Genomic DNA, 72,089 nt, shown 5'->3' with positions numbered 1-72,089 from the left:
TGATCAATAAAATTCTTTTAGAATAATATTTTTCATTCTTGAAGTGTTTCCTAGAAAGACTTTAGCTGAATTGTTTCATTTCTGTGTCTTGTTGAGTTCCTTATTGTTCATTTTCTGGGAATTACCTCCCTTCTTCCATTCGCATAGACCAAATTCACCTGTCTTTCAAAGTCATATTTGCTTCACAGATAGTCTATGAACATTTTCATGAATATTTAAATTGCTTCCTGATTTCGGTAGTAATTAATTATGGGCTGTACAAAGGCTTATTTGGAATTATCATTGCAGCATTTTAAAAGTGGAGGAGATGTTAAGATTTTCTAGTCCCATTTGTAATTCTACAATGAAAAAATTGAGAGCCCTCCCAAGTCCCTATTGTTCTATGCCTGCTTTGCATAGGCCAGTTATTTTAATGTGATACCTTAGCTTTACTTTTAAAAGTGATTCCCTATTTACTACACTGGTTTCTAAAATATTTTTCTATGAATATTTTTGCTGATCTCTTGTGTATAGAACATATATAAATAATTCATATCTGTGTGCATATATTGATATATATTACATATGTACATATGTATATTAACCATTACAAGGATTTTCCCATCAAGTTAGCGTTAGGGTTCCCATGGGATTATATAGCAGTGAAAAGCCCATGTCTCAAGGAACTCCTTAGTCCCAGGAAAACTGAAATATGTAGTCACCCTATATCAGGTTATTTTGTCTTCTTTGTAAACATAGTTTTAATGTTTTTAGGGTATTGTACAACCTTTTACATAAGATTTCTAATGCTAAACATTAAGATTGTTTTCAGCTCTCCAACATTCCCTGGTTTCTACATTTCCCTAGATTTTACACCTCTAAATTGGATGACATGGTAGATTTAGGGCAAAAATCCATCTCCTAGATCTGAGCTAAATACAGTAGCCATAAGACACATGTAGCCATTGAGCACTCAAATTATCACTAATCTAAATTGATATGTACTATAAAAATACAGCTCAGTTTTAAAGACTTGGTATTATATAAAGGTTATAAAATATCTTAATATTTCTATACTGATACATGTTAAAATGGTAATAGTTTGGATGTACTAGGTTAAATAAATTGTGTTATTAAAATTAATTAACTGTACCAGGGAAAGTTATAGACATGAAGTACTGGCTAGTGGTTGCCAGAGGTTAGGAATGTGAGACAGGAAAGGTAGTGGGGAGGTGGTTGTGGTTACAATAGTATAGCAGGAAGGATGCTTCTGGTGAAGGAACTGTTGTGTATTGACTGCAGTGGTGGACTCATGAACCAACGTGATAAAACTGTATAAAACTAATTCACACACACACACTCACTCACACATAAATGAGTACAAGTAAAACTGGGGAAATGAGAATGAAATTCATGGATTGTATCAATATTAATAGCCTAGTTGTGATATTGTACTAAGACATCTGTGGGGGAAAGTGGATATAGGGTACAGGGATCTTAATACATTATTTCTTACAACTGCATATGAATTTGCTATTATCTCTAAGTCAAATATTAACTAAAATTTGTACCTGTTTCTTTTTTCATTTTTGATGTTACTACTAGAAAATTTAAAATTTCATATGGGCCATGTGTTATATTTCTATGAGATAGTGCTAGCTTAGAAAAACTAGATTTTTTACATCCAGAAATAGCCCACATATTTTGTAGAAACAAGACACTCATGTTTTTATTCTTTACCACTCAACCCACTTTATGAAGAGACATATAATAATTTTCCTCCTTATCAGTGGATCACTATACAATGTGAAGGGGAATTTCATAAATATTATGTTCAGAGGGTATGTGACACTGTTTGTCCCTAGGTGTTATGTCAATAACTCAAGAAATATTTTTTCGCTTGCATTTCTCCTAAAACTTCTAGAGAAGAGGAACCCTGAAATCATCCCAGTAGCTTTGCACCTAAACTCCTACATAGTCCCCTGATACCCTTTCAATTTCAGAGGCTCACTCCTGCTGAAAAGTCTCATCCTGGCCCCACCCAGGAGTCCAGGAGGTTTTGCGGGTTCTCTGAGTCAATGTGAAACTCTGGAGATACTGCATTAAACTTTCAACGGGAAAAACAATGAAATAATACTCTCAGAAAGCTCAAGCCCTGCTTGTAAGACAACTAGGGCTCCATGCTGATTTCTCCAACTTGATATTCCTACCTGGGAGCTTCCTCTTCATTTTATTCTGAGGGCCCCGTCACCATGAGAGGCTGGTTTCTTTGGTATGCAGTTCAATAGGCTTCCTCATTAGATGCCTGTATGTCTTACTATTATCTCACAATATAATTATTTTCTAGTTTTTCTTCTAGTAGGAATTTAGATTCTCTGAATGCTTCTTACCATATTTCCATTGAAACTGAACACCCCTACTTCTGTAGGTAAACTATTTTATCTCTCCTATCAAAAGAAGTTCTGGGACCTCCTTTATATATTTTGATTTAAATTGACTAGCCCAGCTCTGTGACTACTTCTCAAGCATTACTCAGGTTTTTACATAGTCCTAAATGTTTAAAAGTTACTTCTTCTCAGACTTGGCATATTCCCTGAGACACAGCTACCAGTTAGCAAATTTATATTATTTTTAACAATGCCACAGTAACATTCTAAATGCAAACATCCTGACTCATGTTATTTGATTAAGAGACAACAGAAATTATTTACTGATTCATTTCCAAGAATATTTTAGACTCTTCTCTTTGTAACCATCATATGGCAAAATCAAATAATACAAAATAATATAAAACACTTCAAAACAAACAACAACAATAACAGGAAAAAAAAAAAAACCTTGGCAAGGGAAAGAAAATAGGTTATATTTGCATCGTTTAACGAGAGTCAAGGCTTAGTGAGACTCAATTAGTATCAACTCTATAATAAGATGGAAATGATGTAAAGTTTATATTACATCTGCCAATGTGTATACAAAATTTCAAGGTATATACAAGTTGTCAAGGCTGTCTTAACTTGGCAGCCTTCTGTTTTTTAAATTCTACAGGTACCCAATAACTGATTAATTCTAGATATTCAACCATCTGGTTGGTAATGACACCCTTGATTAAACAGAGAGATTGTTTTTCCCCATGAGCCATTAGAGGCACACACCTGGCCATCCTTGAGTAAAACAATACCCAATGGCATGTGTTGTGCTTGAAGGTAAGATGCCATGGAGGACCACAAAGATGGAGTACATTAACCGGCAGAAGGTTAGTCCCATGAAACCCTATGGAAGAGAAGGGCAAAGATGATATAGGGTGGAGTGGAGGAAATTCACACTTGTTGAATGTCAGCCACTGAGCTAGAGATTTTAAATGTCTTATTTCTCATTTAATTATCTCAATAACACACTAAGATAGACAATACTGTATCCATTCACAGATGAGGAGCTGAGCCTTAGGTTAAACACAGAACCCAAATAGCATTTAGGTAATTTAAATACAATTTCTGCTGGACTCTAAAACTTGTGCTTTCTCTACTGTACCACAAGGTCTCCTGGGAAGATTGTTATGAAATTCAGTCTTCAGGAAAGACAGAAGATCCCTCTGCAACCTGGCTGTGAAGGAAATAGTAACAAGGTAATATACAAGTGACTGGAAGAAGTAATTACACAACACATGGGACTGTCTAGTTTAGCAGAGAAGAAGTCCCATCAGCAGAAAGAAGCAGAGGCAATGACCTATATCAAATGTGATAGTGTGTTCTGTCAACTACTGCCTTTCCCATCCTGCTGGTTTTACCCATGGATGCTTTTTCCATCTCAACTAGATGGGAAATGGGCAAAAAGATATCAACAGGCTCAGTTCTCTAGACACCATTCTATTGTGCCAGAGGGGAAAACCTTAGCATCTGTCAGTGTGTAAGGTCACAAACTTTATATACTACTCTGTCATGTGGCCCAGTTATTTTGATTGAGCTATTATCCTCATTTATTGCACTATTCAAAGGGTAGAGTTTTGACATCGTGCTCATTTTTTATCCTCTAGTTGTATTTTATCATCTCCTGCTCTCTAACCTAAGCCATTGTTTCCACTCATAATAAAAACGTGTAGCATCCCATTGATTTGAGTTTGAGCATAATTTAGTGGTTGGACCTCACTCTGCATTGAACATTCTCAGACGTTAATTCTTAATCTAATCAAGCAGAATTTACAAAATTGGCACAGTAGTTGACTACTCTAAAGGGGCTGCTTTACGGTTAGTCTAATTTTTCTATCCATCGTCTTGCCTGATTCAACCTCTATCTTTTCCCTTCTCTGTTCATGTGGCTGAGGTCTTAATGTTGTATGTAGTCAAGTCTGAACAGATAAAGCAATGTCAAAATGGTTTGGGTTGAAGTGTTGTGTTTGAGAGAGACATGAAAGAACACTGCCAGCAGTTAGCTATAACCTCCCTTCAGTGTCCCCTGATAAGACACAGAAAATAGATTGCCATTGGCAAGGCCACAGGCAGTGTTGTTAAGTTTTTGTCCTTAAGGTTTTAAGTGAATTGATCTTAAACACTTTCAAGTGGGAGTTCCTCAGTAGTCTAATAGGTTATTTTTTTTTCTTCAAATATTTAGGTGAAGACTTCAGCCAAAAGACATTCCATCATCTTTCTCAATGTAACTAGTCCTTATAGTACAGGTCTCAATGATAGCATTTTGGGGGCAAATACTGTCTCCTGCTGACATGTAGCATTCTTTATGAATCTCATGGATGCTCCCTGATTTAATTTTGATCCATTCCATTTCCACTTCCTTCTCCTATTTTGGTTCTCAGGCTATTCTCTTCCAGTCACTCATCACTGCTTCTCCTGATTTCCTGTCTGTAATGTGCCTTCATTACACTCCTTGAAAATTTTGTCTTAATCCTCTTCCTTGATCCAAGTAAAAATGATGAGGTTGTAATTATCCCAGTTTATCTACCCTATCACATCATCACACAGTTCCTCCTTTTGGGGTGGATGGACTGAGGCAAAATATGGCAAAGAATGATTGGAAGCAAAAGCTCTTCCATGACCTACATTTTTTCTACCGCAGTCTGTGCTTTTCACTGTTGTTGTCTTTGACTACTCTTTTCCCCACTTTGAAATAAAGATAGTTATATACACTATTCAGTGCTGAATTTCTTTTTTTTTTTTCTTACATTCAAGACAGTCTTTCTCTCCTGAGCAAACAGGTAGTCTTTTTTCCTTAGCTCTGTAAATGAATTATTTTAACTGAGAGTCCACAATGAATTTTTCTTGGTCTTAATAAGATCATTAAACCAGGGGTTGAGATCATAACATGCCATCCTAATGGTATCCATTTAATCAAAATGTTCATTTGTTTTCATTATAGCAAGTTTAGAAAGCAATTCCAAACTGCTTTCCATGGTGTTAATTGGTCTTTTAGGTTTCTCCTCCTTCTCCTCCTTCTCCTTCTCCTCCTCTTCCTCCTCCTTCTTTTGCTCCTCCTTCTTTTCCTTCTCTCTCTCCTTTTTAATCTGGAGGTCAAGAATGTTCTGCAATGGACAACAAAAGAGTGATCTTACTAGGTCACTCACTTTATCTCCATTTCTGTCTCTCAGAATTCTTCTATTCTTTAGTGTTCATCCTAAATTTAACTATTTTTTTAAAACTCGGGCAAGGGTTAGGTTACTTACACTTTTTCTACACTCCATTCATTTACTCATCAGGAATATGGCTAATAAAGAAAACCCCTCTACCCAATGAAGCCTTAATGTCTCTTTCAGAAATAGACCTAGTTGGCATATATAGGTAGTTCTTTCAGCAGACAGAAGGAAGTCTGCCAGATTGACTGAAAAATGAGCTCACACTATAGATAGGAGGTGTGTCCTGGTTATCTTTGTACAGTAAGACCTGGTATATGCTCAAAACATGGGTTACTCGAAGTTTTGTCACAAACCAGCAGCAAGAGCATCACCTGAAAACTTGTTATACACGTAAAATTGTCAGTCCCCACGCCAGATCTACTGAATCAGAAACTCTGTAGATGGTTCTAGGTGATTCTGAAGATAGACTGGAGTTTGAGAATAAATGCTTTAGAAGAATGGACCTATTGGGGTGGGGTCAAGATGGCTGACTAGAAACAGCAGCGATCAAAGAACTATCATTAGGGTGTGAATTCTTCCCTGGCAACCAAGCTGTCCAGGCTCTTTCATTGGAACTGACTAGGCAGCTGGTGTGATCCACGGAGAGGAAGAAAGAGCAGAGTGGTGCAGCGACGCACCTGAGAGCGATATGGGGCAGGAGAGGTGGAGACTGAGCCTGCTACCCAGCCAGGGAAATCATGCTTTTTCATGGAACTGCGCAACCCACAGAGCGGGAGATCCCACTGGTGATCCCACATCACTGGGGCCTAGGGCTCCAACCTCGGAGCTGCGCACATTCTCATCAGCCTCTCAGCTAGAATCTGCTTAAGCCTGCAGAGCTCCCAAGGGGAGGGCGATCAGCAACACAGCTGTGACTGCCTGCTGTCTAAGTCAGTTAAGATCCTTGGGGGAGGGACAGCAGCCAGCACTGGGACTCACAACTGCCTAACACGCTAAGCTCACTGGGCAGGGGAAGGGTGGCATCCATCTTTATAGCTCCAGGCCACACTTTTCCCCTGCTGGAGCTGGGGAGGCAGGACGTCTTGGTCCCAAAACGTGTCCCTCACAACTCAACACACTGGCTGTGGCAGACTGCGGCCAGAGCGCCTCTTCAGGCCTGACCCTGACTCATCCTCCCTCACTGGAGGGACTTCCCTGCAGGAACTGCAACAACTCCAGCCACAGGCTCAGGGACAGAACCCAGATCTCCCTGGGCCTGAGCCCCTAGAGGGAGGAGAGGCCACAGTATCTGTGAACCAGCATCCTTAGCCTTTTTTCCTGGTAATTCTGAGGAATCTAGGCAGCCCAGACAAGTGGGTTTCCCCCCAGTGAACCACACTTCCTCCACGAAAGGACAAAGTGCTTCATTAAACGGGTCCTGTTCCCTATACTATTCAACTGGATGAGACTCTCTCACAGTAGTTGTCAGACACCCTATACAGGAGCAATCCTACTGGCATCAGGTTTGTGCCACTCGAGATCAGAGATCCCAGAAGGAGGAGTAGGCACAGATCTTTGATTTTCTCCATCCTCCTTGAGTAACATATCCAGGCATGGAAGCTAACCAGATGAATAGGGCCTGAAGTGAATTCCTAGCAAACTGCAATAGCCCTACAGAAGAGGGACATGACTATTGCAAGAAAAACAAACAGAAAGCAACAACAACAGCATTGACAACTACAAAAAGTCCCCACAACAACCCCATCCAAGGGTCAGCAGCCTCAAAGATCGAAACTAGACAAACTCACGAAGATGAGAAAGAATAAATGAAGAAACACTGAACACCCAAAGGCCAGAGTGCTTCTTTTCCAGATGATCACATCTGTCCAGCAAGGGCTCAGAGGTAGATGGAGGATGAGATGGATGAATTGACAGAAGTAGGCTTCAGAAGACGGGTAATTAAAAACTATGCTGAGATAAAGGAGCATGTTCTAATCCAATGCAAAGCAGCTAAGAACCTTGATAAAATGTTAGAGGAGCTGCTAACTAGAGCAACCAGTTTAGACAGGAACATAAATAACCTGAAGAAGCTGAAAAACACAGCAGGAGAATTTTGTGAAACATACACAAGTATCAATAGCCGAATCAACCAAGCAGAAGAAAGAATATCAGAGTTTGAAGACCACCTTGCTGAAATAAGGCATGCAGACAAGATTAGAGAAAAAAGAATGAAAAGGAATGAACAAAGCCTCCAAGAAATATGGGACTTAGTAAAAATACCAAACTGACGATTGATTGGAGTACCTGGAGGAGACGGGGAGAATGGAAACAAAGTGAAAAACACACTTCGGGATATCATCCAGGAGAAGTTCCCTAACCTAGCAAGACAGGCCAACATACAAATTCAGGAAATACAGAGAGCACCACTAAGATACTCCACAGGAAGAGCAACCCTGAGACACATAATCATCAGATTCTCTAAGATCAAAATGAAGGAAAAAAACATGTTGGGGGCAGCCAGAGAGAAAAGCCAGGTCACCTATAAAGAGAAGCCCAACAAACTAACAGTGAACATCTCAGCAGAAACTCTACAAGCCAGAAGAGATTGGGGGCCAATATTCAATGTTCTTAAAGGAAAGAATTTTCAGCCTAGAATTTCACATCCAGCCAAACTAAGCTTCATAAGCAAAGGAGAAATAAAATCCTTTCCAGACAAGCAAATGCTGAGGGATTTCATTACTACCAGGCCTGCCTTGAAAGAGCTCCTGAAAGAAATGCTAAATATGGAAAGGAAAAGCTGGTACCAGCCACTGCAAAAATGCACCAGAGTATAAAGACCAATGACACTATGAAGAAACTCCATCAATGAGTGTGAAACAAACAAACAAACAAAACAGATAGCATCATGATGACAAACAAACAAAACAGATAGCATCATGATGACAGGAACAGATTTACACCTAATAATGCTAACTTTGAATATAAATGGGCTAAATGCTCCATTTAAAAGACACAGTCTGGCAAATTGGATGAAGAGTCAAGACCCATAGGTGTGCCATATTCAGGAGACCCATCTCACATTCCAAGACACACGTAGGCTCAAAATAGAGGGATTGAGGAAAATTTACCAAGCAAATGAAAGCAAAAACATAGATAGATAGATAGATAGATAGATAGATAGATAGATAGATAGATAGATAAAAAGCAGGGGTTGCACAGCTAGTCTCTGATAAAACAGACTTTAAACTTACAAAGATCAAAAAAGATGAAGAAGGGCATTACATAATGGTAAAGGGATCAATTAAACAGGAAGAGCTAATTATCCTAAATATATATGCACCCAATACAGGAGCACTCAAACTTATAAAACAAGTTCTTAGAGACCTACAAAGAGGGTTAGGCTCCCACACAGTAATAGTGGGAGACTTTAACACCCCACTGTCAATATCAGACAGATCAACAAGATGGAAAATTAACAAGGATATATAGGACTTGAACTCAACTCTGGATCAAGTCGACCTAAGAGGTATCTACAGACCTCTCCACCCCAAATCAACAGAATAAACATTCTTCTCAGCACCGCATAGCACTCATTCTAAAATCGACCACATAATTGGAAGTAAAACACTCGTCAGCAAATGCAAAAGAATGGAAATCATAACAGTCTCTCAGATCACAGTGAAATCAAATTAGAACTCAGGATTAAGAAACTCACTCAAAATCACACAATTACATCGAAATTGAACAACCTGCTGCTGAATGACTCCTGGGTAAATAATGAAATTAAGGCAGAAATCAAGAAGTTATTTGAAACCAGTGAGAACAAAGAGACACGTATCATAGTCTCTGGGACACAGCTAAAGCAGTGTTAACAGGGAAATTTATACCCCTAAATGCCCACATCAGAAAGCTAGAGAGATCTCAAATCAATACCCTAACATCATATTTAAAAGAGCTAGAGAGGCAAGAGGAAACTAATCCAGAAGATAGCAGAAAACAAGAAATAACTAAGATTAAAGCAGAAATGAAGGAGATAGAGACACGAAAAACCTTTCAAAAAAATCAGTGACTCCAGGAGTGGGTTTTTTGAAAACAATAATAAAAATAGACCACTAGCAATACTAATAAATGAGAAAAGAGAGAAGAATTGAATAGATACAACAAAAATGGCAAACAGGATATCACCACTGACTCCACAGGAATACAAACTACCATCAGAGAATGCTATAAATACATCTATGCAAATAAACTATAATATCCAGAAGAAATGGATAAATTTCTGGACACATACTCCCAAGACTAAACCAGGATGAAGTCAAATCCCTGAATATATCAACAAGTTTTGAAATTAAGGCAGTAATTTATAGCCCACCAACTAAAAAAATCCCAGGACCAAGTCTGATTCACAGCCAAATTCTACCAGAGGTACAAGGAGGAGCTGGTACCTTCTAAAACTATTCCAAACAATTGAAAACAAGGGACTCCTCCCTAACACATTTTATGAAGCCAGCATTGCCCTGATACCAAGACCTGGCAGAGACACAACAAAAAAAAGAAAACTTCAGGCCAATATCCCTGATGAACATCTGTGTGAATATCCTCAATGAAACACTGGCAAACTGAATCCAGGAGCACATCAAAAAACTTATCCACTATGCTCAAGTCAGCTTCATCCCTGGGATGCAAGGCTGATTCAACATATGCAAATCAAAAAATGTAATCCATCACATAAACAGAACCAAAGACAAAAACTACGTGATTACCTCAACAGATGCAGAAAAAGCCTTCCATAAAATTCATCATCCATTCATGTTAAAAACTCTCAATAAATTAGGTATTGATAGAATATATATCAAAATAATAAGAGCTATTTAAGGCAAACCCATAGCAAATATCGTACTGAATGGGCAAAAGCTGGAAGCATTCCCTTTGAAAACCAGTACGGGACAAGGATACCCTTTCTCACTACCGCTATTCAACGTAGTATTGGATGATCTGGCCAGGTTAATCAGGCAAGAGAAAGAAATAAAGGGTATTCAAATAGCAAGAGAGAAAATCAAATTGTTTCTGTTTTCAAATGACATGATTTTATAGTTAGCAAACCCTGTCATCTCGGCCCAAAAACGCCTAAAGCTGATAAGCAACCTCAGCAAAGTCTCAGGATACAAAATCAATGTGCAAAAATCACAAGCATTCCTTTACAACAAAAATAGGCAAGCAGAGAGCCAAATCATGAGTGAACTCCATATCACAGTTGCTATAAAGAGAATAAAATACCAAGGAATACAGCTGACAAGGGAAGTGAAGGACCTCTTCAAAGAGAACTACAAATCACTGCTCAAGGAAATTAAAGAGGACACAAACAAATGGAAAAACATTCCATCCTTATGGATAGAAAGAATCAATACCATGAAAATGGCCATACTGCACAAAGTAACTTATAGATTCAGTGTTATTCCCAGCAAACTATCATTGACATTCTTCACAGAATTAGAAGAGACTACTTTAAATTTCATATGGAATCAAAGAACCCATATAGCCAAGACAATCCTAAGCAAAAAGAGCAAAGCTGAAGGTATCATGCTACTTGACTTCAAACTATACTGTAAGTCTACAGTAAGCAGAACAGCACGGTACTGGTACCAAAACAGATATATAGACCAATGAAACAAAACAGAGGCCTCTTAAATAACACCACACATCTACAACCATCTGATCTTTGACAAACCTGACAAAAATAAGCAATGGGGAAAGGATCCCTTATTTAATAAATGTACTGGGAAAACTGTGTAGCCATATACAGAAAACTGAAGCTGGACCCCTTCCTTACACCGTATACAAAAATTAACTCAAGATGGATTAAAGACTTAAATGTAAAACCCAAAATCAAAAACTCTAGAAGAAAACCTAGGCAATACCATTCAGGACATAGGCATGGACAAAGACTTCATGACAAAAATGCCAAAAACAATTGCAACAAAAGCCAAAATTGACAAATGGGATGTAATTAAAGAGCTTCTGCAGAGCAAAATAAACTATCATCAGATTCAATAGACAACCTACAGAATTGGAGAAAATTTTTGCAATCGACCCATGTGACAAAGGTGTAATATCCAGAATTTAACTAGGAACTTAAATTTACAAGAAAAATAAAAATAAAAATAAAAAAGTAGACAAAGGATATGAGCAGATACTTTTCAAAAGAAGACATTTAAATGGCCAACAAACATGAAAAAAGCTCAACATCACTAATCGTTAGAGAAATGCAAATCAAAACCACAGTGAGATATCATCTCATGCCAGTCAGAATGGTGATTATTGAAAAGTCAAGAAACAATAGATGCTGGTGAGGCGCTGGAGAATTAGGAATGTTTTTACACTGTTGGTGGGAATGAAAGTTAGTTCAACCATTGTGGAAGACAGTATGGTAATTACTCAGCGATCTAGAACCAGAAATACTATTTGACCCAGCAATCCCATTACTGGGTATATACCCAAAGGAATATACATCATTCTACTATAAAGACACATGCACACATATGTTTATTGCAACAATAGCAAAGTCATGGAACCAACCCAAATGCCCATCAGTGATAGACTGGATAAAGAAAATGTGGTACATACCCAAAAAGGAATGAGATCATGTTTTTGCAGGGAAATGGATGAAGCTTGAAAGCCATCATCCTCAGCAAACTAACACAGGAACAGAAAACCAAACACTGCATGTTCTCAGTCCTAAGTGGGAGTTGAACAATGAGAACACATGGACACAGGGAGAGAAATGACACACACCAGGGCCTGCTGGTGGGTAGGAGGCTAGGGGAGGGAATTTAGAGGATGGGTCAATAGATGCAGCAAACCACCATGGCACACGTATACCTATGTAAAAAAACCTGTACATTCTGCACATGTATCCTGGAACTTAAAAAAAAAAAAAAGTCCCTATTAATCACCTCCCGGCTACTTAAAGTGTTAAGTATGCCTTACCATACACATGTACATGTATAGTGGTATTTTTAACATAAGCTCACAAGGCTTCCAATTATCATTGCTTTCTGGTATTCATGCCTTTGAGTAATTCTCTCCCATTGAGCATAGACTGGACCTAGAGACTTGCCTAGAATAAAGTATGGTCATAATTAGGGTACAAAAGACTGATTTCCATCTTGCTTTCAGCAGTCTCCTCCTGGAATTTCTTTCCTGCTTGTTCTGATGAAGTAAGCTGGAGAGTCACACGTGGTGAGGAACTGTGGGCAGCCTCTGAATAATTACCAGCAAGGAACAGAGGTAGGTCCTCAGTCCAGCAATCTGGAAGGAACTGAATTCTGCCTACGACCAGGTGAGTGAGCTTTGAAGTGAATCTTTCCCAAGTCAGGCATTTGGAGGAGTCTGAAGCCCTGGCCCAAAGCTTGATTGCAACCTTGTTATAGACCCTGAAACAGGGAACCCAGTTAATCTGTGTCAAGATTCCTGACTCACAGAAATGTTGAGATAATCAATATGTGTCATAGATGTGTGCTGTTTTAAGCTGCTAAATTGTAGACAATTTGTTATACAATGGTAAATAATATACACAGACACACACATCACACACACATATATAATTTACTTGGTGAGTATCATAATGCACCTGAGTGCATATTTACTGAGCACATGTTGCATTAAGCATGTGCCTTTCTACTGGCTACCATAAAGGTAGTAATAAATATTGCCTGCCCTTAAAGAAGAAACATTCCTTTTTAAGAAATGGAAATTTTTATGCATATGACACACTTATAATACTAGGTAATAAAAAATAAAACTTCAAGTTTAATAGAGAAATTTTAAATACATAGTGGCATAAACAGTAAAAAGAAGTGAGAGAACACTGTTATCTGTCAGTAAACAATCATATGTGAAGCAGTATCTATGAGCCAAAATTTAATTTTTACACTAATCTTAATAAATATGTACCATTAACCCTATTTTCCAGGTGAAAAAGCAGCAGCTGGTGTAGACAGGATAGAGAACTTTGCCCACTTGGTACACAGTAGAGCCAGGTTTCAAATGCAGGCTATGAGACTCCTGACCACAAACCTTTAACCACTGCAACATTTTAACTCCATCATGTAGAGAGGGCATTTATCTTGTCTCCAGATGTGCTTATATATACCTAAGCATGTGTGTGTGTATATACACACATGCACGCACACACGCACACTCCAGGAAAACATATACATATTTATATATATACACGCATATATATACACACACATTATATATATACATTTGTATGCGTGTATATATATAAATAAATGCATATATATTCATGGAAAATGATAGAAACTGATTTTTTTTTGTTTACAATTAATAAAAGGATTAACAAATTGGAGATGAGCATGGAGAAAAATTAAAGAGTTATTCTTATCTCTTTGTTTATAAGTCCCAGACACTTTTCATCTACCTCTTACGGGATTTTTCTTTGCTGGAAATAGTCCCATTACCCTACATTAAAGTATTATTTTACAATTAAACAGTGAAATAAATATTCAACGAAAAATTGAGAAGCTTCATTCAAAGCTGATTTTCCTAAATCAAAGTTTGTTGTCATGATCCTCAGGTCAGGTGTTGGTCTACACTTGAGTTACCTAGAAAATCTGTTGAACCTGCCAATCCCTAGACTACATCCGACCTAGGTTTATTCTGTAATTCGGAAGTGAGACCTAGAATCTGGGATTCTGCTTGTTTACTGATTCCCCAGATGATTCTTATGGACAGCAAAGTTTGAGACATTTATTTTTGGCATAAGGAAAATGCTTTAACAGTTCTATACAAACAGTTGTTTTAGCCCCAAGGCAAGTAAAATATGAACAAATTAAATGAATAGTAAATTAAGTAGGGGAGGATTATAGGCCTTGTTATTGTAGCCAAGATTATACATATATTATTTTAGGTTCGAGGTACAGGTTCTTTTTGATTCTTTCATTGAGATATAAAATATACTGAAGATTAATTTGAGACAATCAGATTGCAAGGTTGAGAGAAAAGTGCCCAGTGTTAATTAAGGGTTGGTTATATTTGGTATCACTTGGACTAATTGAAGTACACTGATCTTTGTTAACTGGGTCAGCCAGGGGTCTAGAGAACAGGTGGTTGAGCAAAATTTCATAAGCACCTGTATTATATTTGGCTCTGCAGTTTCCCCAAAGTTGATCAAAGTGGGGATATGATCATTACCCAAAGATTGTTTAGAGAGATTGAGCCTTGACTGATGAAAAAGGAGCTAATTAGAAACTCACCCTTCCAATCTGGAAAGTGATGAAGTTTAAATAAGATTGGCAAGCAATGAGCTGACCTGATAAAACTGGTCTCTTGTCACTGTTCTTGTCCCTCCCACAATGGAACTTTTCTGTCCAGTCATTTCTAATTAAATTATTCACTTTCTCTAGGAGCTCATACACTTTTGTTTTCTATTCTCATTTTCTCGTCCTTTTTGAATAACTGGATTTAACATTGTCCCACACTCTTTAAAAATCCTAATAAATCACATACATTGGTTACCCTGAAATGCACATAGATTTGTTTCCTTTAATATTCTTAATCAGTTATTTTTTAAAAAATGTATATAATTCGTATAGCTTTGATTTTAATAGTTGGTTAGCTATATAGTCTGCCAAAATCACTTTCTGGGAAGAACTTTTGATAGTAGGCAACGTGGTTAGTTTATGACAGAAAACTTGTGTGTAAGTAATACAGGTATTAAAAGGTCTGGATTGGGAATTCAATATATGATGGAAATTAGTCATAAAATATCTATTCTTAATTTCAACAGATAGGAAAACATTTTTAGAATAAAATATTATAAAAGTACAATATAGAGATATCTCAGCATGAGTTTAAATATTAAGTAATGATTGGCAGAATATATCGAAAATTTGCTTATTTACTCACTGGAATTAATGTATTTTTTAAACGAGCAGCATACAGTATGTGATTTAAACCAGTAAATTGTAATAAGTTTTCTTTTCTAAATAATTAGAACAAATTAGAGATGGTAATGTTATTCTGCTTTCATCAGCTCCTAAATAAGTTTTAAAAATAATCACCATAGTTTGTCAAGAATTGCTAGGCTGTAAGCAAGGAAACCACTGAAATAAATGAACTGATATTTTTAAATATTTTATTAGAAAATTATATGGGAAACCTTACACATTATGGGAAACTTAACAGAAATATAAACTACAAGGAAATTTTACAAAATAAATGTAATTTACCTTATATTTTCTTTTATTGCTCATATAATTGCTTCGACAAATATTTATTGAGGAATAACTCAGTGGGTATATGTAAGAGAATTAAGAGTAATAAAAACCCTGTCCTCATAGCACTTATATTCTGGTGAATTAAAAGTAGTCAATTTCATATAGAGAAAGATGAAACACACTTTTTTTTTTCAAAGTTTTTAATTTCCAGGGCTTACGTGCAGGATATACAGTTTTGTTACATAGGTAAATGTCTGCCATGGTGGTTTGCTGCACAGATCAACCCATCCCCTAGGTATTATGCCCGGCATCCATTAGCTATTTTTCCTGATGCTCCCCCTCCCAGTGTGTGTTCCCTGCCATATTTCCATATGTTTTCATTGACCAGCTTCCAAGACACACATTTGAATGCAGAGTAACCAGCTTTGTCAAGGGAAAAGTGTGGCCAACAAACTAGTATGCCAATAAAATGTCTTAAGATAAACTGCCATGGGTCAAGTTCATGAAATTCATGAGAAAAGGGCATATTTCTGATAAGTAATGAGAATATAGGATACTAATTGAAATCTACTAAAAGAAATTTTGACACGTATGGAAGTATTTATATGGCTTTCCCATGGTCAAAGATGTAAATCCATAATTTATACAAAGAAAATTATGTCTTATTTGCTGTCAAACAATTCTAATGTATTTTCAGTTGACAAATGTTGTGAAGCAATGCATTATGTGGTCAGGATTGAAATGAAGAGCTGTGGGGAATACATGTGGAATGCAGAATGTGATCTGTGGTACACAAATAGTATATACTTACACTTTGCCTCAATGTACAGGCACACGCATGGACCAACACTGTTTTGGTTTGTTTGAGACGCCATTCAAAGGCCATTTGTGCTGAGACGACAAGCCCCACATATTTTAGAAAAACAGGGTTGCTTTAAATGTTGATGAAGTGACAAGTGGTGATGGAAAGAAAAAAAATTCTTGGCTCCGTTGATAAGAGCAGATAAAGGAAACTCCAAGCGCATCCCTATGTTAGACCCCTTGCTATTTAGAGAGAGAGAGAAAGAGAGAGAAATACTTCCTATCCTACATAAGTAGAGTCTGACTGTTGTAAATCCAGAGATAAAGGACTCTCTCTTTTAAGGATTTTTTTGGATATTGAGTGGCTTACTAGAGGTGATGGGTCTCGAACCAACATAAATATCTTCATTTTATTTTTCCTTTTTGACCCTCCTATGCAGACACCTAGCATCATGGATTTTTACATGATCTTTATTTCATCACTTTTATCTTATATACCTGATCTTTCTACCTAAAGCCCACTCCCACATGTGCATTTACTCATCACTTTCCTCTCTTTAATATATGTATGCTTGCTTGTTTGTATGTATTTTTAATGTGGTGTGACTTTGATTTTTCAATGGACATAAATGGTATTGCACTTTAGATTTCAACCAAATTTGTTTTTTCAACACTCAGCACTATGTTTTTAATGTCTTTAGTTGATCCTGTATATAACTCTATTTTAGGAATTCTTAAGCATTCTTACTCTGTAGACCCCTTTGGCAGTTTGGGCTTCTTTTCAGTATAGAATTATATTAAATATTATGAAATAAATGCATTTAAAACTTGTAGTGGCTATAACTCAATATATAGGATTTCAAAATAAACCAATTATACTGAAATGCAGTTACTAAAATACTAAACCGGCTGGGCGCCGTGACTCACGCCTGTAATCCCAGCACTTTGGGAGACCGAGGCGGGTGGATCACAAGGTTAGGAGTTCAAGACCAGCCTGGCCAACATGGCGAAACCCCGTCTCTGCTAAAATACAAAAAATTGGCTGGGTGTGGTGATGTGCACCTGTTGTCCCAGCTACTCGGGAGGCTGAGGCAGGGGAATCGCTTGAACCCGGGAGGCAGAGGTTGCAGTGAGCCGGGATTGCATCACTGCACTCCATCCTGGGTGACAGAGCAAGACTCTGTTGAAAAAAAGAAAAACAAAAAACAACTACAACTAAACCAATAAATGTGTGGCATAGCAGTATATAAATATATATATAATATATATATATTTAACATTTAAAAATGTTAAATATATTTATTTTAACATTTAAAAATGTTAATATATATATATTTTAACGTTTAAAAATGCAAGCTAGAAGGCAGTTTAATAACCACAATTATTATATTAAAATGATTAGCAGATGCAATGTTTTGGAATGTCTGCAACAAGTTAGATGTGATTTGAACATAAACGTGACTTCTGTTGGTGAAAAAGTCAAGATATTGTTAACAGAACTGTGTTTTGTTGCCTTCCTTCATAATTAAATGAAATGCTAAATGTCAGTTCAAGATTTGTGAATATGAAGATGTATATAGTATATACATAATGTGTATATTTACTGTAGTTATATGATTTGTTTATGTCCCACTTGTATGGCAGTGGGGAAATTAAGTAAGACAATATGGACAATATTTGTTGTGTGTAATGTTTATCGAATGGGTTAATATGTGTAATTATTTTGTAAAATACAAAGTGCCATCTACAAGTAAGAAAATACCACTTCCTTTCCTCAGATATGGTCAAGTCAAGATTTGGGTAGATAGCCAGCTTAAATTCTACTAGAAAAGTAGGAAAAAAAAAAAGTTCCCATTAAGGCTATTATACAATCTCTGCATTAAACCTGTATATTGTTTCTTAAAAACTTCATTAAATTTTGCATATGATGTTTACTATTTAACTATTGAGGATCTGAAATCCCAAATAAAGAAATAAAATTCAGTTAACTGTGCTAAGTACAGGAACACTGAGGCATTTTAGAATTGTAACTGACACTCTGACCATGAGGAAGAGATAGAACACTCAGTACATGCATAAAAACCACGACATTTCAACAGTCTAAAAGCATTTACTGTGGGCATACTCTTGTGGATAACAGTGTGTTACTGATTTTTTAGTACACTAAACATACATAGCAGAAAAAACAAATAGCCCCATTAAAAAGCAGGCAAAGAACATGAACAGACACTTCTCTAAAGAAGACATACAGCGGCCAACAAAAATATGAAAAAATGCTCAACATCGCTACTCATCGGAGAAATGCAAATTAAAGCCAAAATGAGATATCATCTTACACCAGTCAGAGTGCCTATCATTAAAAACTCAGAAAATACCCAATGTTGGCAAGGTTGCAGAGAAAAGGTAACACTTATACACGGTTAGTGAGAATGTAAGTTAGTTCAACTCCAATGGAAAACAGTATGGGGATTTTCAAAGAACTAAAAATAGAACTACTATTCAATCCAACAATCCCACTACTAAGTATACAGCCAAAGGAAAAGTAATTGTTTCAAAAAGGACACCCGTACCTGCAGTCTTGTGTTTATTGCAGCACTATTCACAATAATAAAGTCATGGAATCAACCTAGGTGCCCATCAACAGTGTATTGGGTAAAGAAAGTATGATATAGATATATCTATATCATATATAAAGTATGAATATATATAGTATGAATATACATATACACATGGAATACTATGCCGCCATAAAAGGAATAAAACCATGTCTTTCGCAGCAACATGGATGGAGCTGTAGGCCATTAGCTTAAATGAAATAACTCAGAAGCAGACAACCAAATACTGTATGTTCTCACTCATAAATGGGAGCTAAAAGTGGATACACATAAAGATTTTAAAAATGGACTTTGCAAACTTCGCAAGAGGGAAGGCTGGGAGAGGAAACAGGGTTGAAAAACTACCTATTTATTATAACGTTCACTGTTTCAACGATGGGTTCACTAGAAGCCCAAACCTCCGCATTACATAACACAGCCAGATCACAAACCTGCATATGTACCCTCTGAATATAAAAGGTGATTTAAAAAAAATTAAAAATAAAAAAGAGTAAAAATAATAATATGAAAGAAAAAAGACACGCATAGTGTTTTTAATGGTTATTAATTTCAGAACAATACTCTCAAAGGTAAGTTATATATTACCTTATAAAACCATGCCAAAATCCTGTAATACATTTCTATTTTAATTGAGTGCTTCAGAAGACAGTTGTAAAGAGTATTTGATATACTAAAAGTAAAATATAATGGTAATGCAACTTGGAAATTTATTTGATGAAATTGAGACTTGCATTTTATCTATTTGGAAACCCAAGAAGGTCAGTAAAGGATGCTGGAACAATTGAATAGTTATATGCATAATAATAATAAAAATAATAATAATACATGTCTCATATTACACACAAAAATTAACTTCTGTTTTTCAAAAGCCACTATTAAGAAAATGAAAAGGCCATCTATGGCCTCAGTAAAAATATCTACAAGACATATGTACAATGTCTGACTTACATCTATATTAATAATTCTTGAAACTCCATAATAAACCAAACATCCTAGCTTAAAAAATAAGTAAGATATTTCAGCAGGTATTTCACCAAAGACTGTGTATAAAAAGCAGATACCCATAGGAAAAGACTCTTAACATCATTAGTCATTAGAGAAATGCAAAATTAAAACCACAAAAGTTTACTACTACTTACCTGTCAGATTGGCAAACTTTTTTTTTTTTTATACTTTAAGTTCTAGGGTACATATGCACAGCATGCAGGTTTGTTACATATGTATACTTGTGCCATGTTGGTGTGCTGCATCCATCAACTCGTCAGCACCCATTAACTCGTCATTTGCATCAGGTATAACTCCCAATGTCATCCCTCCTCCGTCCCCCCTCCCCATAATAGGACCCGGTGTGTGATGTTCCCCTTCCAGAGTCCAAGTGATTTCATTGTTCAATTCCCACCTATGAGTGAGAACATGCGGTGTCTGGTTTTCTGTTCTTGCGATAGTTTGCTGAGAATGATGGTTTCCAGCTGCATCCATGTCCCTACAAAGGACACGAACTCATCCTTTTTCATGGCTGCATAGTATTCCATGGTGTATATGTGCCACATTTTCTTAATCCAGTCTGTCACTGATGGACATTTGGGTTGATTCCAAGTCCTTGCTATTGTGAATAGTGAGACTGGCAAACATTTTAAAGGCTGAGGTATATCCAGTTTGGTGAGAATGTGAAGAAACTGGGGTTTTCATACATTGCCAGTGAAAATACTTTGGCAGTTTCTTAAAAAGTTCAACATATACATACCATATGATTCAGCCATTCTATCTCTAGATGTTTAACGAGAAGAAAAAAATTACATGATCATGAATGACTTGTAAATGAACGTTCACAGAAGCTTTATTTCTAAGAGCCCCCTAACTGGAAACAACTCAGTTGTCTTTCAAGAGGTGAATGAAATAACACATTTTGGTATAGCTGTGTAATACTTACCTGCAATAAAAACAAACTATCAATATATACAAACTGGACGTATCTCAAAGTAATTATGCTGAATGAAAGAAGCCAGCAAAGAAAAAGGAATACATAATACATTATGTGATTTCTATAAAACTTTAGGAAATGTCAACTGATCTATGGTGCCTAAAGCAAATATGTGGTTGCCTGGCAGTGTGGGTAGGGGAATCACTTTTCTCAGATGACTAATATTACTTTTCTGATTGAGAACGGAAACAGGGTAACTTCAGCTCCCTTTGATGTAATTAGTTTGATAAACCTCTTTTCCTCTCTTAGTCATCTTTTCAATCCATGATTCTTCTATAACAAAGAGGTTAGGAAAGCACATTATTTACATGGACAATCTGAGTATTTGTGGATTCCTCTGTCATTGTTGCAAATGAGAGATGAGTGCAACTTTACCATTAAGCCCCACGTCTTAAATGTTAGTCAAACAGGGCAACTCCATTTGTTTTTGAAAACAGAACTTACAGTAACCTGAGTCTGTGTCTATACACAAAATATAAAAGTAAGAAATAAATTCAGTTACATTAGAAAGAAGGTTAAAACATATCCATTCTTATTTATCTAAAAATCAATTAAAATATCTTTCTCAAAAAAGAATGATACTTTATTTCTGTGGGGGTATTTTAAGCACTTTAATTTCTGTCAATTAATGTGAAATTTCTCTGTCAAAGCTTGAGAGTGGTCAACCATGTACATGAGAGGAAGCTAAGTGTCAGGGGTAAACTGTCACACATGCTTCTGCCCATGCCGAGTAAGAAACTAAGGCTCAGATATCCCAATTCAGTGGTCTTTCGATGAAAATATTCTATTTTCCTAATATTAAATATTTGCTTTCTAAAATAAATGCACATTAACCCCACGTAAGTTATTCTCTTTTTAAGGACAGGGGACCCTTAAAGGAACTTTAACACCTGGAACCATTATGTCTATGAATAGAGACTTTTTTTTTAGCTTTTTAAACTTGAGATGGCACCACTGCACTCCAGCCTCGGTGACAGAGCGAGACTCCGTTTCAAAACAAACAAACAAACAAAAAAAGCCAAAAATATGTTCCTGACTGGAGAGTAAGTTATTGATGTTCCAGCCAATCATCTGCAAATATTTAAGTTTCACTTACAAACAAGGATATTCTCCATAACCACTGTAAGAGCAGGAAAGCAGGAAATTAATATGGATATATTACCATTAGCAAATACACAGATGCCCATTCAAGTTTTGCCAATTGTACCAATAGTTCCCTTTTTGGCAAAAGGCTCTGATGCAGGATCATGAGTTGGTTTAGTTATAATGTATCTTTAGATTCCTTCAATCTAGAAAAGTCCCTCAGTCTTTCCTTGACTTGTCTGACCTTGATATTTTTGAAGATTGCAAGCCAATTATTTTGTTAATGTCCTCAATTTGAGTTTTGTTGACATTTTTTCTTCATGAAAATGTTCAGGTTATGTATTTTTAGAAGGAATTTCACAGAAAAGACACTGTGTTCCTCTAATTGTAATTTATCACTTGGCACATTATTACCATTTGCCTGTGCTCAGAATATTTAATTTGACTACTTAATTCAGATGATGTCTTACCAACCTTATCCACAGCAAAGTTACTGGATCATAGAGAAAGAGGGAGAGGGAGGGAATACAGTACCATGCATGATAGAACATTTGTTTCAGCTGTATGAAGATGATCCCTATCAGGTTTCAGACCCTGGCAGAGATTTAAAAAAAAAAGCAGGCCTCTGTGCTGAAAAGGGAGACCAGCAGCTATTGATCAACCTTCAGGGCCTGATTCAAACAACTTTTAATCTTGCCAAGGAACTTTATAAAGTGTTGATGAACTTCCTTCAATCCCTGAGAAATTAGGTTGCCAGACGAGAAAGGTGTTTCTGTGTCAGAACTGTCAAACCAACATCTGCACCCTGTTCCTTTTTATTGTTGTTGTTTTTTGTTTTGTTTTGTTTTGTTTTGTTTTTGAGATGGAGTCTCGCTCTGTTGCCCAGGCTGGAGTGCAGTGGCCAGACCTCAGCTCACTGCAAGCTCCGCCTCCTGGGGTCACGCCATTCTCCTGCCTCAGCCTCCCAAGTAGCTGGGACTGCAGGCACCCGCCACCTCGCCCGGCTAGTTTTTTTGTATTTTTTAGTAGAGACGGGGTTTCACCGGGTTAGCCAGGATGGTCTTGATCTCCTGTTCCATTTTTTATGAGAGCTACCGAAGACAATTTTCCAATGAAGATAGCCAAACTGATGACTACCTAGGGAGGAGAACGTTTGTCCTAGACTGGCATCCTTACTATCAATTTAAGCTTGTATCCCTAAGTCGCCAAAAAGTCTTGAGCTCCAGGCCCGTGGCTTATTTGTCCTGTTAGATATTCATAGCTCTTCATTTGGAGAGTAAGCCATCGAGTGTGATGTGGGAAGAGAGAGTAGTCATGATGATTTCTTCTGCTATACCTTAACCTTGACTCCACTCTCCCAACCTGTGCTCAGTGACATCATGCTGCTGACTTTGGTGAGGAAACAAAGAGGTGAAGGCAAGGCAAAAAAAAAAAAAACAACGGAAAAGAAAAGAAAAGAAACAAAAAAATAAAGCCAGGCTTATAAAATCCCTGTTCCATCTGGCCCCTGGCTGAGTCATCTGTCACCTCAAAGAGGTAGCTTCAGGACAGACTCAGATGCTCCAGAATTGCTGCGGTCAGACACCTGCTCCAGAAGGGCAGAACCGTCTAACCCCTTCTGCTCACGCTCCACCAGCAAGTTGTCCTGAAACCTGGTTGTAGGTATCAACATGGGAGAAAAATAATTAACTCACTTTGAGAAATAATTCTGAAGCAGCAATTTCATCTATACGGGGAAAAATCCTGAATATTACTGTGGACCCCAGACCAGCTGCTGTGTGCTCTGCCTTTTTCTTCTTCACCCTGGCCTATTACCCACACTGATTTAGTTCCCCACACTTACTTTCTCACCCCATCTTCCTTTCCTCAATACGGATGTACTGTTTATTTCATGCTTCCAATTTTGAACAGATCCTTGAGTAGTTGGTGGATTTGGCTTCAGCCCTCCACAGAACAAGCCCGGTTGGGTCCCTTTGACTCACCCCCACCCTCTGAGTTTCCTTCCTGGATGCTGGATGACTCCTATATTTCCTCCAGTGAAGAGGCATGAAGAGTAGTAGTAGTAGACCGGTGGGTCTGAGCTTCAAAGGCAGTTCCTAGTGGTGGAAAAAGAGAGGAGAAAGAAATAAAGTAAATTAATTCTAAACCAATAACAATGCACTAATGGGCTGGCTTTACTGTGAGACTTTCACCTTCACCATTAATTCAAATAATGTCCTAAACAAGAAGAGAAGAGACAGAAGATTCTTTAGAGGTCCTCTCTGTGTCACTCTTTTATTTGTGTGTGTTTTAAAAAATCCCAGGAACAGAGATGTCAAAGATTGAACAAGGAAACCTAGCCAGTAGGCTGAGAAGGAGAGCTCCAGTTTCTGAATCCATATATCTGCAACTGGATGACTCCCTGCCTGAGGGCAAGAGATGAGCAGGGAAAGAGCACTGAGCTCCAGGAGAGGGAAACAGCATGGAAATGGAAGTGAGTGATGGGAGGGTGCCGAAGACAGGTTGGCTGATTCTACAGTTTTGTCAAAAGCCAGCCTGGTCCCCCAAGCTCCTGCTGCTTGAAAGGCCATTTATGTTGTGGAAGCCAGGAGGGAGCCTGCAATCCTGTGTGTTGGAGTCAGTCATATTTAGGTGTCTTTGTATTGCTCCATGGCAGAAGCCACATCAAAAAGGCGCCTCTGTGCTACCAATATGATTATTGAGGGGTGGCGATGGGGTATCCTGTGGCTTCCTGCACTGCCTCCAGACTCAGAGCTATACCCAGTTCCTCCACGAGTAACATAAGCTGAGAGCATGTAGGGCATCTCATTAACTTAAGAGCTCTCTCTGCTTGAGCTAAATATGTTACTTTCCTGCTGGAATTTCCTTCATCTTCTCTCTCTTATTCCTCATTGCCTCCTTCCCATACATGCCTGTTGGAAAACCCAGGCTAGCAGATTTCATTTTTACTTTGCCTAAGACGGACAACAAAACTATAATATTTCTTAAGGGTCTCAGGTTTCCAGTTCATCTCTTCAAGATTCCCATTCAGAAATCATCTTACTAAAAAAAAAATAAATGAATGATTTTCTTCTATATTTCGTATGTATTTTTACCAATTAGAATTTTCTCTCAAACATTGTGATTTAAAATACAGAGATTTTCACAGACTTCAGAACATTTATTTATTCTAAAACATCAGCAAAACACTGAGGATGAGGACAGAAAAAAAAAAATTAACAAAATTAGCCATTTCCAAGGGACTCAGATTTGGGCAGAAAAAAAGTGAATGTTATGCAATAGATAAAGACTTTAATAGGTATGCACCAATATGAAGATACTCAGGTAGGAGAATAGGTTAATAAAGCTTGCTAAAACAAAGAACATTTAGCTGACTTTAGATTTTTCTGTTAGGAAAGGAGAGAAGAACGGTTCAGGTATCTAAAGTACCCCCAGAGTTGAAGGTACTTACGTGTTTTTGTGAACTGAAAAGTGGGATGTTTTGCTGTAGTTATAGCATGGAACTGTTGGGCCCAGCAGTTGGTAGGGGTGGTTGGGGATCTAGGGTAGGTGGATGATAATGGTGAGAACAGAATGGAATCTTGGACTCATTTTCCCTTTGTCCCCTCACTGTATATTACAGTGAGTTACTTTTGACCTAGATGTTTTTACCTGGCAAGTCCTCCCAAAAGGCAGACATAGAAACATAGCTTGGCAAAGGTTTGATTCCATGATGACTTATAAAGAGTGGGCTTGGCGCTTGTGGGAACCAGTCCTACATTTGAATCTGTCATTACTCTTCATTTCAATGCTGCCATTAATTGTAATACCTTAATCTTAAAAATTTAAAAGTAATATTTCATCTCCAGTTCATGTGCAATATAGAGACTTGTACATCCACTAGACTATGTAATATCAAATAACCTTTAGTGAAAAAAGAAAAATAAAAGAATATGTTGTCAAGAGAAAATATACACATTTTTACAGTACCAACTGATATCAAGACCCTCCATGGGCACTACCTCCCTTTCAAACTATTTACCTCTTTATTGCCCTAAACAACGCATTTATTTGATCGTTGATGTGGGGGGAAGGATTCCCATTGACTCCCATAGACCTGCTTATCAACAATCTGAATTCTTTCCCATCTGCATTTGTTCAATCATGTCTTTCTCCCCGTTTTACTATCTGCATTTTCACCTCTCCAAACTTACTCATCTTTCAAGGCTGGGCTAATTTTCTACCTCGGGTATGAAGTCAAACTGATTTCAGTTTGTTTAAAAATTAAGTATCTGGCCGGGTGCAGTGGCTCACACCTGTAATCCTAGCACTTTAGGAGGTCGAGGCGGGCAGATCACGAGGTCAGGAGATCTAGACCATGCTGACTAACACATTGAAACCCTGTCTCTACTAAAAATACAAAAAAAAAAGTAGCCAGGCGTGGTGGCGAGCGTCTGTGGTCCCAGCTACTAGGGAGGCTGAGGCAGGAGAATGGCGTGAACCAGGAGGCAGAGCTTGCAGTGAGCAGAGATCGATCGCGCCACTGCACTACAGCCTGGGCGACAGGGCGAGACTCAGTCTCAAAAAAAAAAAAAAAGGTGATATTCCAAAAATATTCATTTCTATATCACTCATACTGTCTATATTGCTCATACTGTCACTCCATACTATCATTAAAAAAAAAAAATAAGTGACAGGATGGCAAATTAGAAAAATAAATATCTCTGGAGTGAGAATCAAGCTCCAATTTGAGCTTTTTTCAAACACATGCGTTCAATTTTCTCATTTGAAAATGGGATAATACCTTAAAGCATTATTGTGATAGATGAAATTATGTATAGTGTTTGGCTGAAGTAGCCTCAGTTCTCTTTTGTTCAAAACGTCTTGTAAGTTTAGTGTTTCAATAGTACTGCTGTATATGATAATCAGGCACTGCTGTGGATTCTAATTTCTCATGTATTTTGTATTTCAAATTATGTTAGTGTCTTAAGAGTAATAACTATTTCTCTTTATATCTCTACATTATGTAGATCACAATGGGTTCTAACTGAATATCATTTTTTCATCAAAATACTATATATGAATGCTAAATAGTTATTTGGAATAAAAGCATTATTTCTTCACATACACATAAAATCATGTGTTTGATGTGTTCACGGATTCTCTACTAAGGAAATGCCAATCAAACTTGTTCTCCTTTCTATCACTGACAATTTCTCTTTTACAGAGTAAACTCGGGTTTGAGCCCAAATTCAACATCTCCATTGCTGGTCACAATTTGAAAATATTACAATGGAGTGGCCAGATGGCCACATTTAGATGTGACAGAGATATTTGGAGAGGTTCTGATCAGAATTCAGTTAAGGTCCTTTAAATTAGTCTGCTAGCACCTGGGAAATCTTCAAAAATCGTTTCATATATATTTTTCCCTAAACTCTATCTTTCTTAAAACCATCTCACTATTGGGTCAGATTATGCACATTAAGGGATCTGTAAAAGCCATGCTAATTTAAACTACAAGCACTGAGCATTACAAATGACCTACACCAGTAAAGCCTCTAAGTCTATAAGTATGTGACTTATCAGCTTCCAAAAATCAGGTCAGGAATTGCTTAGTTTAGAAATTGTCTTGACAGTGTAGCCACAGCCCTTTAGAAAAAAAATGCTTAATGCATCATATGATTGCAACTAGATTTTAAGGCTCATTGAATCTTTTTCTCTACCTGCATATAATACCTTGCTTGAGACAGTTGCTGTTGCCCTTTTATGGATCATCAGCAACACCCTGCCTCCTATACTTGGCTTATCCTATATCATCCTGCCATCATGTTAGTTCTATCATCCTTCTTTGATTAATGCCATCAAAATAAATGCTCATCATTAATTCACGAAGGCAAAGATTTAGTAGACTGGCCCAGGATACATTCTGAACACCGATCTGACATACAAGGTCTTTGGCAGTAGGATCCCAAAGCATCTCTGCAGTCTCATTCATTCAATATTTAACTGGAAGTTATAGCATTCCTACTAGTTTTTAGGCATTTAACAAAGAACATATACAAACAAATTTGATGTAGAACTGACCTCAAATTGCTTAGAGTCCAACAGAAGAAACAGGAGTATTCAAGTTAGTAAAATATAATATTGGGAAAACAGAAAGAAGATATTACTAATAGTAGAGTTTTAAAAGATCCCAGAGGAGCGATCTTTGGAGGCCAGGGATATAGGGAGGGAGTTTAAGATAAAATGTTAGCCAAACTAAATCTTGAAGGATGAATAGGGGATAAGAAAGAATTGATTGACAGACAGTGCACTCAAAGGGATGAATATCTATGGGGGAAACTATATCAAACATGTTATCTCTGTTGAAAATTGCAATTCAGAAATACTACAATATCAAAACAATGAGCAGTGAATTAAACAACAGTACTGTGCATCAGATTGAATTCTTCAAACACAGCAAGAGCAATATTTCTGGTCCCATATGGAATTCCAGAAACTTGCTACTCACCCCTCAAGAGGCAGAGTCTTTTCTCATCCCCTTGAACCTGGGAGGGGTTGTGACTTCTCAAATTAATGGAGTATAAAGGAAGTGATTATACCTGGCTTCTGAGGATAGGTCATAAAAAGACCACAGCTTTCACTTGGCTTTCTCATTACCCTTGAATATTTTTCACTGTGCTATGAGATAGCCAAGAAGCAACTTGAAGAGTCCTTGAGCAGGTGTTCTTACCAATTGACCCAACTCTGTGAGTCTTCCCAACCAACAGCCGACATTGACCAACAGATACACTTTTATCTCACTACTTTTTTCTTAACTATTGTCTTTATTTGGTAGTAAAAACTCTTCCTGCATCAAGTATTAGTACTAGTTTTTTTTTTCACTCAGACTAATCAATAATCTCTACTTCATGATGTCTTGCCTCGGTGGCACAGTCTTACTTATTTTCGTTTATTTCTTAGCATCCTAGAAGTAAATTCCATGAGTTCATCGTTAGCCTGTTGTCCTTGCCATTGTACCATCACTCTGAGGAAATTGAGCTACTACATGGTGCGTCTCTCCTCTGTGGAGAGAGCCGCTGGGTGAGGACGAACAGAAGCTTCCTACAACAGTCATGTAAGTGAGCCACCTTGGAAGCAGCTCCTCCAGTCCCCTATCAAGCTTTTAGATGACCGCAGCCTCAGATGACATCTTCACAGCAACATCATAGAAAGACCCAGATGCCCCCATAAATTCCCTCAGATGAATCCAGTCCGGAGCCCTTCAGTTGCCTCAGCTGACATTGAGTAAAGTAGAGGTGATCTGACTGTGACTAGCCCTGCAAAAATTGTACTTAATGTGGAGCAACATAAACAACTTTCTTGTTTTAAGCCACTAAATTTTGGTGTCATTTGTAACCAGGCAAAATAGGCCAAGAAATTGATACATTATAAATAATTTGGATATCTTAAATAATGATTTTATGTTTTATCATGAATGGTTTGAAGAATGTTAAAGCAGGGAAGTGATTTGACAGATTTTCCTTGTAGCACAATGAAGACTGAATTGGAGAAGAATAAGACAAGAGTCAGGAAGACCAGTTAGTGGGATACGGTAATAATTCTGAATGAAATTGTAACATTTTTAAATACCTCAGTAATTTTTGAATGAAAAACATAAAGTAAGTGAAGAAGATATTAAGGAAGAAATACCAGAAGGGACTGACATTCATTATATATGTCATAGAAGTTGAGATTAATTGCCAATTTCTAATGTTGATGATAGATTGAATGATAAAGTGATCACCCAAAATCGTGAATACCCATTTGGGAAATATGTTTGGCAAGAAATGTTGTTACTGAAATTAATTTTAGACATAAATTTGAGGTAGCCAAGTGGCCCTATCCAGAAGGAACCTGGATATATGATCTATAAATCAGATTACACATTTTGGATGAAAATACAGATTTAGGAAGCACCAACATAATGGTGGTAACTGAAATCATGGGAATGGAAGAGATGTCTCTAAAGCATTGTACAGTTGGAAAAGAAAAAGAGGCCATGATGATGAGCTGAGAAACACCAACATTAAGATGAAGACAAAGAAGATACACAAAAGTAACCGAGATGTGGCCAGAGAACACTAAAACAATAGTAAGATTTTGTTATTTCATAATCTGTAGGTTAGAAATTTGGGAGCAGCATGGCTGGATGGCGGGTCTTTCTGTGATGTTGCTGTGAAGATGTCATCTGAGGCTGCAGTCATCTAAAAGTTTGATGGGGCTGGAGGAGCTGCTTCCAAGGTGGCTCACTTACCTGACTGTTGTAGGAAGCTTCTGTTCATCCTCACCCAGTGGCTCTCTCCACAGAGGAGAGACGCACCATGTAGTAGCTCAGTTTCCTCAAAGTGATGGTACAATGGCAAGGCCAACAGGCTAATGATGCACTCATGGAATTTACTTCTAGGATGCTAAGAAATAAAAATAAGTAAGACTGTGCCACCAAGGAAAGACATCTTGAAGTAGAGATTATTGATTAGTCTGAGTGAAAAAAACTGGTACTAATACTTGATGCAGGAAGAATTTTTACTACCAAATAAAGACAATAGTTAAGAAAAAAGAAGTGAGATAAAAGAAAACAGATTTTGACAGTGTTATTGTTTGTCTAGAGAATGCCCTTTTTAGGTTATGTCAGAATTAAAAAAAAAAAAAAGGTATTTTGGTAAGGGAACTTTTGGTCATATAGTTGCAAAATCTCTCTTCTAAATATGCTTTTATTGTTATTTAAAGTAAAAGATTCTTAAACTACATATTTTGTCAAAGTAGTCTTATACTTTGATTATTAAAGTAGATGACTATCAACATTCTTTTAGCTTTAAAAGTCTGATTGTGAAATTTGGGCTTAAATCCTGACTATGTCACTTAACTTGCTTGGAGAATGTAGGAAAAGATTCTTTGACACTTTGGTTTATAATTTTTTATCTAAAGGGGAGAAATGATAATAGAGTCCTATCTTAGGAATGCTGTGAGGACTGCAACCAGATTGGTAAAATAATTATCATACTGATAATCAACACTTTTTTAGTCTTTCAGATTCATCTTCTCCAGGAAGTGCATTCTATGCTATTAGGTTGATGATGAAATCAAGTTCAACAAATCAGAATTCCTGTTCCAGGATTTAGGGTTTTCCATAGGTCGACTCAACCCTATTTATACAACCACATCTTCTACAGTCTCAAACTGAATGTTTGGTGTCCCGTGAATAGGGGATGATGCTCTTTTGAATCTGAAATGCTGTACATATAACTTAATTCTTAATTATAGGCTGTTGAAAAGTTTAGGACTGAAAAGTTTCATGGAAATTATTTTTGTGTCCCTTATTTTACCTTTTTTTTTTTTTTTTTTAAAGAAGGCTGGGCACTGTGGCTCATGCCTGTAATCCAGTACTTTTGGGAGGCTGAGATGGGTGGATCACAAGGTCAGGAGTTCAAGACCAGCCTGATCAACATGGTGAAACCCTGTCTCTACTGAAAACACAAAAATTAGCCAGGCATAGTGGTGCGTGACTGTAATCTCAGCTACTCAGGAGGCTGAGGAAGGAGAATCGGTTGAACCTAAGAGGCAGAGATTGCAGTAAGCAGAGATCAGGCCACTACACTCCAGACTGGGCAACAGAGTGAGACTCCGTCTCAAAAATACATAAAAAAATAAAAACCAACCGAACAACAACAACAAAAAAACAAAGCTGAGGGATATTGAATTGCCCAAAGGTAGTCGTCTAGAATTTAAATCTAATTCCAAGTACTGTGTTTTTTTAATTAATATCATGATTTTAATCTATATTTCCTGTTAAGATTATATATAAATACTTTCAAACAAAATAAAGTAAATAAAATAAATACACTGACTAGTTCCTACATAAACTTTTTAGGACCAGCTTATAAAAAGATTATGATAAAGATCTAAAGTTTTAATCATACGGACCTTGTGGAGTGGCATGTACTGCTCCACCAACCCCTGTACCAATTAACCTCGCAGAATATTTGGCTACCCTTTATTTACACTGCTATATGAATTTGAGCTATTAGAATGTGATGTTGAGAGGAAAATATTTTGGCTCATGGTAAAGCAGTTTGCTTGAGAAGATAAGGAGTTTTCTAGGGCTACTCTCTGTTCTTAATAACTTTTAACTATACTATCCTGGTGGCCATATGTTTAGTCTTCCCTATGCATTCTTAGGCTTCCAAAAGAAGATACTATTTCATCTTTGTTCCAAGCTACATACTAAGATTTTCCTTAGTCAGTCTGTAAGAATATGTGTCCAATTCACATAAGCTTCCCAAGAGGGTAAATAAAGCAGAAAACAGGGGCAAGGAGAAAAACTCAGGGCAATTTTATTCCCAACAAATAATCTTACAGACACTAATGAAACAAATAAATAAAGCTATTAATATAAGTCCTGCAAAACTCACGCAAAGCTCCCATACTCTCTTAAATCTCTTCCTGCTTAAAGCTCTCATTTTGACATGGAACATTTACAGGTAAAATTCTATATTGCTTGAGTTTAAAAGAAATTCTCAATCATGTTAACGTTAATGAAGATGGGGTTGTGTTTTGCAAAGCTCACCTTCCCCTGTGGACAGGTAACCTACATGATGCTAAATATTTCTAACTGCAATGTTTACATTTCTATATTATTTTTAAACTTTATGACACACTCCTCTTTTCTTCTTTGAGAAGCTGCCATTTTGAAAATACAATATCACACACAACTTACATTAAACATGATTGAATTATTCTTTGTTGTCATTTTTGTTTAACAGATGAGGATATTAAAGTTTGGAGAGGCTCAAGTGACAGCAGAGCTGGAACTAGAAGCCAGCCCTCCACAGTAGGAGCTCTAGCTTTCAAGACAAAGTGGAACTACTCACAGCTTGTCACCGTTTAATTCAGCTGACTTATGCCCTTTTTTTCCATTCTGACTCCAGTTGGATCCTATTCCACCTTTTCAATCAATGTTCAATATTAATAACTATATACTAGACCCTGGAAATGCTCCAGTAAAATAATGAGCATTATCCCTGCTTTCAAGATTACTAGGGCTTCACTCTGTATGTAACCTCTAGGAAGATTAAAGAGCAAATTCTTTGCTTTCCTGAGACACTCATATTCATGCAGCCACTCCCATTCACCTTGTTCCTTGCCATTTCTCTATCACCAGAAGGCCCACCTATTGCCTCAACTGGCTCAGACACTTACTCAAACTCACTTTCCGTCACGTATGCAATCCTCTTGATGGCAATTGCTGGCAGCAGTTTTTGCTCAAGATATTTCAGTTTGGAAAAAGTTAAAAGCATGGAAGAGTGCCTTGAGCAACAGTGGCTGCTATTAACTGCTCTGGCAGCTTGTCAAGGTTTAGCCACCTGCCTGGAAGAAGTGTAACTCACCTGAAAATTTCACCCCCTCAGTCACCTATTTACCTCCTTCCTCCGAAACTGAAGCACTTATCAACACTGGATTACTTCTGTGTTGTATTCAATATGATCTTCATGAAAGTCAAAGGTGTTTGACTCAAAAAACCAGACATTTTTTAATCTCTAATTTATTTTCTTCCGGATACTGCTTTCCAGCATTTCTTCAAACTCAGTATCTTTCTTTGCCAGTACACCTGATGGTTATGTAAGGACACATCCAAGTACAAGCAGATTCATCCTCTTTTCTAATCCTCCTCTGCTTCCCAATGGAGGCAAAATAAATAAATAAAATAAAAACACACGGGTGAAAAATAATTAAACACAATCTCAAGATCTATTGAAAAGAAATAACTTTGACTGATGAAAAATCTTCCACTCTTGCCAGGTCTCCTTGTAAAGCTGTAGCTACTTAAAGGGAACTATACAAAAAACAGAAAAAAAAAAAAAAAAAAAAAAAAAGGCAGATGCAGTTTGAAGCCTGGAACTCTTGGGTTTTATTAAGAAGGAGCTGAACAACAGAGCCCAGCACCTGAGACAATTGAAAGTAAACAATTTAGAGTTGGACCATTCAGTAACCCTGGAAAATTAATCTGTGCTGTATAGAAACACGCGACTGCTCTATGCCAATGGCTCTGTACTTAGAGAATAGGTTCATTAGTACAGCTGCAAAAGCTGCACAAGCTCCTCAGTGGGTCATCTACACACTTGTACTCATGGCCATGGTCTCACTGGGACTAATTTCACAGAGATGAGAAAGAGGAACAAGAGAGAGGGGAAGTCTAAAAAATAAGTTTTGTAGCTCATGCCAGGAATAAGAGCAAGGGAGGGTGACAGTTACAATCAGGCCAGAAAAGCAAAGAAAACAATATTTTGCTTTCCTGAGTTTACTTTTAATGGTCTTTTTTTTTTTTTTTTTTTTTTTTACCTTGAGAATGTCAATTCCTTGAGTAAAGGAAACACACTGAATATTATCATTTCATAATTCCCAGTTAAGAAGATTGACATCTTTATTTGCAATATCTAAGAGGATGGGCCATCTTTTTCAAGTTCACACATACTGCATACACATACTACAGGTTCAGAAATTGAAGGAAGCAAGTGAATCCAGAATAAAACTTCCCTGTTCTGGAGAAGAAATCTAACCTCCATTCACAAGTTATCATCAGTCTGTCGTAGGGCCAGAACAGGAAGTCATGTGTGAGAGTTATGCTTATTCAGGGCTCCTTTGACTGTGTTCTCCCGCCTTAGTAAACTCTACTTGGCTCAACCCAAATTACACATAATGAGTAGAGACTGACTACTCTTCCTACTTAGAAATTGTGGCTGCAGAAATCCCTATTTCCTACCTGTTGCTGCCACATGGGGTTCGTTTCATTTAGGTGTTCTTTTACACTTCCTTTTTACCTCTACCTGGGAATCCCTTCTCATTCTTACTGTGACTGGTAAACAATTTGAAATATTAACATTAAAGAAACAAAATTTTTTTGGGTCTTCCTCATCAACCCCTTTTCTCTTCTCTTTTTACAATGACTTCTCTGATTCCATTGTTAACATGCTCAGGGTGGAAGTTTAGAGGAGCCTACATATATTTTTGATTGTTTTTTTCCCAGAAGACAAAATCCTTCAGAACAGGTAGAATGTTTTCAAAGATTAAGTGATATAAGGATATGGTCTGAAAGAAGTAGTAAGAATAAATGTGCAAAGGAAAATCCACTTGTGCCCCTCCCTGTGATAGGAGACTCCCCCAAGCTTTGTTGGAAGTAAGGAGAGAAAATCATGGAGGTCCAAAGCCACAAGGCTTCATTCCCTGAATCTAGGCAGCACTGCTGGTTAATGTCAAGGCTTCCTAAATAGAATGACAGTAGGGTATGTGGGCATTGGGCATGGGATTATCAGGCTCAGTCAAAATTCCCAGTCCCCAGGCGTGAATCTGAGGCTGCATGGAGCCTGGGAACCTGAAGAGATTGTGTATTCAGGGATAATGGATGTCTCTGAGGTAGCCTACATGGACAGATGATAGGGTGTCATCACTTTCTCAAAACTTCAACCTGTAAATAAGATCCTAGAATCCTACATCACCTTAGGGAGACTTCAAGAACAATGAAGCTATATTCTCCATCCAAATTCTGGTGAAATGGGGAATTATATTTAAAAATGAAATTAAGTTATAAACAAATGAGGAAAAGTTATTTCTTGCACACCTGAAATGATGATCTAAAAATCTTCCCTTGTCTTAACTTGCTAGAATTTAGAGCTAATTTGAACTAGGAGGGACTAAATTGAACGTAGGGGATGATTAATACAAAAGGGAGGCTGGAGGGACATAAAAAATTATCTTCATAAGACCTATCTTTGCATAGTGATTTTGGGTGTCCTAGTCTCAATGCTGGTCCTTTCAGCAGCAGTCTTCTTTGTCCTCCTAAAGCCCCCTCAACCCTGTGTAAAAATCTGTCATCACCCGTGAACTTCTGTGATCTTAGGTATTGCTTTAGTTTTCTCATCTGTACACCAAGGATAATAATTGTACTTACTTTTAGGATTACTGTTAATATTAAATGAGTTGATACATATAAATTATCTAAAATACCAGTTGGCACACAGTATACAATCAATAAATATTAGTTATTGCTGCTTGTTTTTAAATTCTTATATTGTCCCTGAATTTTCTCCTTTCCTGGGTAGGGAGGGCGTGAGTGATTTCTGCTGGTTCTTTGAAATGTAAATTATTCTGCATAGATTTAGTCTTTTTCTCTCCATTCTAAGCTACAACATGGGAAGAAGCAGTGAAGGAAGAAGAGATGGGTATGGAAGTAGGAGTTCCATGGAAGTAGGAGTTCCATAGGAGTAGGAAGTTCTTACCTATCATCTTAGCTTTCATATAAGTTGGTTAAACAAACAAAGCACAAAAACTTCTTAAAGGAAGTATACAGCCCCTTCAGAATGGCATAAAAAGAGAGAGAAAAGCAGTGAGATCAATCCTGGGAGATTTCAAGAGGGAAACCGAGCATTTCCCTGGGGAACACAGATGAAAAACAATCTAGCAGCCAAGGTTTGGCTGGGACAAGCCACACTCCCAGGTTTAGTACAGACCAGAAGCCCCAGTTTCTCAGAACACCTCCCCAGGATGCTCCGACACCTCCCCACCTTGCCTCTGTACCTACATCTCTACAGCCCATGCCTTGCTGAAGCTCTGAATGAAAGTGAAAGGGACTCTAATGACCTGCAGCTAAGATAACTTCCCTTCCATCACAGAGGGAGGAGACCCATTCCTGCAGATGCAAATTTAAATTCTGAATGCATTAACCCATAGAGACATTGCTGTGCTTTGTGTTTAGTTTCCATAGTGTTATTAGGACATTACTATAGTTCAGTAACATCGTGACTTAAATAGGCTTTTGTGAGCAGTTGGAGAACATGAGCACCATGTATAAAACACATTTCTATAGAAAAAAAAATGCCTCAACTGCAAAAACAGACTTGTATATCAAATTTCTCTTCAATATCTGGGAAGAAAACTATTGGTAACAGCAGGTGTTGTTTTTATTTCAATTTAGCTTATATTAAAAACCCAATGTAAAATACTAAAATAGAGCTTTTTCTGAAACTTCTTTATAACACTCCTCCCATACACGCGTCTTCCAGCATTTAGACACATGTCCAGTATATATATATATTTTTTTACATAGATGTTCAATTAATATTAGCTGAAAGTGACTTAGGGTTGCCAGGGCTGGCTTTTCTGAGAAACTTCTCTCTGGGTCACCAAAGCAAATTACCTTGTTAACTAATTTGCTTTGATTGATGTTTGTTTTTTCCAAAGTTATTCTCCTTATTTCTAATATTGAAATGGACACAGAAGCAACAGTGACCAAAAAATAAGTGTAGCATATTTGCTAGGAGCTACTTACTCAAATCAAAGCAAATGGCACAGACAGCAGAAAGCCCTGTTTAATCTGAGCACCGGCTGGTGTAAGAGACCAGTAGGAATTACGTCTAGTGATATTTCATTTCCTGCTCTTTTTTAAAAGGGCAAAACCATCATGTAGGTCACATTTGACAAACCTGTTTGTTTTTCCCCTTTCAATGTTTGTCTCTGCAATTGAGAACCAACCTCACCTCATTTCCCCAGCTCAATGCTACCTCCCCTTGTTACCCTTTCCCTCCTCCTCTTTCTTTCTTTTTTCTTTTTTGTTCCCCCCTTTGAAAACTCTAATAACTAGAATAAACCAAAATGTCAACATTTGCAATTCTGGAGCTTCATTTAAGCAATAAAAATAATAATTAAAAGGGTAAAACCTTAGAGAGATTTCTTCATTTTATATGGTTTGCCAGCAATGATACACATTCAAAAAAAGCCAGTAAAAGAATTAATTAGAAACAGCCAAAGCTCAACAAGCTCTGCAAGTTAATGAAGCAGAGAGGAAAATGTCATCTTTGAGACCCAGAGCTGCATTGGCTTGGATAATATCCACTCCTGCCTTACTCTCCTAACTAAACCTCTTTTAATCGCTCCTCAAGAAATCAATGCTAATGACATGGATTTACCAAGAAATGACAGCAGCATAATACCATGAGAGCTGCTCCTGTTTAATGTAACTTAGTTCTGATGGGAACACTCAGAGTTTCATTCTGACAGCAAGTCGTTGTTTTGCATGTTTCCTATGGGACTCAAAATAATGGAAGAGCTTCATTTTATTTTATTTTTATACTTCCCATTGTGAATTTGTTTTTTAGATTGCTCCCACTATTCCTCTATCCCTCTTTTTAAAGCAGCCTTCTCTTCCCTGGCCACAAGACTCCCACCACTGTCATCTCCACTCACGTTCTATAATCCAGTCTTATTTCCTTGATCTTTCTTCAGAATGGTTCTCCTATGGCCACAGGTGGCCTTATAACATACAGGTTTTTTTTCCCCCTTTCCGCTCATATAAAGGTAATTTATGTGTAACATCTACTTGTATTTCTGTTTCATTGGTCTGTTTGTTTGGTCATTCAGCCAAAATATGTGGGACGTTTCCAAAATATGTCTAGAGTACAAAATCCACCTAAAATCTAAGGAACATCATTATTTTATTAACAACATACCTGCAATATTTATAATGCAAAACAGTGCTGTTCTTAAGCACATCACACTACTGCAGACACATCCCACAGGGATGATACCTGGAGAGAATAAGACCCATAAAGAACTGAGTGTGTCTGTTTGGCTGCTTACTAGATGAGTGACCTTGGGAAGAAGCTTTAATCCTTCCAAAGTTTTCTACCCTGTAGAAAGGTGTGAATGATACCTATCGTGCATTTCTCAGTGTGTGAGATGTAATGATGAAACGTAAGTCCCCGGCACATATCTGGTCTCCTCATAATGCTGCTTCCTTCTTCCTTTTCTTCTTTGTCTAGTTTGTTCTTTTGGAGTTACCAAAACATATTTCACCTCCCTTTTGCATGACAGTCCATCAACTTTTCAAACACAGCCACCGTGGTCACACAGGCTTACTTTTTGAGGGATACATGCCTCATCAGAACTATCAAAAAGTATGCCTCCAGTGACAAAGATATCAAAGCAATCAATTTGTCTAAAACCTACATTTTTTTTTTTTAATTTGAAGCTCCCAAAATGACAATGATACTTGTATGGATGAATAAACTAGTGTAAAATACAGCGTTTAGCTCTATGGCCTTTCTAATAATATTATCAGGAGCAGATTAGGGTTTTGAGGGGCCTCTTACACAATTTGAAGATTTTTCTTTTAATAGAAAAATACAAAATTGAGTTCAAGGTCATGACTGGGTTCCCAAAGTTTAGCTTCAGGAGTTTCACAGAAAAGCACAACAAAATCCCACCCTTCCCTTCCCTCAACACACACGCACACACCACATCCTGACATTTCTCCAGGGGCATTTGGCGAACCCTTAAAATTTAGTTTCAATGGGATTCTGACAGAGAGGAGGGAATAGGCAGGGGTGTTCCTAAATGTACTGAAGTAATGTTTCTGCCGTCTAGTGAAATGGGACCTAGAACCCTCTTAACAGGAATTCGGTTTTATTTTAGAACAGAGCAGAAAGTTACACTTCCAGAAAAACTGAATATTTGAATATGTAGCCAGAGATTGATGCCTGCCTAAATAATTGCTGATCTTTATGGATGTTCATATAAATGCAAACAGGAAACAAATAGGATGGAAAGTTGCTGGAAAGTTTCTGGGGCAATGGTAAGATTAGAAGGCTGTTACTTTAGATAGTAGGCTCATGGAGAGAAAATTTTAGGCTTTTATGAGGTCCCCAAGCCTGGGGCCACAGACGAGAAACTGGTCTGTGTCCTAAGAGGAACGTGCTGTACAGGAGGAGGTGAGCGGCTGGTGAGTGAGCATTACCACTTGAACTCCACCTCCTGTCAGAGCAGCAGTGGCATTAGATTCCCACAGTAGCAAGAGGTCTATTGTGAACTGCACATGCGAGGGATCTGGGTTGTGTACTCCTTATGACAATCTAATGTCTGATGATCTGAAGTGGAACAGTTTCATTTGAAACCATCACCAACAATCCATGGAAAAATTGTCTTCCACGAAATCAGTCACTAGTGCCAAAAATATTGGGAACTGCAGTTTTAAAGGATGAGAAGAGTCGGCTATGCCAGCAGGCTAGAAAAGGGAAGGTCCAGCAGATGGAATCTAAGCACAGAACCTGCAAGCCTGGAAAGAGTGCAGAGTACTTAAAGAGAAAACTGGGCACTTGTAATCCCAGCTACTTGGGGCTGAGGCAGGAGAATCACTTGAGCTTGAGAGGTCGAGGTTGCAGTGAGCCGAGATTGTGCCACTGCACTCCTGCCTGGGTGACAAGAGCAAAACTCTATCTCAAAAAAAAAAAAAAAAAGAAAAAAAAAAAAACAACTCACAAGTGGTTAAGAAATGAGTTTGGAAACATCTCTCAGTTATTCAACAGAATGTAAGCACTAGAAGGAAAAATGTCCTTTGTTATCTCCACTTGCCCTGAATTCTTTTAGAGTTCATATATTGTTTATGTTTCTATCAGAAAACAAATTAGAGAAACAACTGATAATGCATTTTGAAATTATCACACATTTTATTAATAGTGAATGCAGTGAGCGCCTAAAGCATACAAATGCCAAACTAGTCATCTTAATAAATATATGCTAATTTAAATCAATTCATTGAAAATAGTCTTAACACCTTTCAATGTTTCTCACAAAATTGGGACATAGGAATTGTTAGTGGGCATCAGTCTTGCTTCGTTTCTCTCTGACTTTCAGTCTTTTGGTAACATCTTCTCTTATAGGACATGCAACCCAAAATTCAGAATTCAATGGCCAGAGCTTCCTTAGGATTCTACATGAGGCTGGGCCCCCTCCAAGCTACACTAATTAGGTTTAATGTCTATTGCCAAATTTGGAACCAAGGGTTTGATTTTTTTCTCCTCCTACATCAAAATGGGAGAGCAGATAAGTTACAATAGTTGGTGTTTATTTTATTCTGTAACAAAATTTAAAATACTCAGAGAGAAGAAGCATAAATACCACGTGGAAGAGATACACTGCAGTCTATCAAAGACTCATGCTTCCCTTTTATGTTTTTGCAAGTTGCCAGTTAGCAGTTAGATGTATTTCCCAGTCTCCTCATACCTGCCCTCTGCATCTAGGAGAGGTTGAGTAGTTTTCACCAACAAACTGAGCATAAGTGGTATAGCTTCTGAGGCTGGGCAAGTAAGAAACCAATATGCCTTCTCTGCCTTAATGCATTGGCAGAAAACACAGGCCCATTGGATAGGAGAGTCACACTGGATTGTCACTGTGTCACATGTCACATTCTTTATTTCTTTATGGAAAGAAATAAAAGTTGGTTGTTTTCAGCCACTGAAATTCTAGGGTTTGCTTGATAGAGCATTTTGCATTACCCGTCTAATATATAGGGTCTTCAAATTCTTGATTTAGAGCAAACCGAATTAACTATGTACCCTGCTGAAGGGATAATTACATTTAAAGGTTTTATTTAATTTTGTTTGTTTGTTTGTTTTCTCTTGAGTGAAAAAGGTGGCAGAAAATCTTCTGGCGATAGCTCAAGGTTTTGGTTCCTGAAAGAAAGGCATAGAGTTCATGGGAATCATTTTAGAACCTATTGCAAGAAAACTAAATCATCTCAAATTCACTGAAGTTAGCCTCCCACAGAAGGACAATAGAGCACATTCATAGTACAAGTAATTTAAGAGAAAATCTGTTTACTCCTGAGAGCATTGTTGGGAGCAAGCCCCCCAAAGTCTGGCCATAAACTGGCCCCAAAACTGGCCATAAATAAAATCTCTGCAGCAAATGTAACATGTCCATAATGGCCATAACGCCCAAGCTGGAAGGTTGTGGGTTTACAGGAATGAGGACAAAGAACACCTGGCCTGCCCAGGGCAGAAACCCGCTTAAAGGCATTCTTAAGCCACAGACAATTAGCATGAGCGATCTGTGTCTTAAGGGCGTGTTCCTGCTGCAATTAATTCGGCCCATCCCTTCGTTTCCCTTAAGGGATACTTTTAGTTCATTTAATATCTATAGAAACAATGCTAATGACTGGTTTGCTGTTAATAAATACCTGGATAAGTCTGTGTTCGGGGCTCTCAGCTCTGAAGGCTGTGAGACCCCTGATTCCCCACTTCATACCTCTATATTTCTGTGTGTATGTCTTTAATTCCTCTAGCGCCGCTGGGTTAAGGTCTTCCCGACCAAGCTGGTCTAGGCAGAGCATGAGGTGGCAGGAAAGGAAAAGAATGATAATTCTGGGTCAGATGTGGTTGATAGTGGACTTGAAGTGAATGGAGACCTGAGTGCCTGGTTTTGCCCTGGGAGGTATGGAAATGGAAATGGAAGCCCATGTAAAGGAAAGATTAAAGCTCTGTGGTTTTCCTTACTGCAAAGCCATGGCAATCTGAATGGGATCTCAGCAGTGACCCAGCGCTAGCTGGCAGACTGTGTGATCAATTTTTAACAGCAATACCAAGTCACAGCAAGAAATGTTGGCAGTAGCACACTGATGTCTCGCCAGTTGTTTCCCAATATAAAGGCTAAAACAGATACAGACTCCTTTTAAGTTTTGGTATTCCCATTGGCGTTGTTATTAATACATGAACAAGAAGGAGACACTGGACTTTCTACCAACAAAGTTGTTTGGGGATCTAGCCTTAAATGTTGGGAGAATTTTTAAGATGAGATTTATTTGGAGATTTTTCAACATGTAATATTACTAATATTGGTGTAGTTTTTATCACTTACAAAGGATTTTCACAAGCTTTATTCATTTTGACCTTCTTAACAATTCAATAAAGTAGATATTATCACCTCAGTTTTATTGATAAGGAGACCATGGTTCATTGAGATAAAGTAACTTGCACAAGATTACACTAATATTAAGTGGCCAAGACACAATTCAAATCCTAGATCTTATCTACGCTGTTATCTTAAACTTTTGTCTCAAAAGCCGTAATGTAACCAACTGTAAACCAGATAAACAGTGCATCAAAATGGACCCAAGTCTTGCCGCTGCCTTACAGCCAACTTTGAATTTCTTTCTTCACAATCTCCCCTGATTACTAGCAGAGAGGAGGCTAGAGCCAATTGTATTCCCTATTTCTGCTGCATTTATTCTTTTCCAAAATATGGTTCACTTTTGACTTCACTGATTTAAGAATTTTCAGAATGATGAAGAGTGACTTCTCCATACAGTCACACACATCTACACAATGCCCCAGACATACTTGGCTTAAGAAGAGTAAGCTCTTTCTTTGAATTTTAGATTGATAATAATTAACAACTTCATACCCTTGGATAAATTCAAAATAAACTAAATACTTATGTACAGTTCCTGTTATAATATATTCAGATAAAGTACATGGTTTAAGGGAAATGGTCTAGGGAGTAAAACCCAAAACCACTTTTTAAAAATCACGTAGTTTCTTCGCACCCTTGCCTGAAGGAGAAATCGAACACTCGCAGGAGCTTTGTGCTGTCAGATCCTGAGAAATCACAATGTTTTGCAGTGTTCAAGTTTGCTTCTTCAGTGGTCTAGCCATAGTCCTTTCATTCTGAACCTTTCCTCAAAAAGATTGCCTTATATTTCCTTTGCAAACTAAATAGCTAAACAGCTTTTATTTTTCCCATACGATGCAAGTTATCACAGCTCTGGATGAGGAATCCAGGACATAAGCAGAAAAGTTGGATTTATTCCATGCCAAAGGACTAACAGGGATTTTTTTTCCTTATTGTGGGAAAAAAAAAAAAAGGAAAAAAAAAAGTTTTGTTTCTTTTCAGCATCAGAGTGTGGTCCCAATGTAGCGATTTCCTCAAATAGTGACCCTCTGGGAAATGATGGTCATAAAACTAATTTACAAAAGCCTGAGATAAATATTAAAATAGAAACACAAGGTTTTAGCCTTCTGCAGGTTTGAAGGAACTTGGAGTAAATATTTACCTTGACGTTTCTGCCATGGAATTACTTTGTGAATCTTACCATGAAGAAGATGACTTTTTTTCCAGTTATTCTCAATAGCATTTCTCTCAGGGTGATCACTGCCTTTTCTTTTCACAGTCTAGTGTTATATTGAAAATGCTGTAAGCGTGCTCACACACTGTGGTGAATTCAAAAGGGTACTTATGCCAAGAAACAAAAGGCATTCTCTTTCCCTATGGCTTCTACCACCCTTACTTGGGGAGTTGATAAATTGGCCTTTTATGGAGATTTTAACACAAGAAAAATAAAAATGTGTAGATTTTTGTGGTAGAGGTTGGGAAGAAATCTTGGTTTAAAAAATGAATCTTTTCATCTGTGTCTACAGGACAAACTTCCATTAACTGTAAAATAGAAAGTCTAGGTTTGTCAGACTGCTTTGTATGTTGCCAGACACCCAGGTTAATGATTTTCATTTTAACTGTATAGATTGACTGTCTTGAAGTTAGGGGCACCAGTGTACTGTCCTTGGATACTTGAATCATTTTGTCTATATTTTCATCACTTAGTGCTGTGCTCAGAAATGTGTAGAATTGTGGGTCTACATGTGTATGTTTATGTAAGGAGATTTTATCTGCTGTCTGTGTGCGTGCATGTGTGCGTGTGTGTGTGCCTGTATGTCTGTACCTTCCTGTTGGCCTTCACCCTTCTTGATGCTCTATGATGCCTCAGGCAGAGTCTGCAACAAAATTGAGCTATTGAGTGAATTCAAAGGAATAGTTGCTTTGTAATCAAACCAAGAACATAATAAGACTGCTCTAATATTCAACCTAGTCAGTTATTACAATATAATTTATCCAAACATGCAACTCTCCCTTTTTTATGCAGAGAAGGGAAACTTCCTTCTGAAAAAGTTAACTCTTCTTCAGATAACTCCTTCTTTGATTATCCACATGTGTTACTTTTAGCTTCTTGTCTATAGGCACCTCTGCTCTCAGTACTGAAATGACTAATATAACCCAACAGGCAAGTTTCTTGACATGGTGCCTTTACTTTTTGCATAGTGTTCATTTTACTTAGGACTTGAGGCAAAGCAACATAGCATCTATGACCATAGCACCACCAAAACTGCTTTCACAAAGTCTTTGTGGCTTCATGTTGCAAAAATTCAATCTTTATTGTCTTCTTTGCAGGATTTGACAATGTTCACAACTCCCTTTTCCTTAAAAGGCTTTGTCTTTTTGGCATCTATGTCCTCAAACTTAAATTTTCCTTCCATTTTTGTAGCTCTTACTTCTGTTTCCTTCATTTTATATTCCTCTGCTTATTGTCTAAATATTGTAATGCAATCCTGCCTCAGTATGAGGGGAATTGGTTCCATCCAGGATCTCCATTGATAAAATAAAAATCTATGGATATTATATAAAATGGTGTGATTTGCATATAACCTAGGCATATATTTTAAATCCTCTCTATATTATTTATAATATCTAATGTAATGTAAATGCTATGTAGTTATATACTATGTTTTTAAAATTTGTATTTTTCATTGTTGTCTTATTTTTTTTTCTGCATTTTTGTTTTCTTTTTTTTTTTGAGACAGTCTCCCACTGTCTCCAGGGCTGGTGTGCAGTGGTGTGATCTTGGCTCACTGCAACCTCCACCTCCCAGTTCCAAGCGATTCTCCTGCCTCAGCTTCCTGAGTAGCTAGGATTGCAGGTGCCCGCCACCATGCCCAGCTAATTTTTTTTTTTTTTTTTGGTATTTTTAGTAGAGATGAGGTTTCACTATATTGGCCAGGCTGATCTCGAACTCCTGACCTCATGATCCACCCGCCTCAGCCCCCCAAAGTGCAAGGACTACAGGCATTGAGCCACCGCACCCGGCCTTCTGGATATTTTTTATCCCAAGTTGGTTGAATCCACAAATGCAGAACCCACAGATACGAATAACCAAAAATACTATGAATTTTTTCCTCTCCTTCTCTCACTGTAAATAATTTCCCTGGATAACCTCAGTATAATTCCCATTTAATCAATTATTACTTTTATTTTTACATAAATATCTCTTCTGAAATGCAATCATTCTGCTGTCATAGAACTTAAAATCTAGGAAGAGCTTGGCAGATTATTTATTTTAGTTATTATTTTTCTTAATTCTTGCTCCTTTTACAGGCAAATAAGTTAAAAGCTTTAGATTATAAATTGCACACCTATTAGTCCTGAGTCGAAGTTTAGAACATTTTACACATTAATCAGGCTGCAAATTTTATGAGGATGTCTATGACATTAAACCTGGGGTCTGTTTGCCTTATTTCTTGACTTCTGAGCAACATTCAATCAATTGAGTATTGACCTCTTCCTTCTTCTTAAAACACTTTCTTCTTTAAGGTTTCATTGATTACACTCTAATTTTCTTGTGACATCCCTGAACGTTGCTTCTCAGCCCCACACAGTCTTCTTCTCCACTTCCCAACCAGGGAGTTGGAATTCTTCATGGCTCAGTCTAGTGCCTTTTCTTGTGTCTCTCATGGCTTCTCATGGCCTGTTATTCTTGCTGTATTCTTTGAACTTGGCAATGGAATAACAGTCTATCCACTTACATAAAGCAGATACTTTAAGATTTTCTTTGACATCTTTATTTCCCCCATCTCTCATATCCAATAAATCAGTGATCCATTTGATTTTAGGTCCTGAAAAAATATCGAAACTGATTATCTTCTCTTTATTTTTGTCATCACTACCCTGTTTTATACCACCAAAGTCTATTTCTAAGATTACTGCAACGGGCTAGTTGACATTGGTCTATCTCCACTTTTGACCTCAGACAATCCATTTCCGATATGGAGGTCAGAATAATCTTTTGAATACCTGCTCTCTTTGCATATACACACATTTGTATACCACATATATTCAAACATCAAACCCTTAAATAGCTACCTATTGCCTTTATGATATAAATGGACATCCTTATCAGGTACTACAATTCAATTCAGTGTCTACTTCATTATTTCATACATGTCGTCTCTTTAACATTTTCTCAGTATTTCAGTCCCTGTATTCTTGTAGGTTATAATCACATATGCCCTGTCCTTTATGATTCAAAACATTTTGCATGTTGTTCTTGGTGCTTGCAACACCTGCCTCCAGCCTTATTCCCATCATCTTTTAGTTCTGTTTGATAGTATAACTATTATAGTGGTTAAAAATTTGTCTTGGAGTCAAGTTGAGAGTACACAAATCATAGCTTCACTACTTCATAACAATGGAACTATGGACAAATTACTACATTTTGTGTTCTTTAATCTTCTCACTTAAAGTACAGGGATAACAATACTAACTAGTTCTTAGGTCTTTTATGATTATTAAATAGATTAATTCACATAAAGTGTTCAGGAGAGTGTCTGATACCCGTAAGTATTCCAAAATAATATATATCATTTTATTTATCTTTATTATACATTATCATTTTGAGCATCGTCTTCATTTTGTTGGTTTGCAAATGACTTTCTTCAAGAAATCTTTGCCCTCTAAACTAAATCAGACTACTCTTTAAAACCCTGTTTAATAGTTCACAGTTGATGAAATTAAAGTTATGTATCTCCCTAATAAGGATGCCAAAAATCACATCTTAGCACATTTTGAGAACATACCAGACACTCCACAAATATTTTTAAATAAATGAATGGCCTACTGTCTGTCTTAGTCTGTTTTCTGTTGTTGTGACAGAATAGCCTGATTTATAGAGAAAGGAGGTTTATTTCTTACAATTCTGCAGGTTGGAAAGTCTAAGATCAGGCAGCCACATCTGTTTGGCTTCTGGTGAGGGCCTCATTCTGTATCATAACATGGCAAGAGGTCATGAGTACAAAGGGTAAGAGGGATAAACTGGCTTTCATAACAGAAGCATTATGATGACAACTAACCCACTCCTGCAACAACCCATTAACCCATTAATTCATTAGTCTATTAATGTATGAATGGAAAAATCCATTAATGAGGACAGAGCCCTCATGAACTAATCACTTCATAAAGTCCCCACCTCTTAGTACTGTTACATTAGGGTTTAAATTTCAATGTGAATTTTGGAGAGAACACAAATTCAAACCATAACATTATTTAATATGGATGGTGACATACACTGTGAACACAATGCCATATACATATATCTGTAACATTGCAAAGCATTCTGAGACTTACAAGTTAAAACTGTTTATTTCATAGTTCGTGAAATTACCAAATTAATGGACAAAAGAAATCTGGAATTTGTGTCAAACCAGAACACTGGAATGAGAGGAAGCATTCCTATGCACTAAATTTTGAAATTAAAAAAAGTAATAAACAATGGGAGTATTACTTTTCAGTTTGATAAGCCCATCTAAATTATGTAATTCTAATAAATAATACAGGCTGAATACACAGATTTAGAAAACTTTATGGTATATCCACAGACAGTAAAAATCCACATATAAAGAAAACATGAATATTTAGTGTTCTTATGTTACCATTAAGAACAGTCACACAGTATCACAAACCATGTGGAGATGGTCTGATAGTATTCTCCAAAATTTTTTCATCACATACCTTTCTAAGTTAAAAAAAAGGAAATATATACCTACAAATATAAGTATATTTATTTAGGTACATATTTACACAAGTCCTATGATATTATATATATTATAAAACAGAAGCCAAAAAATATAAATTTTAATAGGACAAGATATAAAAGGAACTTACAAGTTGTAATGATTTATTTTCATGTCCTATTGGGTTGTCTTGCATATTTCCTGGAATAGGGGTATTCTACTTTGAAGACCCCGAGCCTGGCATAAGAAGCCGTAGTCTAGAACTGAGGCAGCCAGATGCCTACGCAGATAAAAAGGAATCCCCAGAGAATCTCCTACCCACCCCACAAGTGTTTATATCAGATGCTTTTGTGCAGATGAGGGAGCCTGTCCAGGGCTTGTCTGGGCATGCCTACAGTAAACTGGAGCATGACATGCGCACTGGGGGAAGTGGGCAGAGCCACAGGAATTCACACTAGTGCAGAGGAGGAGTCTGCTCCCTTGAGTTCCTGTGTGGTGGCCTGGGATTCATCTGTGAGGTCAAAGGCCTGTTAGCAGGACTCTATTTCACTTTGCTGAGGTTTTTTTTTTTTTTTTTTTTTCCGCCCAATAAAACCCTCCTCTACTCACCTTTCAATGTGCCTGCATGCCTAAATTTTCCTGGTCATGTGACAAGAACCCAGGTTTTAACTGAACTAAGAAAAGTTCTGCAACAGAATGTGTCCTGGACATCATCTAGATTTACTTTATTGTTGTTGCTTTCATTTTCAAGTTATTTCTTAGCAGAATTTTATCCAAAGATGGTAATTTCTCATTTCTTTCTTAGCCATTTTCCCACTTCCTACTTGTCTCTGATGAAAAAAAGTCATTTAAACTTGAGAGCTGTAGTAAGTTTTATTCAACATCAGGAATTTATTAAAAAGTATCAAGCCTGTACTTATTTCAAATTAAGATACTCCTTGTGGTTCATTTCCAGTGATCGGTAATCCCCATATCAAATCACTTTGCTGGGAACATTGGTATTTGATAAATACATTTACAGGGAGCAGTTATCTTCAAACTCCAGTCTCATCAAGCATTGTCCCACCACAAAATATGATCAAAGATTAAGGACTCCAGGGACTCATGGGCTCTAAACTCATCAGCTTTGAATCCTGCTATAAATTATCCAAATGAGGCACTTGGCAAGATTCTTAACTGATTGTGCTATTCGGAACGCCTCCATTTCAATTAGAGGTAACCATGATACATGACAGCAAAGAACAAAACTAATAATTTTCACTGATGTCAGGGAAGGTTATAGGACTTCAGGGAATTATAGCAAGTATTTCGAGAAATGCACATTCACAACAGCCTTCTTTGTCGGTGTGTCTGCTAGTTGAATGAGAAGCTTTTATTTTAGTTTCCTAGTTCATATCAGATGGGTAAAGAATGTATCCATATAAAAGTCTGGCTGACGGGGAAAATTGGTATGTTAAGGGCTAAAAATATCAATGCTAAACCCCCAATTCTGAATCCCTTAGGAGACCAGATGTGTCTTCAGTTTGAATCCTAAGTCTGGGCAAATGCTATGTAGGCAGATGAGGCAACGTGTGCAAGTCAGCAGAAGTTAAAAGACTCCTGAGTCACAAATGTCTGCTCCTCCTGGACTAGAAGCAATCTTGAAATCTCCACTTAATGTTACCTCATAAAGCCAATTGTAACTGGATATATCTGAGCAGTGTAAAACATCAGCTAACACTGTAGGTCCCTTACCTTTTAAAAGTGCCCTGAGGATACGCTTCCCTGAGTTTTTGAGGTTTCCCTGAACAGAAAACTGATCAGTTTCTTTTTAAAAGCAAACTCTGGGAATTGAGGAACTAGGTGTGCTACGTATCAATAGAAAGCAATTTGATTCACTGGTCTTGGCATAGATATAAAAGTCAGAAAAATCTGTTTTCTTGTGCTAATTGACTAATTACAAACTTTATGGCTTTGGCTTCATTTTTCTTATCACTCATTTCAAATAACACACTCCCTAATATTCTCCCCAAATAGGGTCATTAATTTAGTAAACATGTGTTGAGTAGCTACTACAGTAGTCCCTCCTTATCTATGGTTTTGCTTTCTGTGGTGTCAGTTACCTATGGTCAATTGCAGTCTAAAAATATTAAATGGAAAATTCTAGAATTAAACAGTTCACAAGTTTTAAGTTGCGTATTATTCTAAGTAGTGTGATGAAATCTCCCCCTGTCCTACTCCGTCTTGCTTGAGATGTGAGCTCTTTGTCCAGTGTATCTGCTCTGTGCACACGCCCTATGCCTGAGTCACTTAGTAGTCATCTTCATTATCAGATTGACTGTCACACTATCACAGGGCTCATGTATGTCACCTGTATTTCACTTAACTGTGGCCCCAAAGTGCAACCGTAGTGATGCTGGCATATTGTTATAATGACTCTGTAATATTCTTAGTCATTGTTGTTAATCTCTTACTGTGCTTAGTTTATAAATTAAATTTTATCATTGCAAACAAACAAAATAGCTTGTTTCTGAAACTCTACACAATTCTACAAAGTATGTATTATACTCTTAATTTTAATGATGAAGCTTAAGAATGGTGATATGTTCATAGAAACACGTGATTATGCAATTCTGTTCTTGTGGGAACATCATAGATGGTACTCAAACCTAACTGGTATACTCTATGACACACCTAGGCTGGTATACTATTGCTTCTAAGCTACAAATCTGGACAGAATGTTACTGTACTGAATACTGTAGGAAATTGTAACACAATGATAAGTAATTGTGTATATAAATTTACCTAAATATACATAAACTACAGTAAAAATGTAGTACTGTAAGCTTCTTCAAAATTTTTATTTTATTTTAGATTCTGGAAGTACATGTGCATGTTTGATACATGAGTATATTGTGTACTCGTGGGAATTGGACTTCTCGTTTTCCCATTATCCGAATAATCAACCTGGTACTGTTAAGTAATTTTTTAACACTCATTTCCTTTTTACTCTCCCCCATTTTAGTCTCCAGTCCCCTAATATTTCCATCTTTATGTTCATGTGTACCCATTATTTAGCTCCCACTTATAAGGAGAACATGTGGCCTTTGATTTCCTGTTTCTGAGTTATAATGTCCTCTAACTCCATCCATGTTGCCGCAAAGGACATGATTGTATTCTTTTTTTATGGCTGCATAGTATTCCATGGTAAAAATACGGTGTTATAATCTTATGTGACCACTGTGGTATATGTAGTACTTATTGACTGAAAAGTCCTTACATTGCACATGACTGCATGGGAAAAAACAAAACATGTATAGGGTTTGGTACTATGCACAGTTTCAGGCATCCACTGGTGTTCTTGGAGCATTTCTCACAGGTAAGAGAGGACTGTTGTATGTTGAAAAAAGTTTATTACCTATCATGGAAGGATACAAAAATTAGTAAGTTTGTTCTCCCTCACCTCAAAGAGTTTTTGTATGATCCTGCAGAAGACATATTAAAAACAAAAAGGCAAGAAGGCCTAGCTCTTCCTGACAGTTTATGATAATAGCTGTTTTTTTCTGTTCTCTCTCTCCCAAATTCATAACTCCAGAATAACCATGAGAATATCAGAGAAACCCAAATTGAGGAACATTCTAAAAAGCATCTTACCAGTACTCCTCAAATTGTCAAGGTCACGAAAAACAAGGAAAAAGAGAGAATCTGTTGCAGATCGGGGAGACTAAGACGATGTGATGACTAAATGCAATGTGGTATACTAGATTTTGGAACAGAAAAAAAAATTAGTAAGAAAAAACTGTTGAAATCCAAATAAAGCCTGTAGTTTCAAGAAATATACTAATACTGGTTTTCTAAGAAGTGTGCCGTGGTAATGTCACATACTAACATTAGGAGCCATTGGATGAGGGTTATACGAAAACTTTCTGTAATATATTTGGAACATCTCTGGAAATGTAAAATTCTCCCAAAATAAAAAGTTTACGGAAAAATTAAAAATCACAAATATAACTATAATGCAACGCAAGGTATGACAACTGCCACAAGATAGAAATGAAATTCTGTGGGACTTTGGAAGTGGAGAATATCACCTCTATGTAAATTGAAGACGAATGCTCTTGTAGCAGTATGCAAGACCTGTTTCAAATGCTTGCCCTAACCCTATGCAGCCCCCTTCTACAGACCCAAACCATCTGGCATTTTCTTTTTTGATTCAGGATAAAAGTCCAACCCTATCTTTTTCCGTGGGGAATAGGCTTGCAAGATCAGGGACCTATTCTGAGTGTCTAGCCTTAGATATAATAGAAAAGTGTTTTACTAGTATGCAAGACACAGTGATTCTATGTTTATCTAGCTGCATGAAATATACCAAGGTGGGTTGGGGAGGGTGCTATGGGAGCTGTATTTTGTTGCTCCAGATACTAATAGGATGCTTTGTCTGTAGACATTTTAAAAAACAATAAAGCCGGCCGGGCGCGGTGGCTCAAGCCTGTAATCCCAGCACTTTGGGAGGCCGAGACGGGCGGATCACGAGGTCAGGAGATCAAGACCATCCTGGCTAACACGGTGAAACCCCGTCTCTACTAAAAATACAAAAAACTAGCCGGGCGAGGTGGCGGGCGCCTGTAGTCCCAGCTACTCGGGAGGCTGAGGCAGGAGAATGGCGTAAACCCGGGAGGCGGAGCTTGCAGTGAGCTGAGATCCGGCCACTGCAGTCCAGCCCGGGATACAGAGCAAGACTCCGTCTCAAAAAAAAAAAAAAATAAAAAAAAAATAAAGCCTAATTATAAGTTGATATGTAATTATCAACTTACCGTGCACCACTAATTTTAAACAATATCAATGATAAAATTCTTCCTCCCATTGGAACGGACCATTTCCATCACCACCGTCCCCACTTCTATATTCCACTGCCAGGCAGTTTTGTCCCTGTAATAGAGAACCTGACTTGATTCTTTTGATGCTAGCCTGCTGACAACCGTTAATCCTCACTCTTCGCCCTTCCCCTTGTGCCTCCCATCTCAGCAAGCTGATATAAAAATCTGGGTACCTTTTTCTTCAGCACAGGTGGGAAGTTCAAACCATGCAAGGTCCTACACGTGTGCGCGAACCTTCACACTGGCTACATCCCATAAGCAACATATAAACTCCAGTCAGCTTCCTTTCCTTGGTCTCTCAGTCTCTTTTCAGATCTGCTTGGAAGATAACCTGCTCCCCCCAAGAAAGCCTCATTTCATGAGAAATAAATATTTGCATATCTTTTTTTTTTTTTTTTTGGAAATGGAATCTTACTCTGTCACGCCCACACTGGAGTGCAGTGCCGCGATCTTGGCTCACTGAAACCTCTACCTCGCGGCTTCAAGCGATTCTCCTACCTTAGTCTCCTGAATAGCTGTGACTACAGGTGCACACCACCATGCCCAGCTAATTTTTGTATTTTTAATAGAGACGGAGTTTCGCTATGTTGCATACACTTTTAGACAGTGTGTGTGTGTATGTGTGCGTGTGTGTTCGTGTGTGTGTGTGCTGCCATCAGACAGCCAAATCAAATTTTGTGTGTGGGTCAGTCCTATCTATGCATAAAGTGTCCACAACAGTTCCACAGTGTCAGGCACTGTAAAGAACCCCATTTAAGACATAGCTCACAGAGCAATCTTTGAAAGTCCAGAAGGTGTTTAAAAAAAAAAGAAAAAAAAAAGTCGATTACTATCCCCATCAGCTTCCTCTCATTTCACTTGGATTTTGATTCCTACATGTGCATGGGACCCTCTTTGTTCTGCCTCCCACTTCCTATCTCATCTTTGCAGGGTCCCCACTTCATTGTGCCATGTCTCTTACAGTTGAGTCAGTAAGTCCCATTAATTCTGAAATCTCACATTCTTCAATGCAAACCAATTTTTTTTTTTTTTTTTCTGGCTGAAATGGAAGGTTTGTCATAATATAATCCATTCGTTTACTGTGCTGAAATATCCTTTCCTCTCAAGAAGGGAAGATATGTAGGTAAAAATCTGGGACAGTGGCAGAGTGCTTCTCTGTGCGCCACCTGTAGGATGTATGTCATCCTAACTAGTTACATTCTCCTAAATCCCATTTCGTTTATAATACCAACCAAAGTTATAAAAGCAGCTGACAATTCCAGACTCTGCTGTCTCGTAACCCTGTCTTACTTACTTGGAATTGGAGAAATAATGCATGTGCATGTTTAAATCAGCCAGTGTCAGGTAAAGGAAGAGACAACATTTAGTGGCAGCCACTATTTCTGTGGAAACTATAAGACAGACCCACAACATAGATGTTCCAGAAAGAGAAAGAGAAAAAGAGTAAAGGGAGGTAGAAAAGAGAAAATATATATATGTGTGTGTATATATATATATGGTTCTTTACAGTGCCTGACACTGTGTGTGTGTGTGTGTGTATATAACTTTTCATTCTCGACCAGATTGTACAGATAAAGAATGATGAAAACATATTTCCTGAAAGATTAATTTCATCGACTTTGAGTGATTGGATAGAAATGTGAACTTTGTTTTTTCGACAATGAGGATGCAGTTTTTGAATCAGAAAATCATATTGCTATAAATAAGTTCTAGAAATACTGATTCTCTTGAATTTTTTAAAAATATGTAAATAAATGATGGAAGAAGATTCAGGACACTTTTATAGTAAAAGGATAAAGACAATTGAAATTAAAACAAAATTTTAGATGCCAGAGACATCGTACAAACAGAATAAATAGAACTTGATAACTAAGCAAGATAGTTTTCTGTTGGTAAGCATAAATAACTATAACCAGGAGTAATGGCAAGCGAAGGGACTGCTTTGGATAGAAAATTATGAATTCAACCATTAGAAGAAAAAACCTAGATACTATCAAAGTCCTTTAACAAATTAAAGAATTTTGCAAATGTTAGTTCCTTTTTACCTTTCTCTGCTGTTTGTTTTACAACCCCGTAGCATATATACTACAAAGGGTAAAAGATTTTGAATTCATAACAAATGGGTGGACTAGCAAGTTTATTTTATTAATTTGTTCATTTTTATTTGTCTAAATTTAAGAGTTGCATGTGCAATTTTGTCACATGGCTGTATTTGCATAGCAGTGAAGTCTTAAGCAGGTATGTATTAAAGTTATTATATTTAATAATCACTAAAGAACTTGCAGTTTTACTTCATGTCATGCTCATTGCAATGGTTAAAACTGCCCTACCAAACTGAGTTGCCCATGCTCAGCTGGAGAAGGCCTAGAATTTTTTGTTCATTCAGCCTCCAATCTTCTAGTACTATGCCTTTGTTCATAACTAGAAATACAAAAGAGAAGAATTCAGCAAAAGACATCTTTTCCTCTTTGTCCATCTGCATCACCAACCATTATGGAGGGAAAGGGAAAAGGGAGGCGAATTTATGGCTTTTAGGTTTTTGATATGAGGTCTCTCATGACATTTTACAAAAGTTCATATATAATTTAATTATCAAACACTCAGAAAGCTGCATGGCCCTTTTATTAGGTAGATAGACCAAATGACCTAGAAAGAGAGTTTGGTGTCTACTGGTAAAGTCAATACCGGGAGTCTTAAATCAATTAGGTTGGAACGCCAAAATATACGTGTATATATTCTGTGGCCCGGATATAAGATAATTTCTTAGCTGTACACAGAAAGTGCTAAAAATATTTTTTGATTAGTGAGAGTATAAAGAAGGTATGTGCTTCATAGCTTCACATTAACTATGGAGAAGTTTTGTCTCCTATTGTGTAGCATAAGGAAATGTATTACACAATGCAGCAGTTCATAAAACACTTATGCAATTGGGCATGTGAGTTTTATAAATATTTAGTGTGTAGAAATCTTGCTTTGTGCTTCTCTTAAACTTGTTACAGTACCACACACAGGGCTGGACGTGTATTAATAAATATTTCACTAAATGATTGCTGGGGAAAACAATCAGTAGTTAATTACCATTTCCTCCAGAAAACTAACACTTTCAGTAGTTAGGCATTAAATCTGAGAAGTATTTCTCATGTTTACACAGTTTGTAGAATGGATAATAATAATATTATTGGTTAAAATTCACTCAATTTTTGTTCACTGTGGTAAGTTTAGGCAATGGACTGAAATGACATGTATTACCAGCTTTGAACTGCTATTGCTGCTAGTACTAGATGATATCTCAAATTCTGGGAAAAGAAAAAAAAGGGGGATAATTCTGCAAATTTGTTCTAGACTCGACCCACTATGAATAAGATATATGTCTTACCTATTTTAAGGGATCATAGAATGCAAAACATGTCATTAATTTATTTACAGTTATTTGAAGAAAAAACGAAACACCAGCACATAACCCAAATCTATCAATTGTAAGACTTTACTTACTTTCAGACTATCTATCAATTCAAAATATTTTTCAACAAAAGGTGTTTCATGTTATATTTGTTCAACAACCTTGTCTAAGAGGTTAATGCCAGCACCTTACTAATTAACAATTAAACCTGTTTTGATTTTTTCCAAAGCCCAATTTTTGCCCCTTTCTACAAATATTGATCATGTTTAATTGTCTGAAATCTACTGTGTTTATAAAACAAATTCAAGTTTTTGTAACTGATGGCTTTGACCTTGGTAGTGACTTTGTGTTAGACTTCACAAAGCTAACTAGACTCCAGAGCCTGCACTATTAAACCATACACTCACAGCACAGATTATGCCAAATGGGCAAAAATAAATAAATAAGAGCCTGAGGCTAGTTGGGTTGAAGGAGTGGGGGTTGGGGGAGAGGCATAAGTTAATGGCAGGTTTTCCTGACTCTGCGCCACATTCAGACTCTGCTCAGCTCCACTCACTGCCACATGCCACTGTGCTTTCCCGTCCCCCGTTCACACAACTACTGCAAATGGTATCATTTTGCAACTAATTTACTCGCTTAGTTTTGGCCATTAGTCATTCCCAATATCCTCAATCTGCAGGTAATTTTCCACATTATTAGTTACCCACCTGTCTTATTAAACTGGACTTTCTGAAACCCTGTGTGCCTGCATTTTCTGTACCTTTAGATCAAGCAAATAATTGCCCGTACCTGGATGGAAGAATTTAATAGGAAGATTATAGTTGATTCCAAAAGTTAATAACTATAGCATCTGGTTTCCCTTTTTAACATTTAAATGACAATGAGGACGCAGTTTTTGAGTAGGAAAATCATACTGCTGCAAATAAATTCAGTGTTCATGGAGAGAGAGAATGAGAATGAGTCAGCATATCATAGTCTAAAATCTTTTTATCTTTTGTGGTCAGGTTAAATATAAATGGGCAGAAGATAGGTTGGAATCTTTCACTAATGTACTTCAACTTTGACCTCAAAAGACCCATCTTGATCACATTAAGGGAAAGAAACTTCCATGATAGGAAACTTAGCTCCCCAATAAGGACAATGGCCAAGTCCTCTGCTTTTGTGCGGTATCTCTGAAATCTTTGGTTGCTCTGAATGAGAGAATACAGCTGCTGTGAGACATTTTCAACTCATTTTTATTCACATCTCCATAAAACCATCTGCACAGGATGTCTTTTCAAATATTGCTGGGTGAAACTTGGGACATTATTTTCTAAACCAGGTCAGGAAAATCCAGCACAAAAACCCCAAAACTTCCAGCACTGAGGGTCAGGATTGCAATTTGCCAGGAGTCTAAGGAGAGTACCTCATTTGCAATTAAATTGACATTCATTTTTTATCAAAAATAAATGTGTCTGGCCACAATATTTGCTTGGAATTATAAGTCTGATTTTTAGTTGAAAAAGAGTTCCATATTTGCCAGTAATGAAAACAGAAAGCCAAAATATTTCCAGAAATCATCATACATATTTTTCTTAAACAACACAACATCAAGCTTTGAGACTCCCAGGACTTGATATGAAATGGGCAAAATGGAGAAAATGACAATTATACAACCTTCATATTAAGGTACTTTAAAGTTTATGTAAACATCAACTTAAATTTTGGAAGCCCTTGATTTTCTGTATCTAACTTCTAGCCCATCTTCTCCTACCTCTTCTAAATACAAATGTACCCTCGTTTGTTAATGAGGAATAGTTGCCAGGAAAATGGTCTACTTTGAGAAGAACCTAAAATGGAAGCATGTTTTAGGGTTACAGAATTTAAGTGCACACCACTGGTTCTATCCAGTGGCTTCCATATGACATTCTTCTTCTTCTTCTCAAATATTGCTTGCTTCGCTGAACTTTTGCACATCTTATTATCTATACTGAAGATTTCTTTTTCCTTATGTTTTTGCTTTTTCTCTTTACATACTTCCATGCCTGCCTAATTGTACTACAAACACACTGTGGGCAGGAGTCTAGACCTAGGGTTCACAAACTGTAGCCATCATGCTCTATTCCGTTAGCTATATATTTTTATAAATAAAGATTATTGGAGTTCAGTGATGGCCATGTGTTATGTATTACTTAATGCTGCTTTTGTGCTGCAACAGACTTGAATAGGTATCCTAGAGATTGTATGGGTCACTAACAAACAAACAAAAAGTATGCTGATCTCCGGGCTAGGCTTCCTGGTACTCTTTCAATGATGCTCTACTTTTTGGCTTTCAAAATGCTCTGAAGACATTGCATTTTAAGGGTAGGCAGGCCGTAGTATACAACAGTTCCCTAAGACACAGTCATAACCACAGAATATTAAATATTGTATTTTGCTGAGGAATTACCTCCAATGTTTAGAGAGTACAGCAAAGTTTTACATCCAAGTCTGGCTCAAACTGGGGGAAGTGGTTTCCAACAATGTCAGAAGTGACAGTATGAATATGACTTCCTGAACCACCTTCCCTAAGGCAATTATCTGTGATAAAGGGAAAAATGGCAAAATAACATTATCAAGATGCTCACAATCTTAACCTTTGGTACTGGGAGATCTTTGATCTTGTTCTTGTAACCTCTTGACACTTCATCAATTTGGTCTTCATACATTAGCATTAAGAAAAAAATTCTTAAATCTTCTCTTAGACATCTTATCCTCCCTCTTCCTTTCCGCACCCATGGGATGTCCCTTAAAGCCTGAAGATGTACTTACAAGAAATATTAAAACATAGTCCAGAGTCACATCTAGAGCCTTAGTTATGAATGTCTAGCAGCATTTTTTGTTTGTTTCCTCAGAGATATTCTAACTCCAACGAAATGGAAAAAGAGAAGGAAACTATGTGCCTCATCATTCATATTATTTTCATCCAAAGAGAGCCTCTAACAGTGAATGTGGACATCTGTCCTACAAATATCACATCACCTGTCTGGAATAAAACACCAGAGGTGAGATAAACTAGATGAACGGAACCCTTGTGGCACTATTTGATACACTCCATGGAAAACAGCAGCCCTGTTTCTTATGCCAGGGAAGATGTGAGAAATAGAGATGTTGAATTTGGCCTATATTTTTATACAGTGTATTGTTAGCTCCTATTCAGAATAACCTATAAAGCATCCAAGTTTGAGAGTTTTCAGCTTCGTAGGGGTTCAAGCTAATTCTCATTTATGTATTAGATTTCAACACAAGTGAAATTGTAACTTAATACACTAACCTGGGATTGTCAGAGCACTTAACTATTTAGTGAGTATGGAAATAGTTACAGGACATGGTTTAGATGCTGTCATGCTGTATGGTTTTGTTAATTGATGGTCCTGGACATATACCTAGGTGTCTGCTTTCCCTCCTCACATTCGAACATGGGGAGAACCAAATGTCTGCATATCTTCCTGAGAGTGAATACATAGAAATCCCTCCCTTCTTTAAAATAATGGCACCCTTATTTCTAATTATTTTTCTTAAAGATGTATTTACAGGAAAGGATTAACTTTTTAAACTTTTCTTAAACTAAGACAACCCGTTGCCAAGAGGCCTCTGATATCCTGTCAGGAGCCAAAACTGAGCAACTGTCAGCCAAAATCTGGGAGAAAAAGAAGAGAGCTTCAAATGAGAAAGCAGTTGTCTGGAGCCACTGGGAATCCATTGGCATGGAACCAGATTAACTAAAATCCACAGGTCTGTTTCCTGCATAAACAGGTGAAGACAGGGCTGGGAGAGGTGTGAAAATAGTTCTTCAGCCACACTCGATAATCTGTGGTTCCCAAGGTGCCCTCCTACATCTGTTTGCATTTTGGCAGCAAGGTATTCCAGGCCCTGATACTCAACAGTATAACAGGCACTTTATACAAGGAAAAAAGTAGTGAAATCTTGATTATTTCTCATTCAAAGTTAATGTAATGTAATTCTTTTGAGTATTTTCATTTCATTTCATTTTCAAAAGAATTTAAACATAGTTAGAGAAAGTAAATTTTTACCAATCAACTTCTATGAGGTGGAAATTTTTAATTTTTTAAAAATGAGAACTTCAAAACGGAAACTCACTTTAAGTGTGAGACTGTGAATTTACGTATGCCCTGTCATCTATTGTCTTTTGGGAAAATATTCTAACTTGATGAGAAAATACTTCCCATTTTCTTTTACTTATTGTATTCAGATAAGGGAGAGAGAGAGAGAGACAAATGCATTATCCTGTGCTAGAGTTGTGTGAATGATTATTTAAAGTGAGTAGCTCCCATCCTGGCCAACATGGTGAAACCCCGTCTCTACTAAAAATACAAAAAAATTAGCTGGGCTTGGTTGTGCGCACCTGTAGTCCCAGCTACTCGGAAGGCTGAGGCAGGAGATCTCTTGGACCTGGGAGGTGGAGGTTGCAGTGAGCCGAGATCACGCCACTGTTCTCCAGTCTGGGTGACAGACCAAGACCCTGTTTCAAAAAAACGAAAATAAAAATAAAAATAAAGTGAGTAACTCATGGTCTATGTCTTCCAAGACATAGCATTATATGGAGTTGCAATTGGTAGTTTCCACCAAAATCACTATACGGAGGACAATCAGAAAGGAAGTCCCTGTAATAGCATGGTTGAAGATGATGGAAACATGAACTAGGGCATTAGTAGTAAGACTGGAGAGAAGGAAAATAATTCAACAAATTTTCTTGTTTTCCCACTATATAAACAATGCATGTCAACACATGATCCTTATAGGTATAGTAGAAAATATGTATAAGCTAAATAATAAAGGGTAAATGTTTAGATTGCACCATCAGGTAACAACTTAGTATGTCTATGTGTGTCCATTTTAGTATTTGTGTCTGAAATAGAAACATATATGAGCAGGAATTGACATGAGTTGGAAATTAAGTATCCAGATTGAGGTGGAGGCATATCTAAGATGATTTGTTATTACTATCTGAACCTGAGTTTTAAATGGCACAGATAACATCAGTAAGCTTTTCAAGTATTATTTTGTTCTTAATGTTATAGGACCATCTACCTATAATTCATCTAAGCTGAAATAATAGTAATACTAATGCCAATAATCTTGTATATGCGCTTAATATGTACTATGGGCCAGGTACTCATCAATGATTTTTTACAGTGTTTCATGTAATCCTCACAATAGTCCTATTCTGTAGAGGCTATTATGTTCACTTTGCAGATGAAAAAACATTGGCTAAAAGTAATTTGCATAAGAATACATAGCAAGTAGGAAGCCTTTATTGCTGTGTTGTTAACACTACTTGAGTCCAAATTCTGAACCACTGTGCTCTGTGGCCTAGGATAAGTATTATTTATTTTGTTTCCTTTTCTCTTCCATCCTTACTTATGTCTTAATATTATTGTGTAGTTTATCTCCAAGACATTGTAAGTTCCTTTATTTCAATGACCATATTCTATATTTATTTTCTTCCATACTTCCACCATGCCCAGAAAAGAAATTTTGAAAGATTGATCTTTTATTGGCAAAAACTTGAACATGGTTGGGATACCTATAGATAATCTAAGAATTTCAACTTTGACATTTTAACTACTGAAAAATTATCACTAATTAGCATCTTAATCCTATCATCATGCAGCACATACTGCAATAGATATCTCTAAATTTTCTGGCAAATTCAGTCAATGGGAATCTTCATAATAGTTAATGCAAGACACAGAAGCTATAGAATTGTGACAAGGGGTTGTTCTTACTGATCACGTTCTGCAGGTAACTTCCTAGACTTTATTTTGTGTTGGTGCACATAACACAAAACTCAGAAAGGAATGAAATGAAGGCATTTCTCTCCCCCCACTTCCTTCTCTGATTCTGTTAGTCCTTTTCATATGTGAAGGCAGTGTCTCCTTGGGCTTCTGTCCAAAAGCAGGATCAGAATAACCCTCCCTAAGCTTGTGGCAAGAAAGCCAAAGGGATGGGACTGCATGAGGTCAGACGCCCCATTCTGCTGCTGATCACTTTGGCCATGTTGCTACTCAGGTCTCCAGTGCCACACAAGCTTCTGAAGTAATCTTGATATATCACCTTGTGATAAGTAGATCTATGGGGAAGTCGAGCAAGTTTCCCAATTTTTTTCAGAAAATACAGATTTATTTAGGTATAATCTCACTGCTAGATTCTCATTCTTGGATGCCAGTCCACATAGGTGGGCCCTTTCCTGTGTCTCATTACCCTGAAAATAAAAGTCCCATGGATAAATCCTCCTACAGGTTGCTCATGTTGGTGCCTTGACTACTCCCATCTGAAAACACATCTTGCCATCCAAGAGCCTGTCACCTCCTACCTTGTTGGCAGCTGCTTGAGTTGGGAGCACACTATTTAATAGCGCGATGCTGATGAATACTGGGAAGAACAGTGACAAGCCTAAGTGCTGTTTTACACCCCATTTAACCAGGGGAGACACATCTGTTTATTTTTGTTTCAGAGGAAGAACAAGGCTTAGTCTTCGTGACAAGGTCACAAGTCCAACCCCAGGATTCCTTGTGGGGAGATCACCAAACTTCTCCAGATAATCGATAACAGAATGCCAACTGTGAGTTCTTCAAATAGAGATCCAAGGACATGATTTTGTCTGGCTAAGATGGAACAGACCCAGATATAACACAAGCATGAACAGTCCTCTTTTGTCTGCGGGCTCACAGCCTGTCCTGCTGTTAGCCCTAAAGTTCTCATTTGGCAAAAAGCCATGCTATTACTTCATAGAGACCAAGATATTTGAAATGCAGAGAGGTATACCACTGACTAAAGGGAGAACAGTAATGCATTTTCTTTTTCCATATTTTGTTTAAATATGCATTTCTCAAGAATCATATCTTTATAAAAGGCTTATAATTTCGCACACTCATAGTTTAGTTATTAAATAAACCTTCATGATGCTACACAGCCCCACTGTATTTTTAGGGAATATGAAGTCAAATAGCCTGACTCAAATTTTGCCTCTACCGTCTCCCATCTGTAATCTTTGGCAACTTTCTCCACTTTTGTGCTTTAATTTCTTCCTCTGTAAAATAGGAAAAATTACTTATCAGATTAGCATGAGAATTAAATGAGATAGTGTTGATGATGAGCTTAAATTTTATCTTACAATCCCTGAGATATAATAATGAACTTATAATGCTACTTTTAATAGTCATAGTGTGTCTGGAATTGAGTTCTTGGTCTCACTGACTTCAAGAATGAAGCTGCAGACCCTCGCAGTGAGTGTTACAGTTCTTAAAGGTGGTGTGTCCGGAGTTTGTTCTTTCTGATGTTCGGACATGTTCAGAGTTTCTTCCTTCTGGCGGGTTCTTGGTCTTGCTGGCTTCAGGAGTGAAATTGCAGACCTTCGTGTGAGTGTTACCGCTCTTAAGGCGGTACGTCTGGAGTGGTTCGTTCCTCCGGAGTTGTTCATTCTTCCCAGTGGGTTCGTGGTCTCCCCAGGAGTGAAAATGCAGACCTTTGCAGTGAGGGTTACAGCTCATAAAGTCAATGCAAACCCAAAGAGTGAGCTACAGCAAGATTCATTGCAAAGAGCAAAAGAACAAAGCTTCCACAATGTGAAAGCGGATCCAAGTGGGTTGCTGTTGCTGGCTTCAGCAGCCTGCTTTTATTCCCTTATCTGACCTCACCCACATCCTGCTGATTGGCCCATTTTACAGAGAGCTGATTGGTCCATTTTGACAGGGGGCTGATAGGTGCATTTACAATCCCTGTGCTAGACACAGAGTGCTGATTGGTGTATTTATAATCCTCTAGCTAGACATAAAAGTTCTTCAAGTCCCCACTAGATTAGACACAGAGCATTGATTGGTACATTCACAAACCTTGAGCTAGACACAGAGTGCTCATTGGTGTGTTTACAAACCTTGATCTAGACACAGAGTGCTGATTGGTTTATTTACAATCCTTTAGCTAGACATAAAGGTTTTCCAAGTCCCCACCAGACTCAGGAGCCCAACTGGCTTTGCCTAGTGGATCCTGCACCAGGACTGTGGTTGGAGCTGCCCGCCATCTCACACTGTGCACCTGCACTCCTCACCCCTTGGGTGGACAATGGGACCAGGCACCCCAGAGCATGGGGCAGTGCCCATCTTTGAGGCACGGTCTGCCTAGGAGCAGGGAAAGGGCTGGGGGCCAAGGGAGGGGGCAGAGGGGGGGCAGAGGGAGGTGGGGGCATAGGGAGGTTGGAGTAGGGGGTGGAGGCATAGGGGGGTGGGAGTGGGGAGTGGAGGGTGAGTGGGGGTGGGGAGGTGGAGGGGGGCAGGGGGAGGGGGCTCAGGCAGGGGAGGGGCTTGGGCATGGTGGGCTGCAAGTCCAGAGCCCTGCCAGGTGGGGAGGTGGCTGAGGCCCAGAGAGAATTCAAGCACAGTGCAGGCGGGCCGGCAGTGCTGGGGCACCTGGCGCACCCTGTGCAACTGCTGGCCGGGGTGCTAAGCCCTTCACTGCCCTGGCTGGCAGTGCCCACCGGCTGCTCTGAGTGCGGGCCCACTGAGCCCGTGCCCACCGGGAACCCGCGCTCGCCTGGGAGAGCAGCGGCAGCCTCGGTTCCCGCCTGCGCCTCTCCCTCCACACTTCCCCATAAACATAGGGAGCTGGCTCCGGCCTCGACCAGCCCAGAGAGGGGCGGCGGGCTTAAGGGCTCCTCAAGCGCGGCCAGAGTGGGCACCAAGGCCAAGGAGGCTCTGAGAGAGAGGGTGAAGGCTGCCAGCACGCTGTCACCTTTCAATAGGAGGTAATCAAATGCCTAGGCAGATAGCAGTGGATCCCAGGCGAAAGCCCATGTCCAAGCCGAAGACAGTTTACAGCCTGAAAGCCAACCTACATGTTAACTCCTCTGACTAGATTGAGAACCTGCCTGCCTGTTAGGCACACTTTCCTCTGATTGATCCCCACCCTTCACCTATTTTACATGTGCCTATCCTTTCCTAGTTAGTTTACTACAGTCATGCCCACCTTTGAGTGGTGTCTTCCCTTTAAGCTTTTTTGCATACTCACAAACCAATCAGCATACACTCCCCATTCTGAGTCCAGAAAAACCCTGGACCCACAGAGTATCCTCATTCTTCTTGGACACAGAACAAGAGCTCAGGAGCTACCAAACAAGGGTACAAGCTATAATACGGGCTGTGTGCGCCTGTGCCTGACCAGCTGTGGGCTGAGCCAGTGTGCCAGCTAGACTCAGCCGGGGGGGCCAAGTGGGTGAGGCACCTCCAGCAGCAAGGCGAGGTGCATCGCCGGCCAGAGGTCCTGACTGGCAAGGCAACTGAGCAATTTCCTGTGTCGCTTTAATTTCTAATACAATTAATAAGTTTATTTTTATTACTTTTCCTTAATGAAAGTACTGTGAGTAAATAAACTTTGCCAATCTAAAGCAGGTGTCATTCCTGTGACTTGAAATAAGAGAGCCTAGCATAGTGAAAATCATTGTTCCAGGAGAGGAAAATTTTAAGTTCCAATTAATTTTTAGCCACCAAAACTCTAACTTGTTTTCATGCAATGTGAGACAACTTATTATGAATTTAGGAATGGCTGCAAAAGTGCTTTAATTAATCAAAATGCTCTTTAATTCCCTAATTTGAGAATTCCTCCATTAAACTGTTTATTTTTTTTCCCCCTTTGAGTATGGGCGTTATGATGTGAACTGATACTTGCACTAAAAGTATCAGTTTAAGCTTTACCAATTATTTATACTTGTACCTGAATTGCTAATACTATTTTGCTATCAAATTTTAAAAGAGAAGCAAAAAAGTTTAGGTGCTTTGTCTTCATATTTCTAGAAGAAATAGGGTCTCAACCAATGAAATAGCATATGAATGGAAAATTTTCTTGTTAAAGAATATTGCACAGTTCATGACTTTGTATGAGGTCTTATATTCCCTGGAAATATTTAGCAAATGTCTTTTCCCAGACCCTGAACTGAGTACACCTCTCTCCCAGAGTTAAAGCATGGTTACTGTACTTACAAGGACTATTTTTATCTTTGTGCTTCAGCACAGGATCAGATGATGTAATAATACCACATTGAAATGAGAGAATTCTTTAGGGGTCTTTCATCCAAGGATCTGAGGTGCTTCATAAACATTAATTAATTTTCCTAACACCTCTGTGAGGAGAGAATTCTATTTTTTGTACTAGTTAGACATGCTAAAGTAATGCCACCAGCACTTAGACAGAACGCAGGCTTCAGAACAAGCCCAATCTTTCTGTATTAAGCAAAAAGTTCCCTTAATTGGGTTCATGTTAAGGAAGGTGAGGAAAGGGACAGAGATGTTAAATGCATCACAGAAAGAAGTCACAGCATGACTCACAAATCCAGGGACTCCAATGACAGAGCTGAGCCTTCGCAGGACGCCCTTGGTCAAATGCATACAACCGAGGGGCAGTATCATAGAGAAACTATGTACTAAATCACAAAAGAAAGCAAAGAGAAAGAAGGTACAGTCCAACTTCAGAGCCCATTATAAAATAGCTTTTCCATAACCAACAACGAACGATCCTTCTGCTTTATGAGTCCCGATTATTGCTATTGAATATAGCCTGAAAATTTTTCTCTCTTTTAATTCATTTCCTCAGATAATAAGGATTTATTTGGGAGTTTCAGCTTCCTCTTTTTTCTTTCATTCCTTTTCTCCCTTACCAAACTCTACATCTGGTTTCTCTGTAGTTAAGTCTTAACATTGATAATGTCTAATCAGTACTTATGACTTTCAAAAGTTTTCCTCAGAATCTCTTATGTATTTTAAGACAATCTGTTTTGACCGAGATGTTCAGTTTTGCAGAACATACTAATAACTTGGAGCTGTGGCAGAAGTGTCTAATGTATCTACATAAATTGATGTGTCCTAAATGAACACACAGAAATGTCATGGTTCAGCACTAGACTGATAACCTTCCAGGTACCAATTTCTATTTTAGCAACCAGGCAAGGGGTTGAGGAGATGAATAACTCTTCTAAAAATGATTAAATAGGCCTAGCACAAGATAAAAAATAAATTTATGCCTTTCTGTTCCAGATTTGAAAAAAATACAAAACAATCTTAGGGTTTTACTTTTATTTTTAAAATATATTTCTTATTTTCTGTCAAGAAGCAGTATGAGTTTTCAAAAAAGACTAAAGAGTAAAGACCCCTAAATTCCAGCCCACTCTGCCTCTTACTTGCTGTGTCTAAGTTTCTCCATTTGTTAACATATTATATCATATAATTTTTGTAATTTCAACAAAGGAAACAGATTTTAAAATATTGAAATAACAGTAAAGATTCTATGTCATGCCATTATGACTAGTACCAGAATGGGATTGGGCTCAAGTTAAAATAACTTACCTATAAATTCCAGTGGTCTCATATGGATTGATTTATCCCTCTTACCTATCATCTGTGGCTAGGGATAGAGAACTAAAGCGACCTGTGGTATCCATGCTTTTATTAGTCAAATGTGCACAAGATTGGAGTGAGGCAAGGAACTTGGTAACACCAGTTGAAATCACTGTTTAGTGACTGAAAGCACATTTTCTAAATATAGGCAATAGAAGGTCTCAACAGACTCAATAAAGTTTGTATATTACATCCATCTCCGATTTCCCACAGCCTAACAGAGAACTGAGTGAAACAGTAAAACTTTACAGAGTTTTTCATTTATTGGAGTAGATTAAAAAATACTGTCACATAGTTCTGGCCACATTCTCACCAGATCAGTTCCCTGACTCAATTTATTCTCCTTTCACCGTATCCCCCAACAATCTTGGTCAGTCTTTTAAATTTTTCAGGGCTTTCTATTTCTTAGTTTCACAAATTGAGAAAATTATTTCCTCTCTTAGGACTAAGTCTCACTTCTTTAAGCCCACATTTCCAGGACTGGTAGATGCCCTTTCCACTAGCACGAAGAAAAATCTAACCTGCCAAGACATTGGTCTGACTCTATATTGCCTAGATTTGAATTGTTTGATTTTAAAGCACAATCTTGGGAAGCGTTTCACCCAGGCTGCACTGCACCAATTCTGTAAATTTGTCATTCATGGCCTTTTAATTTTTCCAGCATGATGGGAAATGCATTATCCTCTCAATCCACATTCCATATCTTCTGCGAAAGCATTCACAAGACAGTACATATGCATTTACAAGGCAGTCTAAATCCAGATTTAATGACGAAAATGTCTTAAAAATTGCTGAAGATATTTCTGCCAAAAATTATGCTGAATAGAGTTTGTTAGATAATACACTAACATTCTCTTCTTAAGCAGAAGTGAGAGGTCACATTTTTGTTACATGCTTTACATTTGAGCATTGAAAAATCCATGACATACATTTTCAAAAAATCGGGCTATAGATGAATCAAGTACAAATTTTAGTCTTTATCCTAAGGGCAACAATTTCTTCAATTTCTTTTAAAATCTAGTAGCTGTTTTTCCAGTTTTGAAAAAAATCTGAAGTAAATTCTTCTACTTATTGGTGCTAACTCTAGGTGCTAAATGCTTTACATGTTTAATTCTCACAATTGCACTGTAAATTATAAGTGATTATTCCAATTATATACATTGTATAGAACAAACCTAGAAAGGATTGGTATCTCTGAAACTACCGGAAATAAGTTGTGATGTCAGAATGAGAATCCAACTTCTTTTGACAAAAAGTCCATGATCTTTGTGAATATTTTGTGTGACCATTACACTCTCCAGATGAAATTCAAAAGTGTATATTCAAGTCCTTAAAAAGCAAAATAAACAAACATTGACTGAGTTTTGGTTAAAATTTTGAACTCATTTTTATATGATGTGGAAAGAATTTTTATGTTTATAATATCTAATTTTTCCATTTAAAAACATGATAGTTTGTTGATTCAAATCTTCTTTTGCTTTCAAAGCATTCAAAGATAGACTTTTAAATTTGTTGAACTTTATTTCATGACTCATAATACAGTTTATTTCAATATAAGTTCTGTGGGCAAATCAAAAGAATATTTATTCTGAATTTGGTGAGTTATTTTACAAATGACAATATAATACTTTAAGTTGACGTTTTTGTCTATATTCTTGCTGGTTTAGGGATAGATGATTTCTCAGTTGATGAGAGCCAGGGATAAATTAATTTTTCCATATGTATTTATATATGTATAAATGTCATATAAATATATGTTATATATATATATATTTTTGTGTTTTTTTCTCTTTTTCGTTTCACTTCTATAAATTTAGTTTCCCATATATTGCAGCTATATTGTTTGTGCATACTCAACAAACTTTAAGTTTGCTATGTCTTCGTCTTCTTCATGGAGTGACTTTTTATCATGTTGCTCTCTACCTCTGGTAAATTTATTTGCTCTGAAGTCTGCTTTATCTAATGATAGTGTAGCCACTCCTGCTTTCCTTTGATTACTGTTTGCATGAAACATTTTTTTTCACTTTTTCGTTTTCACTCTGCCTATATTCTTACATTTGAAGTGAGTTTCCTATATATCACATACAGTCAGATCTTATCTTTTAATCCATTCTCCCAATCACTGCCTTTTAATTAATATGTTTAGACCATTTGTACTTAATATAATCATTTATATTTGAGGTCTTAATGCATTTCATCTAATATTGGTTTGTTTTCTTTGGTTTTTGTTTCTGGTGGGTTTTATTTTTTGCATTTCTATAGATAATTTGAACAATTTCTAAAATTTTTAAACTTTTCTTTAGTGTTTTTGAATATATCTTTTTGTATAGCTTTTTAAATGGTTGTTCAAGGTGTTACTATATATATAAATAACTTATCACTGTCTATTATTTTCATAATTTTACCAGTTTAAGTGAAGTATAGAACCTTACCTCTTTTATATTGCTTTACTTTCCTTTAGACAATAATATAATTATCTAAAATATTTCCTCTAAATGTGTTTAGAATCATATAAGATATTGTTATAATTTTCACTTTAACCATCAAACATGATTTTTGAAACTCAAGAAAAGTCTATTTTATTTACACGGATTTTATCTCTCTATATTCTTTCTCCCCTCTCATGTTCCAAAACTTTTTCCTTTATCATTTCCTTTGCATCTAAAGAAATTTGTTTAGCCACTATTTGAGAATATACTGCTGTCCTTCATTTCTGAAAGATCTTTTCTCTGGAGATAGGATCCTGAGTTGAGAGCTGTTCCTGTTTCACATTCTCTGACACACACACACACACACACACACACACAAACTGAAAAATGGTGTACTACTTCCTTTGGGGCCCTATGTTGCCTAATGAGAAATCTGCTATCATCAGATTGTTTTCCTGTCTTGTAGGTATGACTCTGGCTGCTTTCAAATATTTTTCACCTTTAGTTTTCAGAAGTTTAATTATAATTTATCTTGACTAGAATTTCTTTGGGTTTATCTTATTTGGAATTTTCCCAGTTTCTTGAATAAAAAGGTTTATGTGTCTTGCCAAATTTAAAGTTTTCAATCATTAGTTTTCCTTTTACAATTTCATCTCACTTTCTCTTATATACCGAACTCTAACAACATATTAATATTATAGCTTATGTAATTGTTCCACAGTTTCATGTCTATTTATTGTTTTTTATTCACTGTGTAATTTTTATCTTCAGATTGGATATTTTCTATTCCTCTACTTTCCAGTTCATTATTATTTTCTTTGTAGCCTCCGTTCTTCTATCAAGCCCATCCACTGATCTTTTTATTATAAGTATATATTTTTCAGCTCCAGAAGTTCATTTGGTTCTTCTCTACATCTTCTATTTCTTTGCTGAAGCTGTTTTCTCACTTGTTGTATGCGTATTTATAATTGCTCATTGAAGGATTTTTAACGTGATTACTTTAAAATCTTTTTCTGATATGCAGACATTCTATCACCTTGGTGTTGCAATCTATTGGCTTTTTCATTTGTTCGTTCTTTTCTCCTTCAGTCTGAGATCTTCCTGATTCTTTGTATGACGGGTAACTGTTTTATTGAAACCTGAAACATTTCTGTCTAATGTCGGGAAACTCTGAATCTTATTTAAATCTTCAGTTTCAGATGGGTATCTCTGAAATTGCTCTGATAGAGACATGGGGCACTGTCTCATTGCTGACAGACAGAGGCAGA

The 72,089-nt window shown here is 37.5% G+C and overlaps 1 long non-coding RNA gene across 1 annotated transcript; it reads right to left on the bottom strand.

The window, feature by feature from the left end:
* Positions 1-18,709: 18,709 nt before the first annotated feature.
* Positions 18,710-49,023, bottom strand: LOC119618479 (uncharacterized). Its single transcript, XR_005234772.2, has 3 exons — positions 48,865-49,023; positions 24,240-24,353; positions 18,710-23,909 (listed from the first exon to the last, which is right to left on the bottom strand). It is a non-coding gene; the product is annotated as an uncharacterized lncRNA (long non-coding RNA).
* Between the last annotated feature and the right edge of the window lie 23,066 nt (positions 49,024-72,089).

The sequence above is a fragment of the Chlorocebus sabaeus genome, chromosome 18 (genome assembly GCF_047675955.1).
Source record: "Chlorocebus sabaeus isolate Y175 chromosome 18, mChlSab1.0.hap1, whole genome shotgun sequence".
Classification (NCBI taxonomy): domain Eukaryota; kingdom Metazoa; phylum Chordata; class Mammalia; order Primates; family Cercopithecidae; genus Chlorocebus; species Chlorocebus sabaeus.
This window is presented reverse-complemented; position numbering and strand designations above follow the sequence as displayed.